Genomic DNA, 72,089 nt, shown 5'->3' with positions numbered 1-72,089 from the left:
AAACATATATATAATTTTTGTGTGTGGGGGGGGGTTCGAGATAGGATATCTCTGTGTAGTTTTGGTGAGTGACCTGGATCTCACCATGCTAGTGTCGAACTCACAGAGGTCCACCTGGGCCTGCCTCCCTAGGGCTGGGATTAAAGGTGTGCACCACTGCTGCCTGGCGAAATTACTATTTTTAAGTAAAGCATACCAATTACTTTATGGAAAAACGGATAATATTACATGGACAGAGAAGATTGTATTTATATTTTTAAGAGTATATATTAAAAGTTAAAGAAAAAAAAGGAAAGGAATTTGAGATAGAGCAAAGTGGAAAACACCGTGTATCATAGGAAGGAAAAAGAAGGGGAAATTTTTGTAATTATTTTGGCTTTTTTGATAAGCAGACTTCTCTGCAAAAGAAACCATTCCTGAAAGGTCAGAAGATCACCTATGCCTGTAAGATTGGGTACCACAGCTGGAAAGACAATGAAATATGTCAAAGAATGATGGTTTTGACATTAGTCTTTCCTTGAACAAGTAACTTGATTAATTTCACTTTAGGGTTTTCAGTCTACTTCAGAAATTTGTATGTTTCCCATCATATCAAAATGGGTTCTCAGAGATTGTTGTCACATTTACCTGATTTTCAAAGTTGCCTAACTGTTTTTTTAAAAATAATTCCATAGTTTCATCATACATAGTGATTTATGACATATAACATTCTTGTACATATGTGGTAGTCTGAATGTAATTAACCCCCATAAGCTCAAACCGAGTGACATTATTAGGTGGTATGGCTTGTTGGAATAGGTATGGCCTTGTTGGAGGAAGTGTGCCACTGTGGAAGCAGGCTTTGAGGTCTCATATATGTTCAAGCCATGGCAAGTGTCTCAGTTCACTTCCTGTTGCCTGTGGATCAAAGATGTAGAATTCTCAGCTCCTTCTTCAGCACCATGTCTACCTGTAAGTCGCCATGTCCCAACATGATGATAATGGACTCAACCTATGAACTGTAAGCCATCCAATTAAATGTTTTTCTTTATAAGAGTTGCCATGGTCATGGGGTCTCTTCACAGCAATAGAAACCCCAAGACAACATATCCATAGTGTAAGTTGAACATATTTGCGCCATAACCTCTTCCCTCCCTCATTCCCTCTCATCTTTCCTAACTCTCCTTATTTCCCTAGACAGTTAGTATCACTTCTACTTTTGTGTCATGCATACATAAGTGATCTTACATGTTTATATAAAACTCAGGAATCACATATGAGAGAAAACATTTATTTCATAGAGACTTCATTAAGTCTCTGGCTTAATTAAGTAAATATGATTACATGTAGATATGTCCAGTTTCCTACAAATGATAAAACTTTGCTCTTCTTTTTGACTGAAAACATTTCCATTATTATGTCAACCACATTTTCTTTATCTAGTTTTCTGTGGTTGGACACCTAGGTTGATCTATTAACACAGCCTCTGTAAATAGGGCTGCAATAAACATTTTACATAAGTATCTCTGTTAAAAATTGACTTAGAACTTGTAGGTAAATAATCAGGAGTGGCATAGTTGGCTTATATGGTAGATCTCTTACTAGTTTTATTTGTTTATTTAGAAATTTCCATGGGGGGCAGTTGACATTTCCATTAACAGTGTGTAAGTGTTCCCTTTTAGTCATCATACATCCTAGCACTTTTGTTGTTTTCATGACTGCCATTATGGCTGGGGTGAAATGTAATCTCAATGTATTTTTAATTTTTCTTTCTCTGATGGATAGTAAGAACAAACATACCTTCATGTTGAAAAGACATTTGTACTTCATGTTTTGAGAACTTTATTCTTTTTATTAGCCCATGTATTCACTGTATTGTTTGATTTCTTTTTGTTTAGTTTTAAAATTCTCCATATACTCTACATATTAATCCCATCCCAGATACATAGCTAGTAAATGTATATGCCTATTCTGTGGGCTCTTTCTTTACTTGTTTATTTGTTTTCTATTGTGCAATGTGTAATTTTGGTAAAAAAAATAAGCTAACTATAATGGCATTTGTAGGGAGTCTTTATTTGTTCTAAGAGAGAATTCTTTATTTGTCTTAAACAGAGAATTCTTTACAGAGGAAACTCAAATGGCCTAGAAACATTTAAAGAAATGCTCAGCATTCTTAGACATCAGGGAAATGCAAATCAAAACTACTTCGAGATTTCATCTTACATCTGTCAGAATGGCTAAGATCAAAAACACAAGTGACAGCTCATACTGGAGAGATTATGGAGCAAGGGAAACTATCTTCCATTTCTGGTGGGAGTGAAAACTTATACAGCCACTTTGGAAGTCAGTGTGGTGGTTTCTCAGAAAACTGGGAATCAATCTACCACAAGACCCAGTTATATCACTCTTGGACATATACCCAAAGGATAGTCAATCATACCACAAAGAACTTGCTCAACTATGTTCATAACAACTTTATTTGTAATAGCCAGAACCTGGAAACAACATAGATGTCCCTCAACTGAGGAATGGATAAAGAAAATGTGGTACATTTACCCAATGTATTAATACTCAGCTGTTAAAAACAATGACATCATAAAATTTGAAGACAAATGGATGGAAATAGAAAAAAATCATCCTGAGTGAAGTTAACCCAGACTGTCTTAGTTAGGGTTTCTATTACTGTGAAGAGACATCATGACCAAGGTAATTCTCATAAGGATAACATTTAATTGGCTTGCTTACAGTTTTAGAGGTTCAGTCCATTATCATCATGGTGGGGAGCATGGTGGCATGCAGGCAGACATGGTGCTGGCTACATCTTGATCAGAAGACAACAGGAGAGTGGACTACTACAACATTGGGCATGGCTTGACCACATACGAGACGTTAAAGCCCACTCCCCCAGTGACATACTTCATCCAACAAGGCCATATCTACACTAGGAAAGCCACACCTTTTTTTTTTTTTTGGTGTTTTGAGATAGGGTTTCTCTGTAGACCAGGGTGGCCTTGAACTAACAGAGATCCACCTGTCTCTTCCTCCAAAGTGCTAGGATTAAAGTCTCTGCCACCATCACCTGGCAAAGCCACACCTCATAATAGTGCCACTCCCTATGTGCTTATGGGAGCAAATTAGATTCAAACTACCACATTCCATTCCATGGCCCTTGTAAGCTTTTAACAATAACATAATGCAAAATACATTTAGTCCAACTTCAAAAGTCCCCATAATCTATCACAGTCTCAATATTTTAGAAGTCCAAAGTGCAAAATATCGTCTGAGATACATGCAATCTCTTAACTGTAATCTCCTATAAAGTCATAATACAAAAACAGATCATATACTTCCAATATATAATGGCTCAGGATATACATTATCATTCCAAAACTTAGGGAAGGGAGCATAGTGAGGAAGTACTGGACCAAAGCAAGACCAAAACCCAGCTGGACATACTACAAACTCTGTTTCTCCATGTCTAATATCAAAACACTCTTCTGATTTCAAACTCTTTTCAGCTTTATTTACTGCAACACACTTCTTTCTTTTAGGCTGGTTCTACTCCCCCTTAGCAGCTTTCCTTGGCAGGTATCTCATGGCTCTGGCATCTGCAATATCTTGGGGTCTCCAGGGAAATTCAGGCTTCAACTTCATAGCCTCATGAAATGGTCTCACTGAGCCTCCATACAGGGATATCACTGACACATTCCTGGCCTCAACAGCTTCCCTTAGTCATGGAAGTAAATTCCATAACCCATTACTTCTAAACTTACCTCTAAAGCCAGAACTCCATGGCTGAAGCTGCCAAGTTCTGGTGTTTTTGGTGCTGGAACATGGCTTCTCATTCAGTTACATCTTTACCAGCCTTCTGTCTTTCACTGATTAAGCTTGGCTGTCCAGAAACTTGCTCAAACTCAGAGATCTGCCAGCCTCTCTGCCTTCCCAGAGCTGGGATTAAAAGCATGCACCACAACACCTCGCTCTAAACTTTTCTTTAATTCCTTTTCTCAAGTTGGAAATTCAGCTCGGTGGGATCTTGCCCTGAGGTCATCACTCCCTTTATTCCATTTCTTAATCTGTCTATCTCCTTGAACACAGGATTTAGCTCTATTCCATTTCCAGGGTGTTGTTGGTTGTTTTTATTCTTTGCTCTTTGGGGCCCCAGCACCCAGCTCCCAAATAAATCATACACAGAGTCTTATTTTTAGTTATGAATGCCTAGCCTTGGTTTGGCTTGTTTCTTGCCAGCTTTCCTTAACTTAAATTATTCCATCTACCTTTTGCCTCTTGGCTTTTCTCATTCTCTTATTCTGTAAATCTTACACTTACTCCAAGGCTTGTTATGTAGCTGAATGGCTGGCCTCTGATGTCCTCCTCCTTCTCTTGCTCCTTCTTCCTATCTCTTCCCAGATTCTCCTTCTATATATTCTCTGCCTGTCAGCCCCACCTATCCTTTCCCTGCCTTGCTATTGGCCATTCAGTTCTTTATTAGACCATCAGATGTTTTAGACAGACGGAGTAACACAGCATCACAAAGTTAAACAATTGTACAAAAGTAACACACCTTGAAATACTATTTCTTAACACCTGGTGCCCCTTTTCTCATTCTGTACATTTTGTCAACTTGTTCTGATGGAGATAAATCTTCATCTAATAACTACATGACAGAGTTTATACTAGGCTGTTTTGAGACTTCCTCTGCCAACAAAATTAATCTGAAAGTCTTCATTTTAGCCTTAGGCAGACCCTTTGGACAAGGACAAAAAGCAGCCACATTCTTCACCAAAATATCACAAGAACCATAGGCTGCTTATGAATATTCTTCTCCTCTATAACCTCTTAAGCCAGCACCCCAGAGTTCAAATAACTCTTTGCATCATTGTCTTCCATGCTCCTACTAGTATGGCCAATTAAGTAGTGCTTAAATCATCCCACTGCTTTCCTATCCCAAACTTCAAAGTCCATAATCCTCTAAACAAAAACATAGCCTGGTCTATCCCAGCAACATCCCAGTCCCTGGTACCAACTTCTTAGGATTTCTATTGCTGTGAAGAAACACCATGACCACTGCAACTCTTATAAAGAAAACATTTAATTGTGGTGTCTTGCTTACAGTTCAGAGGTTCAGTCCATTATCATCACGGCAGAGAGTATGGTGGCATGCAGGCAGACATGGTGCTGGCTACATCTTGATCAGAAGGCAACAGGAAAGTGAACTAAGACACTGAGTATGGCTTGAACATATGTGAGACCTCAAAGCCTACCCCCCCAGTAACACATATCCTCTAACAAAGCCATACCCACTCCAACAAATTCATACCTCCTAATATTGCCACCCACTATGAACTTATGGGGGCAAATTGCATTCAAACTACCACACAGACCCAGAAAGATAAACATGGTATGTAATCATTAATAAGTGGATATTTGCTGTAAAGTAAAGGATAACTATACTACAATCCACAGACCCATAGAAATTAGGTGACAAGAAGGATTGAAAGGGGGATGCTGGATCTCCCCAGGATGGGGAAATAAGAGATTTTGTGAGTGGATTTTGTGTGAGTGGGGATGGTAATGAGATATCAGATTGGGAGGGGGCAGATGGGGAGAGTACTGAAAGAACTACTGGGAAGGGGGGCATTTCAGGTCAGGTAAAAATCTGGTACAAGGGAATCTCCTAGTAATCTACAAGGATGACCCCAGCTAAGAATCTTAGCAAAAGAGAACACTATCCTGAACTGGACACCTGTGATCAGGCAAGTCTTCAAGTAGAGGGAGTGGAAAACCAAACCAGCCACATAACCTTGACCTACAGTCCGTCTTGCCTATGATAGAGGCTGGGGTAAGGGTGGTCTAGAGATTGAGGGAGTGACCAAGAAATGGTTGATCTAGCGTAAAACCCATGCCAAGAAAGTAAACCCATCCCTGACACTACGCCTAGAAGACATGGAGCCACAGGCTGGATGACCCAGAAACCTAGGATAGAACCAAATACAATTGGATGAAAAAAATGTCAATGTAATGGTGCCTAACAATATTTTGCTATACACATAGATTGGTGCCTAGTCCAATAGTAATCAGAGAGGTTTCATCCAGCAACTAATGGAAACAGATGTAAACACACAGCCAAACATTAGGCAGAACTTGGGAAATCTTGCACAAGAAGGGGAGAAAAGATTGTAGGAGCCAAAGAGATTAAGGAAATCATAAGAAAACCCACAGAATCAACTAACCTGGGCTCACAGGGCTCACGGAGACTGAACTGACAAACAGGGAGCCTGCATAGGACTGACCAAGGCATTCTGCATGTATGTTACATTTGTGTAGGTTGGTCCTCTTGTGGGACTCCTAAAAGTGGGAGCAAGAGCTGTCTCTTGGGACCCTACTCCTCATATTGGGTCACCTTGCCCAGCCTTAATGCATGGGGGGTGCTTAGTCTTACTGCAACTCAATATGCCATGTTTTGTAGATATCCATAGGAGACCTGTCCTTTTCTGAAAAGAAAAGGAGGAGTAGTAGATTGGTGATTAGGAAAAGAGGGAGATTGGGGGGGGGCAGAGGAGAGGAGGGAGGGGAAACTGTGACCAGGATGTAAAATAAATAAATGAAATTACAACAAAGAATTACAGGCAAATAAAGAATGCTGAATATTGGATAAATAATGTTCCCCACAGAAGAGCACATCAATTGGTTATCCAACACCAAATGGCCATCCCTGAAAACACAGATAGAAATAATACACACACTGAGCAGATTACATTTAGGAATATGTATGTGTGTGTGTATATATATAATGCAGGTAACAAAAATTAATGAAAATGTATAAATTTGAAAGAAAGCAAGGAAAGTTTTATGGGAGGCTTTGGAGGGAATAGAGGGAGGGGCAAATGATGTCATTATAATCTCAAAAATAAAAGAAAAAAAAACCCAAATTTTCTGGTGGAGTCTTTAGAGTGTTTTATATGTATAGTAATTATAGCTGTAAATAAGGATACTTATTTTTTCCCTTCCCATTGATTTTCTTCTCATGTCTTTAAGCTTTAACAAAGATGTCAAGCAACATATTAAACCAGACTGAAAAAAGAAGACATCTTTGTCTTATTACTGATTTTGGCACACATTGTAGGAGTCACAAGTTCCTTGTGCTCAAAGATAAGCATGGAGGAAACCAGGAATGTTAAACATGAAGGGTTGTTCCTTCAAAGGAAGAGATGAACAATCTGTTATTTATGAGTAGGCAGAGAGCAGCTATGATTAATAGCTCAGTGACCTTTGTACTACCTGTGTGAACAAGACCACACTAGGTCCTCCTCTAGACCCCTATCATGACTTTATTTTTCTCAGTCAATCTATAAACCCCATATTTATGGAAGATGTCAAATTACTTTACAGAGTTTAGATATAGTCATACATGGTCTTTATTCAGTTTATTTGTTCATCAAAGAGATTTATATATGCTTTATTGTATACATGGGACAGAGGAAATTATTACCAGAATAGTTTTCATCAGATTTTGCTGTTCTTAAATTTGCCTAAAAGAAACTACTTGGGGTCAGACTCCTGGAGTTTGAACCAGTACCTGCTACTTAGTCTTGCTAAGTTGAACTGCCTTCTTGCCTCCTGTGGATTGTTACTTTGCTGCCTGTGATGGTAACAGAGACACCTGCAATATATGACTGATTCTTCCAACCCCCACTCATTTAGCATTATACTGTCTGCAGACTAGCCATATGTAGTTTTTATTATGTTGAGAAATGATCTTTTTTTCCCTAGTTTCTTCAATGCATTTTTAAAGTTGTAGGAAAAAGGTTTGCCTTTTTACTGATGTTATTTTTTTTCATAAAATATATTCTGAAATGGTTTCTCCACTCTCAAACCCTCCCAGATCCTCACCATTTCCCTTCCCCACTCACTCATATCCACACACTTTCTGTATCTCTCTATATAGAATAGAAAATAGACATTTTGATAATAATTAATAAAATTATTAATAGTAATATAAACAAAATAAGACAAAACAAACAGAAGAAGAAGCACAAGAAATGCACACAGGTGCAGAGACACACATAGCTATGTATTTGTTTCCCCTTCCAGGGGGATTCAAGCTCCCCAGTCCCTTTTTCTATTCTTAGCTCTGCAGTTACATGGATTATAGCCTGCTTATCGAAGACTTAACAGCTGATATCCACATATAATTAATATGTGCTTCAGTGCTTTTATCATGAATAGATTATGATAATACAGATAAGTCAGAATTGCCTTTCTGTATCTATTGAGATTTTTTCTGTCATCATGTACATTTATGTGATGTATTGCATATATTGGCTTGTATATGTTGAATCATCCTAGCGTTTCCAAATGAGGCCAACTTTATACTGGTAAATTAAATTTTGTGTGTTTCTTTGTGGTCCTTTGTTTGATTATAGTAGTTTATTGGGAATTTTATACAAGATATTTGGTCATATTCACCCTGTTCCAATGACTCCTCTAAACTTCACTCTCCTCCTCTTCCCACCCAGCTTTGTATATTATTCATTTTTTAGCCTGTCAGATACTGTTTCTGCAGCCCACATATTCTTGAATATGTGGCTTTCAATGGGAGTGTAATTGGCCTGACACCCTTAAAGAAAACAGACTCCTCTTCTCTCAGCAGCCACCAATTAATTGTTAGTAGCTCTTCATTGGAGTTGAGACTTCTTGCCCACTTCTTTTTATGCTTAGATTTGGTCTGGCTTGAGCTAGCACAGTCTTTTGTATGCCACCACTACATTTCTGAATTCATGCATGTCCCTTCCTGATTGTGTCCAGAAAACAGTTATTCTGTAGTCATTTTCTGCCTCTGGTGTCATAATCATTCTATCCACTTTTCCGTAATGATTTCTGAGCCTTGGAAAGAGGGTTTGTGATATAGATGTCCCATTATAAGGCTGGTAAATCTCCAGTTCCTTCCTTATTTCTGTTTCAAGACTAGTTTTGGATCTCTGTGTTAGCCAATAGATGCCTCTTAGAAAAAAATTGAGAGATACACAAATATATAGGTATAATAAAAAGTTTAAATCTGTGACCCTATACCGGAATATATATTAACAGATTTTTCCCTAGGACCTATGACCTATTTGGTCATAGGTAGCCACTGGTCATTTTAGAGGATAGCCACACATTCAGGAATTTTTGAGCAACACAAATAGATTTGATAAAATTAAAGAAAAAAAAAAGGACACAAAGGTGAGTGTGAAAAGAAAAGGGATGCATCTGGGAAGAGTTGATGGGATCAATATCATCAAATATATTGTGCAACATTATCAAAGATCATGTAAAAAAGAAAGAGTTGGGAAGTTTAATGAATAAAAGTTCACACACACACACACACACACACACACACACACACACACAGCCATATAAATGTAAGGTTAAGCAAATATCCTTTTGGCCACTGCCTATTCCCAGCCCTCGGAAATACTATATTTTATTTGCTCTTTAATAATCTCTATGCTCTATAGTATGAACACATGTCATCTGATTTTTTTTTGATGGAGCAGAAAGACTGGGGAGCTAAGAAGAGTCTGGAGCCAGAGCCCACTGAAACTGAGGTACTAACTCACAATATCCAAGTTACAGAACTACCCAAGTGGCTGGTGCTTTTCAGATGAATGAAAATAGAGACACACACATGCACATAATTGAATTGATTCATAAAAGAGTATAAGTAACATTAAAATGAATGCAAATAAGTTACATCATAAATTTACATAATAAAAATATATCAGAAACAGAAAGACAGTGCCACACATTTTCTTTCATATACAAAACTCTATAACAGCAATAAAAAGATCAAAAAACAGATAAGGGAATGTAATTCAACAACTAAAATATTTTAAACTAAATTCAAAATAAAACTAGGAGATTATAATTTAAAAACTAAAATTTTGATCTTTCAGACAAATAGAACAATTCATACAAGAGAAATTATTAAAAATCATATGAAAGGGAAATAAATTATATGATTGTATTAGTATCTAATAGCAAAACTTAATCAGAAATTACTAATTTTCTTAAAACATGCAATTGATTTTATTAAACATTATGGAAGAATTGATATCAATTGTTGAAAATTTCTTTCACAAAAGAAGGTACAAGTTGAGACTCTTGACCATTTCATATGGAGAAATAATGACTATAGACATACAAAAAAATTGAAACAAATTTTGTCTATTGGCAAAAAATATTTAATAAAGTAATAGCTTAGTAAATTCAGTAAGTATTCAAACTATAGCCATGGCCAACTGCTAGATTTATTCTAACCATGCAAGGCTGAGTTAGTGTTTTCCAATGAACTAATGCAGTTCTTTATATCAATATTGTTAGATCAATTGATTCATCAAATGATTATGTACATTTTGTTTGTGGTGAAGTTCAACCTCTCATGATAAAAAAATGTCGTAGCAAGTTAAAAACAGGGCATATATAGCACAATGTCTTTTAAGAACTAAGCTCTGACATGTAGTATCATTCACTCTTGTTATAAGTGCCATGACTCTTCAAGGTAGTCTCTAACTAAAGGTACTGTGTGAACTGGATAATTGCATACAAAGGCAATTACATGAATAAACTTACAAGTAGTTTAAAATAATGATTAGTTAATCATTTTAATATCCATCTCTTTTTCATCAATGGTATTTAATATTTAAGTAAACATTGAAATGTCATTAATTGAAATTCCTGAATATTTTGCTGTTATGCTACTAGATGGAATTTTCTGTTTTTCACTAGATTGTTTTTCATCATTTACCCTTTGAGTCAGCAGGGCTATAATAGTGGAATTCCCATGATAAAAGTCTTAGGGACTCAGCTCACCAGCCTTCAAGTGGCCAAAAGCTCCACACAGTACCAAAGAGAGGACACTTCTTAAGAGATTCAATAATACTAGAACTAGGGATTTCTATTGCCTTTATTCTCATTAATCAGGTAAGTTGAGATGCTGCAATTAGTCAAAAGCCTACTAAAGTTAGCAGTTATTTTTCTGGTGTAAGTAATGGATATGTCTCAGCTCACAACAATAAAACTTTTTATTCTTTGTTGTTATTTTTTATTTAAAAAAGCATTTATTGATCCTTTACTTATACTGGACTTCCACAGAGAAGTCAAAATTTTCACTCCTTACTCTTATCCAGTTTCTATCTTGCTTTGCTTGGTATTGATTGTGTTTCCACAAAAATTAGCTAAGGTTTTGAAAACTTGCTTTTAATTGATATTCTTCAGTTCTGCCATAGGTATATAATAATCTCTAGAGTAGCAATTGATAATTCTTCTGGAATCAGTTTTCAGTAGCTTTAAGATGGAAGGCAAATCTTCATTATCAATAAAATAGTATCATCAATTATCCTTATATTTATATAATTGTCTATCTCAAACTCACTTAATTTACCATGGACCAGGATTTATTAATAAGATACACTACCTGTTTTTCAGATGCTCATGGACTTAGTATAGCTCCAAGAGAATATTCATTGTAAATTATGCTATGGAATATGAAATATAACATATTTACAAGCATGATGTTAGGGCATAGAGGAAGGCTATCTAGTCCACAATTAAGTAAAAAGGCATTCTTGATGAATTGACATAGGAGAGAGTTTTTGCAATAAGAAGTAACCAGCTAAATAAAAACACTAAGTGATCTTTTAAATAAAACAAGGAAATGTGTACAGTCATAAAGGAGCAAAGGGTGTTTGAGACAGATGAGGCAGAGGCTGGGGAGATAGAAGAAGGATTACAAGAACTTTTTCTGGCACATAAAAAATGAGAGCAGTGAGTGGAGCAGAGAAGCATCAAGAAAGATTCCACTGGTGTGCTTGTCAACTGCTTCTCCTTTAGTGTTTATGGTATTTCTTCTTGCTTGTTTCTACTTTCTCCTGTTTCTTTCTGCTTGCTGTTCATGTCCCATCTCCTCTCTGTCCATTTGCTTTCATCTACTTCCTTATTAGTATCAGCTAGCTAAGGATAGGTATATTTTAGGGATTGCTCACAAACTTGAATTTAATATTAGTGATAAAACTCTTGCTGAGAATTCTCTTTATTAATGGAATTGTGATATTTTATGAGAAAACCATTGTTTTCATATTGGTATTCTTTGTCATAATTTATAGTTTGTTTGAATGACTCTGACATTACTATATTGAATTCGTAGAGCTGTTTATCTTGATTCTCTTCTGTTGTAAAATAATCCACTTTTAACTTGACAGCATATAACTTTGTTTTAGCAATCTGATTAACACATAAGTATAAATTTGGGAGGTAAAAGCAACATGGGAGCTTACATTTCCAGATTCTTGAGTGATGGTACTTAATGCGCATTCTTGAATATTATTTCTCTTTCAAATAAAAATTTTCCTATTACTAATTTAACTTAATACCCTCCAATCTTCAAATTGGAAATATTTCCAGATTTACATATGTAAAATGACTTAATCTAATAACTTCAATCTATTCCATTGCATATATGCACAATTATGTAGCTAATAGGTTTGTACTATTCAACATTAATAATATTCATGATATAGGATGTATAATAAACGTTACTTACTTATGCACAAAACTTGAGTTGGCATTAGTTTTCTAGAAATCAACTTGGTGTCTCATCTTAATTAATGTTTTCAACTTATAAATCAATTTTTAAAAGAAAAATTTTTGTTCTGAAACATTGATAATACTGAGAATTATTTCTCTCATGTATGTTTTATCACTCTTTGTTGATCTCTTTCTTGACTATTTTGATTGTTAAACTAATAGCTACCAAACTACTCATGACTGATAAAGTTGATTGTTAATAAGCCTAATAAAAACTGGCCATTGCATGCCTGTTTTGTGAGTTCTCTGCACATACTTTCCTTCTCCTTAAAATTAGATCTACTCCTTCCAGAGTGATTACTTTGATTCTTCACTAACAATAGTAATAAAATGGTGATAGTTTTCCAAGCCATAATCAAAAAGTAGCAAAGAACAGTTTGACATAAAAAGAAAGTCAAAGTAAACTGGTCAGTTGCCCAATCATTTAGAAACAAACAATAAACCTAGCAGTAAAGCATTCTGTTAGTGTTTGTGCATATAGTGGGTATGTTTGTTCATGTGTGAGTCCACGTTTGTGTGCATGCAAGAGAACGATGAGGGTTGCTGTTCCTCAAATGACACCTACCTTGGTTTTGTTTGAGTATGTATGAGAGAGACAGGGTTTCTCACTAGCCTGAGGCTCACAAATTTTGTTAGACTGGCTTAGCCAGTGAAGTTTAGGGATATGCTTGTGTGTATACAGGAATTACAAACTCATATCACTATGTTTGAATTTTTAACCTTGGTTCCTGGGTGAAATTCAGAACCTCATGATTGCACAAGCACTTTACCAGCTGAACCATCTCCGCAGTCCTGACTTTTGGTCTTGGTGCTTTTCTATGCCTTTTCTTTGGAAATGCAGGATGTATAACTTTGCACTTCTAAATGTGCATGCCTTGAGTTCCTCACAATAAATGACTACAAGTTGTAGGCCTAATTAAAGCTCCTTTGATGGGAAAATATATTGTCATTCAGCTCTGTGATTGTGCCTTTACCCCTTGCTTAGATTCTGTGAATTTGAATTATAAAGATTTAACTCTTACACAAAAATGCATATTCCATGAATGTTTTGACAAAAAGTATATATAATTTTATATTGTGTATTATTCAAATCAGGGTTAACATATATATATATATATATATATATATATATATATATATATATATGCTCACATATTTGTCATAAATTTCTTGGAAAAATACTATTTTTCTCTTCTGGGTCAGTATCAAACTGATCACTGAATTCATCTCTAATGTTCCCCAGTGACTATCTGTTTAATCATCACTAAGTAGTCTTTTTTTTAACCTCTGCAGTGTTTTGTTTTGCTTTGATATCTACTCCTACATTCTGACCATCATGATGCCTCTTCCTATATGGTTTTGCTGCACGGAACTCTATTTCTGACTCCAGTGAGTTCCTGGTGTTTGCATCAATATATTCTATTTTGTGAGTATGCAATATAAGGATGTATTCATGTGAATACCAGCTTATTAAAAAATGACACATAGGAGAGGAAGTGGCATGAAAATTGAAAATGAGTCATTGTCAGTGCCGAGTCTAGAGGGAGCTTGGTAGTTGAATTACAAGGGGGAAACAATGGCAGTCAGTTATGTGTGAGTTAAACATAAATTATTTGATTAGGTTGCCTAAAAATTAAGTAGTTAATAAGACAGAAAAAGTAAAGTAATACATTATGTAATATATATTTTGGAAGATGCAGATATGTCAATTTTGTATGGTTTAAACTATTAAACACATCTAGGGTAGCATAGGAATAAGCAACTAACAGGTAAGCATGAGAGAATCATCCTCTGTTTTTCTTAGATATGCAGCTCTTAAATACAAGCTTCTTAGGTATTTTGTCTAGTGAGAATTTTTATTAAAAATACATTATTCACCCCATTATATAATATTGGTTTTCGTTTCTTGTAGTTGCTTTAATATTCTTTTGAAGGTGTCTGTTAAAGAAATTATATCAAGTTACATTCCAATTGTCAGTGTATGAAACTGTCTTTTCCCCCTCACTGCCTCATTTATAGAACTTCATCAGATTATGAAGAATTTGATAACAAGTGAAAATTAATAACATTTACTCTGTTGTTTATGTTTCCTCAGACAGTACAAAAGTCGATTTACCATTTGTATGGTGACTAAGAGACTCTTCTTAGGATAAAACAGCAAAGTTCTTTAACACAAGTGCTTGCTTTACTCTGATGTACTTCCCTTGTCTCAAGGTCATTGCAGAGGACATTTCAATCCCTTTACACTCTAATTCCTCTTCAGGCAGAGGCCACTGATATAAACAACTACTCTCCTATGCTTTTCTTCATCTTAGTCATCAAGGTTTTGTTTGTGCTTAAAGTTGTTCATGTTTAAAGTATTCAATGTGCCTGCAATTCTGCCAGAAACAGGACCACTGTCTTACCAAAGGACATAACATAGTATTTGGGATATAGTATATACTCATAATGGATATTAGAAGAATAGAGACATTAATTATTCAAAATATGAAAGGTCATGAAGAATTATTTTTATTAATATATATTTTGAAATAATTTATGTGCATCTTTCAATAGTTATTTATTTTAAATTATACTTTTTAATATAAAATCATTTTATTGTAATGAATTCACAAATAAAGTATTCCACTGCTAGGTTATTATTTTATTATTTCTGGTAACTGCTTTGCTTGTTTTGTTTTGAGTATTGTAGATAACTCAAGAAAGATCCAATGAATGAAGCAAATTACTCTGAAGTATCTGAGTTTGTATTCCTGGGATTATCAGTCTACAGACCAACACAATGTTTCCTCTTTGTGTTTTCTACAATATCATATGCAACAATTTTTCTAGGAAATTTCTCAGTTGTGCTTACAGTTGTCCTTGACCCTCATTTACATTCACCCATGTACTTCCTTTTAGCTAATCTTTCATTTGTTGACTTATGTTTTTCTACATCAACTATTCCTAAGTTGATTTATGATCTGTACTCCAGTCATAATACCATTTCATTCCAGGGCTGTATGTTCCAGATGTTTGTCCTTCATGTCCTGGGGGGATGTGAGATGGTGTTGCTGGTAGCCATGGCTTGGGACAGATATGTGGCCATATGCAAGCCCCTCCACTACCTGACCATCATGAGCCCACGGATGTGCCTTTTGCTTCTAATTGGTGCATGGATTATTGGTCTTATTCACTCAGTGGCTCAGTTAGCTTTTGTTGTCCATTTGCCTTTTTGTGGTTCTCATGAGATAGATAGTTTTTACTGTGACCTTCCTAGGTTCATCCAACTTGCCTGCATAGACACCTACAGAATGGAGTTCTTGGTTACTGCTGACAGTGGATTAATTTCTGTCACTACCTTTTTCTTATTGATTGTGTCCTACATCTTCATACTGTTCACTGTATGGAAACAGTCCTTGGGCAGTTTGTCCAAGGCCCTCTCTACACTTTCTGCTCACATCTCTGTGGTGGTTTTGTTCTTTGGACCATGCATCTTTGTGTACATATGGCCATTTCCTAATGTCCCAGTGGATAAGTTTCTTGCCATTCTGGACTTCATGATTACACCCATCCTGAACCCTGCCATTTACACACTGAGGAACAAAGACATGAAGGTGGCAATGAAGAGACTGAGTAAACAACTCCTGAGTAGGAAAAGTGTCTCCTAAGCTCCTCACAAGAATATACAACCTGAATACTGCATTATAAACACAAATGTTAAATGATGTCCTCCACTTTGACATGATTTATTATTCCTACTCTAACAGCTTGATAAACTTGAATAATTTATTCCAAATTCAAAATGAAATGATCATATATATTGGTTATTAGCCATATATTATTACATATTTATTTGTTGGTTATTATTTATATATCACTTTTTTGTTTTTCAGTGGTTACATATTTACTGGCTATTATGAAATACATATTTTAGACTATATAAAAAGCACTAATGGAAATGAAAGTAACAAATTATCCATTGTTTTCGCATCTGAACAATTCATCACTGCCTTCCAGATGTTTCTGGCACTTTTTCTTATTTGGGGCTAAGTTTAATCAAAGCTGGCAGCAAACTGAATATTCTCCTGCATTCGCCTTCTGAGCACTAGGATTAAAATGTGCACCATCACGTCTTGATTGCTTGCTTTTCACTTTGTGTGTGTGGTGAATGAGTGAATGGTGAGATTATATGGTGTGGGTGAAGGTCAGCAGGAAGAGGAGATAGGTGTATTCTGGAATTTTGTGGGAAACATGGAGTGAAAGGGGTGCAGAGAGAAGGAAGTGAGGTAGAAAGAAAGACTGGCACTAGGATGGACTTTCCAGGGGTACACTTGAAGAGATGAGCTTATGTAAGAGGCGGTGGGGGAGGGGCTGCTCCTGGGGGAGAAGAATGGGGTTGAGAAGGGGGTAGTGAAAAATGGAAGAGGAAGAAAAAGATCCTAAGGTTGTATGAATAAAGGAGGGATAGAAGAGGGAGGGGGAAGAAGGGAAGAGGAAAGAAGAGAGAAAAGTGTAGAAGGGGAGTAAGGAGCTAGAGCTGGGATTGAGAGATGGAAGTTGAAGAGGGGCATTGTTTACAGTGAGGGTGATGTGGATATTTAATGGAACACAGACTTGTTTTCTTGTAGAGAGATGGCCAGAAGTGGCCTGCACATTCACAATGAACACCCTTAAACTCTAGCAGTGTAGGAGGCCCACTCATGTGCATGTGCTGAGCACACCAATGTTTACCTGTGTTGCTTGGCAACCTGGAGTCCAGCAACTGTATCTAGGGGTGTCATAAGCTATTTCCCCCACCATATAGTTTTAGCGGGGTACCTTGTGGGCATATCTTGATTTTCCATAAACTAATCCTGAATTGGGGAATTAGTGGGTCAAAGGACAAATACTAGGGAAAATCCGAAGGTCAGGGCCAGGCGGTGAGACCAGTGACTTCAGTCATGAAGAACTTGGTTCATGGAATTAAGGAAAAGACACCTATGGGTTTCTGCGATGTCCCAAGAAAAAATTTGTTGGACTTTTTACATGATATGAAAAGCATTTTTGCAAACGAAGCCGGATACAAACCTCGTAAAACGATCCACCAGGCTGCGAGTGAGGGTGATATAAAGAGACTGCAGAGAATGATAAACCTTGGGAAACACAGCGTACATGACAGAGACTTTAAGGAAAGGTAACAGAGCTTATGAGCTGGAGGGAGCGGCCTGCGTGGAGGATGTGATACGGCCTCTGTTATTTTCAAAGCCCAGCATAGGGGAGCCAGAAAGACGGGAGGGCCTCTCTGTGTTCTGTCTTCTCTGGATCCTCAGTACTGTCTCCAGACTTACACCTGAGCTAGAGGTCTCTAGTCCAGATTGTCCAATACAGACTACAAATTTATCCTGATAAATCACAAATTTACCAAGTAATTTATTCACCATTGATAACATGAACATCTATTTTGGAGCATTCCTATTGTACTATTCTTAAAACATTGCTGCTTTGCTCCTCTAAGCAAATTTAGAGAATGTAAATACAATTTAGAGTCCTTGAAATTATTAATACTTAAACATATCAGAAGAATTATTATCATATAATTTTATGTACTTGAAATCTTGTTTGTTGAGCAGAAGGGACAGTGATAATATTAAATTGAGTTGTCAAGTGCAGGGAGCTATTCTAGACATTTTGCAAAATTTCCATTGTTGCGTCACAGTGGTATTCTGTGAGATAACTACTGTTTTTGATACTTGCTTTACTGATGAGAGAATTGATTCATAGGAAGTCTAAGTTTGTAGCAAAGTTTAAGTTATAATTAAACCTATGGTGATTTAACCTCAATGTCATGGTTTTTTTTCCAAACATGCTCCTGGTTGGGGGGTATTAATCACTGGCAGATTAATTTCTAAGCATGAAAGAGGCCATGTGCTCAGTTCACAGCACCACACAAAAGACACCATCGAAAAGGTCTTTTTACCAGTATAGTGAGTAATACAAGCTAATAAATATTTCCATTTTTCACAAGGAATTAAGTATTTGTTCAGAAGGTGGAAGAAACACATATCATTCAAGTTTTAAGAATTATGTGCCATTTAATATTTTATAATTACATGAGTAATTGTAAATTTTAGGATAGTGTTCTAGAATTTCATTAAAACTTTCTCATTTCCATAGGACTGCTCTGCATTTCGCTTGTGTCTATGGCTGGGAAGAAGTAGTAAGAGTTCTACTGAGAAATAATTGTGATATTGATGCTGTTGACAGGAATTCCATCACACCTCTGATGAAGGTATGTATAGCTGTCCAAATCTAGCATAACATAGACTTAATTTAAATGATTATAAAACAAACTTACCCATGAACATGTTACTATTTGGTGAACTCTATGTGATGTTTATATTGAATTCATTGAACAAGCAATCTGTTTCTTGGTATAATCCCTAGGCTGTACAAAACTGGTCATATGGATGCATGTGTACATTGTTGAAGCACGGTGCTAATCCAAATTGTATGGACAAAAATGGCAATACTTCTCTTCACTATGCTGTGTCTGAAAATAATCAGAAGATGGCTGAATATTTGCTTAAATACAGTGCAGACATGGAACAAAAGAACAAGGTATAGTTCACGGCTCTGTAGTCCCCAAATAATCTGAAATACGTGTGTGTGTGTGTGTGTGTGTGTGTGTGTGTGTGTGTGTGTGTGTGTTAATAGCAATACACATAGGATTAACTTCCTTGAATGAAAATACTTTGAAATAGCTTATTTGTTTAAGCATATGACTTCTAATAGGGAATGTGACTTGCTTTGAATGAAGTGTTAGAGTCTAGAACTTTCCTGCATAGAGAAATAGTATTTGTGAAATACCGTGTGAAGGGGTAAATAAAAAGGAAGTCAATAGTGGGTACATTTCGGGGGACCCTGCCAAGGTGTGCCACTAAGCAAACATGCCATGCCCAACAGACTTAGTGCAAGGTTTACTGGTGAAAAAAGAGAGTGGAAGAGTGAAAGTCTATGTCAGCGTGGGGACTTGAAAAGGGCAGACAGACAAGAGGAAGAAGAAAAGCAAGGGAGAAAGAAAAGGCAAGAGAGGAAAGAAGAAACAAAGAGGAGCAAGAACCGAGAGAGATGAGAGACAAGAGAAGGGAAGAGGCAAAGAGAGCGAGCTGTGCCTGGCGGGCACTTTTAGGGGTGCACACGTCACTTAGCTAATGGGGGAAAGGCACCTGGAGACAGGTGATGACGTAGCTCCTTTTGTGGCAGAGGCAGAAACTATGTTTGCTATATTTATTCAAGGTAAAGCTTCTCTTTTTATGATTTTTTCCACTAAAATTTGTTTCTAACCTATGTGAAGTAACAGAACTGGAGAGCAAAAATTCCCTTGCTAAATAAACTATTTTAAATCTCAAGTGAAACAAAAGAATTTGTGGCAAATTTTAAATCTTATTGCCGTTGACAAATAATATCAAATGATATATTTCTCTGTGTGAAGACTAAATGAAGAATACGGAACCAGAACCTGAACAGAAATATGAAGACCCACTTGGAACGTAGGCAATTGGAGGAATATAGGAAGAATTATTACTATTTTCATGAACATTTTCATTTATTTTGATCACATTATTTACCATCACCCAACTCCGGCCATATCCTCATCAATCCCCCTTCTTTTTTTTTTTTTATTTTTGTTTTGCAATACAATTCAGTTCTACATATCAGCCACGGATTCCCTTGTTCTCCCCACTCCCGCCCCCCTCACCTTCCCCCCAGCCCGCCCCCCATTCCCATCTCCTCCAGGGCAAAGCCTTCCCTGCAGACTGAGATCAACCTGGTAGACTCAGTCCAGGTAGGTCCAGTCCCCTCCTCCCAGGCCGAGCCAAGCAATCCTGCATAGGCCCCAGGTTTCAAACAGCCAACTCATGCAATGAGCACAGGACCTGGTCCCACTGCTTGGATGCCTCCCAAACAGATCAGGCCAATCAACTGTCTCACCCACTCAGAGGGCCTGATCCAGTAGGGGGCCCCTCAGCCATTGGTTCATAGTTCATGTGTTTCCGTTCGTTTGGCTATTTGTCCCTGTGCTTTATCCAACCTTGGTCTCAACAATTCTTGCTCATATAAACCCTCCTCATTCTCGCTAATTGGACTCCCAGAGATCCACCAGGGGCCTAGTCATGGATCTCTGCATCCAGATCCCTCAGTAGTTGGATGATGCCCTTCAACTGAAGAATGGATAAACAAAATGTGGAATACTACTCAGCAGAGAAAAACAATGACATCATGAGGTTTGCAGACAAATGGATGGATCTAGAAAAAATCATCCTGAGTGAGGTAACCCAGACTCAGAAAGACAAACATGGTATGTACTCACTCATAGGAGGATATTAGATGTGGAACAAGGATGACTGGACTGCTACTCACATCACCAGGGAGGCTACCTGGAAAACAGGACCCCAAGAAAGACACGGGGATCGCCCAATGACAGAGAAATGGAATGAGATCTACATGAACAGCCTGGACATGAGTGGGGGTAGTGAAGGGCAAGGGTCAAGGAAAAGAGAGCTTGGGGGAGCGGGAGATCCCAGCTGGATCAACAACAGAGAGGGAGAACAAGGAATAGGAGACCCTGGTAAATGAAGACCATATGAGAATAGGAAGAAGCAAAGTGCTAGAGAGGCCCACAGAAATCCACAAAGATACCCCCACAACAGATTGCTGGCAATGGTCGAGAGACAGCCCGAACTAACCTACTCTGGTGATGGGATGGCCCCTTCTTAACTGTTCAACTTCATGACCCCTTTAACAAAAAAGCAAAGCCACCACCCCCAACCAAAAAACAAAAATCAAAACTAACAGAATTATTTTGCAATGAGTTTACCTGTATTGCATCTGTGTTTTCTGTTTTAGGAGTATTCATTCTTCATATGCTGAAGTTACTGAGCTACAAACATGCCTGTAGTTCAATCTGAGGAGTAGGTAGTGAGTAGGTGGTGGATATGTGAAAAAAAAGAGGAAAGATCACAGGATGCACTGGCGAATTTCCCTTTTTTTGAAGATATGACCACCATTTAGGTCAAAACCTAACCCCTGTTTTCCAATCTAGGATGCCTGGATTGGGAGAAGGAGAAGATGGAACCGACATTTTTCCATATTGAAATAAAATATAACCCTAGTAGCTTGTTCCCAGTCTGTTCCCATCAAGGGAAACTATGAAGTTTTCAGTGACCTTTCTCTTTTCTGTGATAAGAACAAATGGTGAAGGGAATTAGACATGTGGGTTACAAATGAGACTGAAATTACAGGCAGCTTCCTAGTTCTGGATTGTGTCCTGATGACCTCAGGAGAAGTTTGAATATATATATATATATATATATATATATATATATATATATATATATATATATATATATATAACTAGTAGAGTTTTCTATGCAGAGTTTGAATCTTTAAATCTAATTAGTCATGGACAAAGGCATTTACAAAAATTATTTCCTTGAAATTCTGAAAGAGTTCCTGGATAAACATTGAATGTGTAGATGATAGATCTCAAAATCCTAAGGAACTCTGGAAGAGCCATGGTTTGACTCCAATAATTTTAGTCCTACCTCTTCTTTTACTATTTTTATGTTTGGGAAAAAAAACCAGTAAGAATGGTGAAGATTAGCTTATAACCCTCCTTGCTATAAGACAACAATAATTCATTACTTTTAAAAGATCTTGAAAATTATGAGAAGCTAGACTTTTAAGAATTCTATGTATTATTAGTATTCAGGTAAACAGATCCCAGACTAGTAATTGCAAGGTTTTTTTTCTATATTGAAAGAGTAACAAATCCCAACCTTGACAGTTGAGCCATTACCGTGTGGCTTGATAAGCTTATAAAGCCTGGGTGTCATATCCTAGCAGTTGTAAACACTGCAAAAACAGTGAGTTAAGGAGAGTGTTGAAAATCAACTGAACAATTTTGCTTTAACACTAATGTTTCATTTCATCAACATTAGGGGAAAACAGAATGCAAGTGAAGTGTAAATTAACAAAAGTTTGAAAATTTCTGGGTTGATGTTGAGTTATATTTCCTTTGGGGTAAATATCATTTTTATAAAATGTGTTAGATGATTTCACAAGTAAAAAATGGTTTATACAAACTCATTGGAGGAAACACTCACTGGAAAGTTAAAAACTCAGAAGCTATGGACTCAGTATGGTCCACAGATAACAGTAATTTCCTCTAAGACTGCTAAGCCTCAAGATATTCATGCAGAAACCTGCTTATCAAATTGCTCTTAAAGAGGTGAAGAGAGCAATTACATGACTCCATATATTAAATGCTAAGGTAGAAGGAAATGTTTGTAGAACAAACACAGTTTTAAAGTCATCTATGGAAGGGAGTGAGCAGATTTCATGTGTCGCATGTAGAAGTTGTAGGGTGTTTCAAGGAGAAGGAAGGTACAGGGGCCTGCAAGGGAAGAAGCTGCTTATTCACTCTAGCAAGGCTTTGTATTCATAGAATTGTTTAAGGCTCCATTAAGTTGAAGATTACAATGATTTTGGATTACAGATTCTTTTGTTTTGTTTTGCAGGATGGCTTTACACCACTTTTACTGGCTCTCAAGGAAAACAAAATAGAGATGGCAAAATTTTTAGTAAAGAAGGGGGCAAATATACATGTATTTGATAAGATGAAAAGGTACTGTTTGAATTTTTTCAAAAAAAATGTGTGACATACTGAAATAATCTTACAACCAAGAAATATTAACTTGAAGGGAAGAAGACTAACTTACAGGGATTCAGTGATCAGGTATCAACTAGTCATCAGTCTAATTAGTTGGGTAAGCAAAGCAATTAAGTTGAGGTGAGCAACACAAATTATTTATAAGTTTCATATCCCCTTATTATATTGATTGCTGCTTATTATTTGATATTTTGTTTGATTGGACAACTGATCTTACCATAGATTAATGGGTTTTCAGTTTGGTTTTACTAATTTTTTAAGAAGTTTAAACTTTTTGATTAACTTTGATTCACAACAAAACTCAATCATTTTGTACTGTTTTCCCTTGCTCTTATATGATTGTCCTATAAAATGCCATATTATTCATAAAAAGAGTTGACAATCACAGTCTATTAGATGACTCTTACCTTTCAATTCCCTTTGTTTGAGGAATAATGAGGTTAGAATATCCTATGATGACTAAGAGTTGTTATTTCAGGATGCTGCTCAACCCTACCCCCTTTTGTCCTATACACCTGGTATTGATGTGTTTATATTTACATAGAGTTGGGAAAGCAAAGTAAATTCATTTTATTAGGAGAAAGATTAGTGAAGCTAAGTAGTAGGTGGGTAGATGCAGATTCATAGAAGACTTGGTTAAAATATCAGCTACCTAGGTGCTAGGTGTCTGAACTGCTGGTGTTATATATCACCAAATATGAAAAGGAGGATAATACCTTGTAAAGGTTTTCATGAGATCATTTATGTAACATTTAGGGCAGTGCATAACACATGTTATCATCATTACTAACTGTAACTATAATGAATTTTATTATTAACAGAGTATTTTATAATGTTGTTGTAGTTTAAATAATGAAAATAGCTTTCAATTATCTGATGGTTATCTGATTAGTAATTATATGTTACAGTAAACTAAAGAAAATGGAAACATCTTCGTTTAAGTCCTTATCTACTTAAGAAGAATAACTTTTATACACATATTCTATCAAAGTTGAAGAATCTAAGAATTCTACTAAGAACATGCAAAACACTGCCAGAGGCTTCCCATCCACTTTCTTATTTTATCTTTGCCCACCATATATAAAGATGAATCTTTGTAACCAATGATATTTATATGTATAAAAAGGACAATTCCAAACAGACAAGCAAGATATTAAATTTGCAAAATATACCCAAGTATTAACAGTTTTAATTAAGTTATCTAATAATGAAGCTATTCTGTGTTATTTCAGAAACACACTCTTATATGCCATAAGATGGGATTCAACAGATATGGTCAGTCTACTTCTGGATGAAGGCATTGACTTTTTCTTTAAAGATGTATTTGGATGGACTGCATTACGTTATGCTATTGAAGGCACAAGAAAAGGGTAGGTGTTTGCATTGTAATGCTAGCAAACACTAACTTGCACTTCAAATTAATCCCAAAGTCTTCATCTTCCCCTCATAATGTATTATTGTTGACTCTAGGTTGTTTTGGAATAGCAGTGAATATCCAGTATGCAAAATGCATACCATTAGAAGTAGAAATGAAGAAGCGTTTCTTTATCTCATGATTTGGTTTTGTATTGCTGAAGACTGAACGAAGTGCCTCGTTTGTACTGTGCAATTCTGTAAATGAGCTACATCTCTGTGTAGAACTTTCTGGAGCTTAGAAATTATGGACCATAACAGTTTCCATTTCATCCAATTATAAACCCTATACTTCATATATATATATTCAGATGTTTGATATTTTAATTAGCTCTTTTAGTCTTCAATTACAGTGTTGCAGAAAATAGTGTTTCTTCCTCTGGGGGGCTTTCTTCTATATATTACTTTTTGAATCTTGAAATAGATACAGGTTTCTGGGTTCCCTAAGTCCCAGGAGGAATGCTCTCTTTCACAAGACAGATGGAGCAAGAAGAGGGCATCTAGTCCTGCTTTTGTTTTTATGATTCTGTTGCTGCAGTGTTGCTAGTCACACTTATTCTGGAGATCAATAGAGACTGACCTCCATGACAAGGCTGCCTTCGTTGAATCAGCTCTCTAATGATTTATGGCAGTTGACATTTACATTGAAAACTACAAATTTTAATTGAGCTATTAGTCCCAAAGTGACAGTGCATTCCTTTGGCTGCTGGGCTTTTCAGCTTGTGCTGCACCCATTGCTACCTATTTGACCATTCTCATTTATTCAGAACCTTCCATGGAGCCACATGTCATTTTAACCCTAGACCTTTATGGTTTATTAACTGTGAAGAGTTTGTTCATCTCTTTTGGTAGAAAATATGACTTGGGATCATTGTAAGCTGTCAGGAATGTTTAAATCATGTTGCAGGGAATATCACAAGTCTTTATTCAGTACTGCTAGAACCAGATCCCTTTGCATTCTGTTCAGCATCCTTTCCTAGGTGCTATGAGAGCCAATATCATCCTTCTCTGAGTAGTTGTCAGCCTTAGTCCGTAATTAAGAGACCTCATTCACATTATGTTCCAATGGAATCCATGGATAGGATAGGATTTAATCTTCAATGGAATTTGGAGACAAACAGACCAATCAATCTTTCAAACAATCTTTCTAACCTCTGCAGGTTCAGAGCTTGATTAGGTACAGGAAGACCACATGTAACTAAGTGACATTTTGTAAAGTGTTAGTTTGAAGTTTTTGGTCATTGAGCATTTGGTAATAGCGAACAATCATTTTATTTAGTGGAAAGAAATCACATGATAAAAAGCTTATATTTTCAAGATGTTAAATAGCTCATTTTTCCCCAAAGGTAAGACAAAATTAGAGCAGCTATCAGTGGAATTTAGAGGGCTTATGATGGTAAATTCTAATTATCAAGTCATGCAGCTTAAAGTCTCCTGGAGAATCAGTGTCAGTGAGTGATCTTTTAGATCAGATTGACCTGTAAGATGGTCAGTTGGGGGAACTTTCTTGATTGTAGATAGATGTGGGAAGACCCAGCCTATGAGTAGCATCATTTCCTACTCAGGAGTATGTTGTGGAATATTAATTTAAGGTGTGTTACCTTTGTTTATGCTGTGGAACATTTGTTTAAATGATGCAAAGTTGTGTTGCATTCTTTTATGTTGCATTTGTTTAACTCTGTGAAGCTGTGTTACTTTGCCTGTCTAAAACACCTGATGGTCTAATAAAAAGCTGGTTGTTCAATTATTAGGAAGGAGAAAGGATAGGTGGGACTGGCAGGCAGGGAGAACAAATGGGAGGGGAAGTCTGGGAAAGAAAGATAAAGGAATTAGAGAGGAGAAAGATGCTAGAAACCAGCCGCCCAGCCACATAGCCAGCCACAGAATAAGAGTGAAAGTAAGAATAACAGAAGTTAGAAGAGGAAAAAGCCCAGAGGCAAAAGGTAGACGGGATAATTTAAGAAAAGCTAGGGCCAGGCATTTGTAAGAAAGAAGAAGCTTCTGTGTGTGATTTATTTGGGAGCTTGGTGGCAAGCTCCCTAAAGAGCTAAGGGCAAAAGAGTAAAGGAAACCACCAACAATAATATTCCTGAATTGTATAAGAATAGTGTATGTGAGGAACATGCATTGCATTCCCTTGTTTATGCTCTTGATTGTGGATATGATGCAACTACCTACTTCAAGTTCCTGCTGTCTCAACCTTGCTGTAATAATGATATACCATTGTGAGTCAAAGTAAGTCCTTCTTCCCCTAATTCTCTTTTGCCAGGCTATTTTATCACAGCACCAGAACTGAAATTAGAAAAGGATTTCATGTTTTCTTGATAGCTATAATAACTGAATATAAGCTGTGAAAAGAAATAATATATTGGGTTTTATTCAAGTATGGTAATGCCTTTGATATTGTCTGCAACATTCTGGAAAATTCAACATAGCATAAAGATGTTTTTCATATCAATACTAAAATGGGAATTTTATGGTTTTTTTTTTCACTCGGCAGTAGTCGAAAGATTCTTATGGACCATGAAGTAAAGTTACATATTAAAAATAAAGATGGCAGTCCAGGTAAGTCTTATGCCAATGAGAAGTGAATATTATAATCATGATTATCACACAACCAATATAAACCAACACTGTTATTACATGTTTTCTAAGCATATGCAATTGAAACTTGTTCCCATATTTTCAATATTTTAATTTAGGTAACAGCACTCACAATCTGTTGCCCTAATTTTCAATTTTATCTCCAATTAAAGGTTGTCTCTTTGATGTGTAGTTATAGTAACCTCACTGAATACATTTATTTTTTCATCTATGTTGAGACATTATATTAGTTATCCTGTAGTAGCCTCTATCTTACCATGTAGTTGAAGTTGTCTTTGAACTCCTGATCCAAGCTGTCTTAACTTCTCAGTTGAGGTTAGAGGCATGCAGTGCACACTCAGCAGCTTTCTTTAATAAATTAATAAATTTTTGTGTAACTAAGGATTGAACACAGAACCTCATACATTTTAAGCAAACTCTGTAGCCATTGCTCTCTCAGCTCTTTTCCACCTGTTGTTTTTGATCATAAGCATAGGATACAATGGTAAATACACTGGAAAAAGCTTTATTTTTGTAGCAATTTTCCTCTTAATGAAAAAGGTTGAAAGAAGTTACACTCTATACTAGCATCACTGTTTAGCTTGTTTTCTTTGGTTCAGGTATCATGTCTAACAATCTCAGGAGGTTATTCATTTTATAAGTACATATCAAATACATTTCCCTAGAAGCTTGCTGCTTCCTCCGTGTTCTTTTAAGCTTAAATGTCTCTTTATTTAGCACAGTTCAGGACTGGTAAATCCTTCAGGTCTGATCTTGCAGAGGTTCTTTCTATTGCAGGAACTGTATCTGATGAGTCTGAATCCCATTTGCACCAGGTATAAGAACATGGAAATAGCTGTCATTGGAAGAATTTTTTAGCATTGTTCCTGGAAGAGGAAGACTTGTATCCAGCTTGATTTACAGCTGAAAAGTCTTTGCAAATCCCTTTGGTTTTGGCCTACCTCCATTTCTGCCATACTGCAAAGTTCAGTATTGATAGGTTGAGCTTATCTTTTTTTTATTCACAAAGAATTATATCAAGTATTTGGTCCAAATTTCAGTTTGTGATAAGAAATATTATCTTAAGGAAGCTCAGTCATACTGCATATATATTCTGCTGTTTATTTGGCACTGTCAGCTTATGATACTGTTTAAGTCAGTCTTCTAAAATTGAGTTACCATGAATGTCATTGGACATTGCGTTTTACTTTTAGGTGTCAAATGTATGTAAGTTATAGTCTTCTGGCTTTGGGCCTAATAAATAGGAAACAGGAAGTAGATTTATTTTTTAGAGCATTCATTACTCAATAATCATTATGATTAGCACCCACCATGGGCTATTTTTTAGAGATGGTGTAAAAGGAATGCTTCCTAGTAAATTTTTAGTCATTATGTTTTTGATATTTTAGAAATTTTTAAATTGTTCTACTTAAACACGTTTCTTTTTCTTAAATAGAATACAAGAATTCTGAAGACAATTCATTAGCCAAGTAAGATTCATATAGTTTTAAAAATCCTGTTTCCAAATTTTGGAATGTATAGATAAATAAATATTTGTTCAGTATTCTACTCTGTTTTAACCCCAATATTTTATGGTAAACATTAGTTACTCCTTATAACTACTATAATAAATATTTGATGTTTTTCCTATTATAATACATAATTTTCTAATTACACAACTGTCATTCAGAATAGTGCTCCCATGATTTAACTATCAGTCTGACTTGGTTTCCCATGTATTCTTTTGTTCATTAGCATAGATTGAAAGAAGCCCATGTAGCCCTGGAACCTAGATACACATCAGATCAGTTTCAAAAGTCAAATTTATATGTTCAGATAAAAATATTTTACATTCTTCTCTGTTCTACACTCTTTGTTAAAGGCATTCCCATTGACTACACAGATATTTGAGCTCATCTATATCTATCTATCTATCTATCTATCTATCTATCTATCTATCTATCAACTCAGTTCTTAAATTATCTTTAAGATATTTAAGAAGTTTCAGAGAATTATTTTTACTACTTTAGTGCAAAGGGAAATTAATAATTGCTTTTCCATAGTAGTTCTCATAGCAAAACAACACGGCTTCCATGTTTCAGTTGAACAACTTAGGTTCTGAAGTAGGCTTTCTTCCAGGTGAGAGTAGCATGAGTTATTTGAGGCACTGAATAGTTTCTGAATCCTTCATTAAGTTTAGGCAGTTTATAAAGTTAAGTTCTTAAGGCCCTGCCAACATATCACATAGAATAAAAAATCTGAATGTATTTACTTTTATACATTGGAAGAGGCAAAGAGGAAACTAGAAATGGGAAGTTGTTATTTAAATAATATGAGATGTCAAACTCTATTCACATCAGTTACGACTATGAAATGTAATTTAATATGGAGACTTTTGACTGTTTTTTTAAAGTTGCACTCATCCATTTTTATTGTGTATTTCCTCTGTAGGCACCATGATGATCCTACTTCTGGATCCACCTTGCCTAAGTCAAGTGAGGATGATGATGATTTTGATGACAAGGTAAAATTTTGCTTTTGAACTCAATACATTTGTACAGAAATGTGTTTCTATGGTGTTTACTATTGAACTTCTGTAGTGGTCTACCTGTTGTCATTCTGTGGACAACAGTAGACAGTTGGTGAGAAGAGATGTTTTCATAAGCCTGTGGCTGGTGACTAATTGAATACTTCTTTAATTTGATAAACAACAAAGATCAGGTAACTATTCTGAGATAATAGGGAAAGAATGAAATACACAGTTTAAGAGAATTGTATTAAAAATAGAAATTCTATAGAAGAGGAGATTTCAAATATGGTAAATAATATTTGGATAAAATGTCACTTACTATGATTTATAAACCATACTAATATGATAATATTACAGAATCACAATGAAAAAGAGACTCCTACTTGAGAACACAGAACTATTTGTGGAAGATTGATATCTGCTTTTAAGAATATCTCCAGCAAGATGAATATCTCATGTCATTTTTAGCAAAATCATTCACCTTAGCATTCATGTTCTTTTGTGATAGCTGTAGGCTTTATTTTTGTTATTCCATGTCTGTGGGTATAGACCTTGACATATAGAAAGCGTTCTACTACACAGTTGCAAAGCCAAGTCCAACAGTCAGAGTTGCTTTCTAGTACACTCTAATTCCCAGTCATCTATTAGAGGTTTGAAAGTTGTAAAAAACATGAATCAAGATTTTAGGCAAATTTCTCCTTCCTGATGTGAATACTGGATACAAGTTTACACATATTGGAACCATATTTGAAAAGGATTAGCTCAAATACCATCTGGAAGGGTAATGATAGCTTGATATTTTCATAATGATTTTTTGTTCAATCATGAAGTACCATTTTATATGACATAATTAGAAAAAAGAATTTTATTATGCTGTTTATAGGGTGATAGAAAACCTACATTTTCTTAAATAATACTGGTAGTTATAAAAACTTAATTATATAGTCACATAAACTTAATCTTTCTGAATTGAAAACTTTTATTTGAGGTTGCAAACTTTCTACATTGCCAAAGTCATCCTTCAGTTCCAGGGATGAAGTGGTCTGCTTTATTTGGCATGCTGCAAACCAAGCTTAAAACTAATTTTCTTTTTTTTTTGAGTCAGGATTTCTCTTTGTAACTTTGGCTATCCTGGACTTGCTCTGTAGTCCAAGCTGGCTTTGAATTTATAGCAATTCACCAGTCTCAGCCTCCTGAGTGCTGGGATCAAAGGTGTGCAAAACCGCCACCAGGCAAATTTAAATATTTTTAATTTAATTTTAAAATTTTTCATATATGAATATTGTATTTATATCATTTCACTCTGCCTTTTCTCCACTTCAGCTTCTTCTGTATATGTCCCTATCTGTTTTCAAATTCATGACCTCTTATTGTTTAATTATTATTCTTACATATATAAATATATTAGTACACATATATATATATATATATATGTATGTATATATAATCTACTGATTATATACATGTATCTCGGGCTGGCCACTTGAGATCAGGTAACCTGTCAGGAGGTTTGTCCCTGGAGAATACTGATTTTTGATTTCATCAAGGGATGGTACCTTGTGAAATTTCCCCCATTCACCTTGGTGTATTTCCTGATATTTTCACTATGCAAGTCCTGTTTAGACAAACATATTTAAAATTTCATGAGTGCAGCTTTTAATTCATGTCTAGAAGACAGTATCTGCAGTAGGTATACTGACTCTCTGACTTTCCAGTCTTTCTGTCTCCTATTCCATGATGTTTCCTGAACATTAGGAGTAAGGACTGAAACTGTAACTGTACCAGGTAGTGTCAAGCACCCAACAGTGACCAATTATTTTCATTTTTACTAGTTATGACTCTCTGATAGTCTCTACATGCTACAAGGGAAACTTACCTTGGGTGAGAACTGTACTCATTGGTGAGTATTAAAAAACAGAAATTATAATGATTGGGGAAAATGGCAGTAGTAGGTTCTTCTCTAGATTCAGTGACCTCCACTGCCAAGGACGCTGCTCAGATTTGCAGTACCAGGTATGAGTTGCCTTCTACTGGGTAGGCCTTAAGTCAAGCTAGACAGCTATTGGATACCACTAAGAAGAAAGTACTACGATTGCACCACTGGAGATATCTTGTTAAACAAGTCATTGTTGTGGATCACAGGCTCTGCAACTAGGTAGAGCTGTTGGTGCTTTTCTCTCCTGGTGGCCTGCATAGCACCTTTGGGGTATGAAAGTCAACCCTCATGAAAAAGCATTCCAGGCCAGTTCCTGCTGGATTTCTATGAGTCCTGTGTCTAAGGTGTGTGATGTCTCCAGTAATAGAGTCTTAGCTTCAACCTGAAGAGCCTGTATTTCTATGGGAGTCTCTTAGAATCCACTGAGCAACAACTCAAAGGGATGTTTCACTTGCCTGGAGCTGAAGATTTTGTTAGACAGTCTATGGATCTTTGGGATGCAGCATCTTCCAAAGTGGTGTAACTTCATTTAACTTATTTATATATGCACACATACATATATCATATATATTTTCATGTAAATATAAAATAGTATGCTCTGTATGGATTTTCAATCATCCTTAGTGTTATTTAGCTTTCCTTCCTCTCTATGTATTATTGTTCTCATTCTCCTGTAGTTAAAATCTGCTTGTCCCATTTTTTCCCCTTCTAGACATCTGCATCCTACTATCCCCCTCTCTAGAGCTCCTCCCTGGGCTTCCTTTATATTTTTCTATCTTCTTTTTTTCTCCTTTAGTCCATACATTTTTATTTGCAGGTGTGCACTGCAATGAATCATTGGTCTAGTTTGAGGCCTCTGGTTTCTGCTACACTCTCAATACTGAATCATCAATGGGACCACTCTTTGATATCATGTTGTTGCCCTGTGTCATGGAGATCCTGCAGCTTAGGATCTTTACATGCTCAGCAGATCACAGATTAACTGGATATTGGGAGGAGCCAAATTCTTAGCTCTGTATCTGGACCTGGGTGGTAGCTGAGTTGGTCATCCTGCCAGCTCTCCCACATCCTCACCAGCAGGGTGAGCTCTCCAGTACTGCCCAAGCTAGCTCACACAATGCCTCAGGCAGCAAAGGGTGGAGCCAGCTCTTCTGCTCTCATCACTGCATGGCAGATAAGAAGCAGGGCCAGCTCTCCAGTTTTCATGCCCTCAGGGCCAGATCACCCACACCCCTTCCACTAGGGTCAGCCCTACTGTGCTACCCAAGTGAGATGCAGGGCCCACAATCCTGAGTGCTGCATGGAGTGAGGGATGAGGAGAACACTGTGTAGCCCTTCATTATAAATGTGGTCCCGTGCAGCACTCCAGACCAAGGACAACCACATGGCCTTTGGTGATAACTTGGGCCATGGACATTAACACAGACCCCTCTTGCTGAATGGCCACAGACTCAGAAATGCCCCCCAGCACCATTGCAGGCCTAGATTTTACCAGAGCCTCAGATGACTTCGGAGGAAACTCATATCAGGTTGTTCTTCTCCCTCACTGAGTCTCCAGATCCACCTCTCTTCATAGTGCTCAAGCTTCTCTGCTTTTCTCTCTCCATCTCTCCACTACTTACCTGTGGCTCATGCTGTGGTTGCACCATTTGTTGGGTGGGGTCTCTAGTTGTCTTATTCCTGCCCATTCTGCAGGGCTGTGGTTGTCTTCAAGTGTCTCCAACCTAAAGCTTCCAAAGGACATAAATCTCTCGCCAAAGTTTGACACAGCACAGTGAAACTGTAATTCAACAGAGAGTCGTCCAGTCTCATGGTTGACCTGCCACCACGACCAACTTAAGAGACTGGCAGAAAGGCTACTGATGAAATGTAAACACAGTCGGACATGTCCAGTCAGTTGTGGGTCTCTGTTCTGAAGGCACTCTTTTTACTGGGCTAGGATGTGGCTCTGGGAGTCACAGTGACTCAGACAGTGGTCAGTTTTCTCAAAGGAAGAAGGCACAGACCCACTAGCACTTGTGTTTGTTACTGGCTCTGTTGATGAACAGTGTAATTCAGCATTTTCCTAGGAGCAAGAACAGCCGCCACCTCACTTCTTAGTGCCTGCTCTGCCTCCCTTTAGAGTAGGCAAACCCATTTCTCCACCACCTATGCTCACTTCTTCCTCTCCTCTCCTTTCCTGTCTTCTAGGTTTAGAAGCCATCTGCTGGTAAACTCTAGAATTATTGTTTTAAAATCGAGATATTTTATTTTATTAAAAATGTGAATTTAGAAAATATTCCAGACAGACAGAAAGCATATTTCTTGCAAAATCATTGTTATATTTTGATTGCCGAGGAGAGGAGATAGAAAATTCTGTGACCAAAAATAGTTTTTTATTGGGATGTTTGAGAAGAAGTAATTTTTAAAAATGAATACTCATTTTCTATGTGGAATGTAACAGTTAAGCAATATAAGGTTAACTTCTTTTATAAAATGTATACAAGTAATCAGTTGATAAGTAATCTATGGACTTGTGTCTTGTAAACTTCCAGTTTTGTTTTATACAGTGGTGAGAGATAAGCTTAGTGTAGACAGCATGCATAAGGTTGGGTATTGAAATAATTGTTTTTAGACACATTCTTTTTTGTTTTATGTATAGTTTCTTTTAAATCGGGGAATTCACATATCCTAAAATGAGTAAGAAAACATTAATTGCTTTATTTTTGGTATTAATTTTAGCCGAGTTCTTCTAAGCATGCTCCTGCTAAATGTCCTAGTAACTTAGGTGGGGCTGGAGATCAAAGATACAAAAACGAAGCAAAAGGAACAGTGGCAGGTAGGAACTATATTCTGTGAAAGTGTTACTTGGCAGAGTATCTGTTTCTAACATGAGTACTGATGCATCTAGTAGTCAACGGACTTCCCTGTCAATGGACACTAGTGAAAAATGGAAATGAAAGGACACTGAAGGCACCTAATACCAACTTAACAACAGGGGAGACTGAGACTGTTACTAACGGAGTTTGCTTATGGTTACCAGTTCACAGCATTCTTATATGCAGTGTCTCTGGGGAAGTAAGGAAGAAATGAGTACAGGGAATGAGTAATAATAAATATGAAAATAATAATAAAGGAATAAATAAAGAAAAAAGGACAAAGATTTTACTGTACTGAGTATGAAAGCAAGGATACAAGTGTTAAGAATATGAAAAAAGTTGTCTTCATGTAACAACACTGGCTTGAGAAGTAAGGAAAACTTGTTCCAATTTTCATCACCATCTCACTGTTACAAAAGGTCATTAATGTCTGACAAACTGCATCATGAAGAGGTAGATTTACTTTACTATAGATAAATATTATTTCATGAATCATTTAGTAAATATTACTCTGATTATTACCAATGTCAGCCAAACATACTCACAATTTAATGTCACAAATAATGTTGCTCCTTTCATGATACTGATATATAAGCCAAGATGAGAACATCAGGTAGAAGCAAGAGATGATAAACAATGTCATCAGCATTTTAGTTTCCTGAGGTTCCATTTACTAATTGTTGGGGTAGAGCCTGTACTATTACAGTCCTAATCAGAAAGTTCTCCCCTGTGTCAAATGAGTTCAAGTATATTCCATACTTTCTCCTCTGTCAGATTCAGGGTATCACGTCTTATATTGGGGTCTGTGATCCATTTAAAGTTGAGTTTTGTGAAGAGTGAGACAAAAGAATCTCTTTTCATTCTTTGAAATAGAGCTATGAAATTTGACCAATACCCCTTGTTGAAGATGCTGTCTCCTTTTCAATGGCTCTTTGTCAAAAACATGCATGTAGAAGCATGGGCTTATACCTTGTTCTTCAATTCTTCTTTATTGATCAATGACTTTGTTTTTAAACCAGTACCGCATTGTTTTCATTGCTACAGGTCTATAGCATAATTTGCAATCTAGAATGGTGATACCTCTATACATTCATTTATTGTTCAGAATTGCTGTGGCTATCCAGGATGTCTTGTGTTTTTGTATAGAAATTAAGAAATTAAGAATTGCATTGGAATTCTGATGAGGATTGGATTAAATACAAAAAATACTCTAAGTAGGATGGCCATTTTCATAATATGAATCTTATCAAATCTTGAGCATGGGAGGAATTTTCATCTTTTGAAATCCTCTTCTGTAGATGTATCCAACCTTCCCATCAAACAATAAACACAGAACCAATGCAAAGAAGAAAGCCAAGAGGTCAGAGCCAAGAGCCAAAACCTTACCCTTCCTCCTGCAGTGGTCCTACCTCTCCGAACCAGAGCTACCCCTCTGTTAAAGTCTTTATATAGAGTTCCTGTCCTGCCTTCTCATTGGTTGTAAACCCAACCACATGACCGCCTCCTCACAGCCTGTCTGTATAGGCCTCCAGGTTTTCCATGATTGGTATTAAGATTAAAGGCATGTGTATCCAATAATGGCTGTATCCCTGAACACACAGAGACTTACCCAGCTCTGCCTACTAAGTGCTGGAATTACAAGCGTACGCTACCACTGCCCTGCTTTCCTATGGCTTGCTAATAGCTCTGACCCCCGGGCAACTTTATTTATTAACATACAAATAACATTTTAATACAAATAAAATATCACCATATTTCCCCTTTTCTATTTTAATAAAAAGGAAAAAAAAGAAAAAGCTTATAACTAATATAAGAAAAACTATATACAAAAGGACAATAACTATATACAATATATACAAGTAATAAATACCTAAACAATGTCTAGTCCATTTGTATTTGACAAATGCAGAGAAAATAATTTCATTATCTATCCTATTTTTGTAAGTCCAAAATGTATCCTAATTAATCTTCAACTATAACTAACTAACCTTCAACTATAACTAACTAATCTTCAACTCCCTCAGAGACCCAAGAAGGAAATAATATTAGCTAACAAAAATAAAAACAGGAAGTGCACATAAGCAACCTCCAAAAAATTTGTGAGTTGACAGAAACAGACAGCTGTCTGGACAGTCACCTGAGGTTTCTCCGAAGTGCTGGGGCATCATCTTCAGCCTATAGGCCCAGCATATCCGACAGACTCATTTGTGAAGCAGGATGTACACAAGGTCAACAGTTCAACCTCACATTGAGTGAGAGTAGTCCATGTACCAGAAACACCTGAATTCCACCAGTGTCATGTCATGATTCAGGATTTCAAATTCTGGAAATTGATGATGGTTTTCCAACTCAGCTGTCCATTCTTCCTGGCTGTGTATATATGGCTTCATCTCAGCATCCCATTCTTCTCCATATCCCTCCATCAAATGCCAGTCTACTATTGAGAGGCGTGAGCTTAGTTACTCTTCAAGAATAACTGTTTCAGCTGCTGTTCCATTGCACATCAGAGGCCATCGGCCCACTGCCTGTTCAGCTGCCTTCGAAGAAAAGGGCACTATACCTTTTTCGAATTGCGAAGGCCACTTCAGGGATGGTGCCATATTGTCCTGGCCTCTGAAGATGCCTTTTGATAAAGCCATAACCACACTTGTTTTGGCAAGAATCAGTAATCCTTTGTTTTATGTCCTGTTTGTCCATTTTGTCCTGTTGATTCGAGGATACTTTGTTGTCCAGTGGCTAACTTTTGCCACAATGAAAGTTAACTCCATATGCAGTTTCTTCAATGCCCATATTTTCTCTGAAGTAGATTGGTACTGCCAGGAGCCGACATGTCTCATAGTCATAACAAAAAAAGAAAAATTTTCTAAGTTATTAAAACATTTTAAATGCCATATTCTGTAGATCTCTGAAGGGTTTGAAGATAACCTGTCTATCTAAAATATATCTACTCAATCTTGAAAACATACCTAATATAACTACAAGTTCTATTATAATATCTAACTACTAACTTTCATTTCTTTATATCCTAATAGTTGGTAATAACATTCAAGGATCAGAAAATTGCATTACATTGTTAGATGAACGGTACAATTAGAAAAATATATATAACATTTTCTAACAATATCAATTTCAATATATATAATTTGTATACAATATAAAACAATCCAATCCAATGTAAAGTATTTACATTTTTCTTTTCTTTCTTTCTTTTTTTTTTTAATAAGAACCTTAAATCTAATCTCCTTTGCTTAGCCTTTTTCCTAACCCTTGACAACAACTTGTAACCAACCCCCCTAATCAATGAAAATTATCCCAGACCCAAAACCCATTAAAAGACCAAAAAAACCAACCGCCCCACACCACCTCTTTGGGAATGTGGGCGTCGTATTCTTGAAATTGCTTCCTGCTGGGTATGGGCGAAGGTATCTTTATCCTGAAAGAAAAATTTTAGGTTAATTGTCAAATTCTAGGAAAGGAAAATATATCCTTCGTTATCCAGTCTGTGTATAATGCCAAAATTCAGGGTTTATCTCAAATCCTTATTCAAGTAGTCTTTGAGACTGGATCATCTCAGCTAGCTCTTCTCAAAATTGCTCTGAGCACTTTGTAGTTCAAAGCTGATCTGTAGATGATGTTTGTCAGCTTAGTGATGTTATTATTGTCCACGTGGAATTGTTGTTGTTGTGGGGCCCCATCTTCTTCCTGGAGACTTCAGTTGATGTTAGGCCTAACCGTGATTTCCTGCAAAAAACTGATAAGAGACTCGAACACAAAGACTATATATGCGACTTTTTAGAATTAGTTAGTACTCTATATGACCATTTATATCTTAACAAAGTTTAAAATGTATATATATCTATATATATTGATCTTGTAAATTTTGATATAAAATTCATACTTTAAGAAAAGTTTAAAGAATCAGAATAGAATCAAAGAGTTGAGATTCGTAATAGAATAGTCCCTTAATTAATTTGGCTTTTCTCCTGTCCCATAGCAGAAGATGGCTCTTTTCCTCTGGCATGATACAGGGAGTTTGCATTTTCCTTTTAACAACATGCTTGAGTTTAAAGAAGGAGAGAGCCATTCTCCAACTCCAAAGTCAGCTTTAAATTTTAATTGAACTGGGACTATTAGAAGTTAAATAGTGTTAAATCTTTAAAGAAAAGCAGAAACAAACATTTAGGAAGACATAAATTTTTTTTAGATAACATACCCATACGCCATTTCACTCTGTTTCTTAGGATAGATGATTTGTTCCTTTTCTTCAGTTGTCTCATTTGTCCAGTGTTCTTCAAATTCGTTAACCTTCATTCTCCTAAAAGACAAAAACAAAAACCTTTCCCCAAGGTTTTTTGGGGATGTTCCTTTTTGACAAGTTATCTGATTAAATGAAAAGGCATGTGTTACTGGTGTAAGTTAGTTTAAATTGGATGTTTACGATAGTTGATGAACTATCACCTCCTCTAATTAAGAGGTCTCTCTTGTTCAAATCGAACCTTTATCAATTTTGATGGTACCCACAGCTTATCTTCTCCTGTAGAAATAAAAGCAAAACCTCGTCCCCAATGTAACACATACCCTGGTTTCCATTCTGAGGTCAGCACATCCTTAAAGTATATAGGTTGATTTAATTCTGTAGTTTTTTCTATTATCCAATGTCTCTCTGCAGCTGTTGTTCCTTTCTCATTGGCATTGAGAAAATTCAAAGTTAATAGAGCATTATGTAGTCTATTTCTGGGGGTTTTTGTTAGTCCTTTTTGTTTATTTAGCATATCCTTTAGAGTTCTGTTTGATCTTTCTATAACTGCTTGACCTGTAGGATTATGTGGTATACCTGTAACATGGTTTATATTATAATAAGCAAAAAACTGTTTCATTTTAACAGAGACATATGATGGAGCATTATCAGTTTTGATTTGTGCAGGTATACCCATAATGGCCATAACTTCTAGCAAATGAGTGATTACAGAATCAGCTTTTTCAGAACTCAAAGCAGTTGCCCATTGAAATCCTGAATAAGTATCGATAGTGTGGTGTACATATTTCAGTTTTCCAAATTCTGCAAAGTGAAACACGTCCATCTGCCAGATTTCATTCCTCTGAGTACCCTTTGGGTTACATCCTGCTGGTAATGGTGTTTGATTGTAGAAGGAACAAGTAGGACATTTCTTTACTATTTCTTTGGCTTGTTGCCAGGTTATGGAAAAATCCTTTTTTAAACCTTTACTATTTACATGATGTTTTTTATGAAATTCTGAGGCCTCCAGCACATTTCCTATCAATAATTTATCAATCTCATCATTGCCTTGTGCTAGAGGGCCTGGCAGACCAGTATGGGATCGGATGTGAGTTATATATAAAGGATGACTCCGTTTTCTGATTGTATCTTGTAATTGAATAAATAATGAAGTTAATTCTGAAGCATCGTGGATAAATTCTGCAGTCTCAATATGTAATACTACTCTTTCAGCATACTGAGAGTCAGTTACTATATTGAGAGGTTCTGAAAAATCCATTAATACCAACAGAATAGCATACAATTCTGATTTTTGAACTGAATTATAAGGACTTTGAACCACTTTACTTAAATTTTCTGATTTGTAACCTGCCTTTCCTTGTTTGTTGGCATCTGTATAAAATGTGCGAACTCCAGATATGGGTTTTTTCCTCACAATTTGAGGCAAGATCCAATCAGCTCTCTTTATAAGATCAATTCTATTGCTTTTGGGATATTTGCTGTTAATTTCTCCCAAAAAATTACTACAAGCTTTTTGCCAAGCTTCATTTTCTATCCATAATTTTTCAATGTCCTCCTTAGTTAAAGGTACGACAATTTCTGCTGGGTCTATTCCTGCTAATTGACGAAGTCTCAATTTTCCTTTCCAAATCAAGTCAGAGATTTTTTCCACATAAGTTTTTAATTTTTTATTTGGTTTATTTGGTAAAAATATCCATTCCAATATAATATCTTCCCTTTGCATTAATATTCCTGTTGGGGAATGCCTAGAAGGTAAAATAACCAAAATGCAATCCAGCTTTGGATCAATACGATCTACGTGCCCTTCATGTACTTTCTTTTCTACCAAGGCCAATTCTTTCTCAGCTTCAGGTGATAATTCTCTTGGACTATTTAAGTCCTTATCACCTTCTAAGGTTTTAAACAAATTATTCAGTTCATCATTTTTTACCCCAACAATAGTTCTTAGATGAGAAATGTCTCCAAATAATCTTTGAAAGTCATTAAGAGTCTGTAGTCGATCTCTCCTAATTTGCACTTTTTGAGGTCTAATTTTTTGAAGTTCTATTTTATATCCTAAATAATTAATAGAATCTCCTCTTTGTACCTTTTCTAAAGCAATTTGTAATCCCCAGCAAGGCAAAATTTTCTTTACTTTTTCAAACATTCTTTCTAAAGTATCTGCATTTGAATCAGCTAATAAAATGTCATCCATATAATGATAAATTATAGATTTAGGAAATTTTTTACGTACCACTTCTAATGGCTGTTTTACAAAATATTGGCACAAAGTTGGGCTATTCAACATTCCCTGTGGGAGAACCCTCCATTGAAATCTTTTAACCGGTTGAGAATTATTATAAGTAGGCACTGTGAAAGCAAATCTTTCTCTGTCTTTTTCTTGTAAGGGTATTGAAAAGAAACAGTCTTTTAAATCAATAACTATGAGAGGCCAGCCTTTTGGTAACAGAGTAGGTAAAGGAATTCCAGATTGTAAAGAGCCCATTGGCTGAATTACTTTGTTAATTGCTCTAAGGTCTGTTACCATTCTCCATTTACCAGATTTTTTTTTTTATAACAAATACAGGAGAATTCCAAGGGCTGGTTGATTCTTCAATATGATGAGCATTTAACTGTTCTTCCACCAGCTCTTGTAAAGCCTGGAGTTTCTCTGTTGTTAAAGGCCATTGCTGAACCCATACAGGCTTGTCTGTTGACCATTTTAAAGGTAGAGCTGTTAATGTTTTTGGAAGATTATCAGTTGTTGTGCCCTGTTCTTGTATGACATGGATGGCTGGTGAGCACTCATTAGAATAATATCTTTTAATATTTCTCTCAGAAACATGTACTAATTTATGATTTGTTTCTGAGATTGGAGGGATATTAATCTGAGTATTCCACTGTTGTAACAAGTCTCGACCCCACAGGTTCATAGCTATGTTAGCCATATATGGTTTTAATTTTCCTTTCTGTCCTTCTGGACCTATACATTCAAGCCATCTTACACTTTGTTTCACTCTAGATAATGTCCCAATTCCTAAGAGTTGAATGTTTACCTCCTGAAGAGGCCAAGTTGGATGCCAAAATTCTGGTGCAATTATGGTAATGTCAGCACCTGTGTCTACCAGACCAGACAACAAAACACCATTTATTTTTATTGTTAGTTTTGGTCTTTGTTCATTAATAGAAGTTTGCCAAAAAATTTTCTTTATGTTTTTTCCTGTATTTCCTATTTTCTCTGTTTCATCATCTCGACTAACATGATTTATTCCAATAGACATTTGGTTATTTAGTTGCTTTGAGTAGGGGTTTCCTCTACAACTGCAGGAAAGGTTTGAACTGGATTTACTGTGGGGGCCTGCCTGAGGCCCCTCTGGGAGTTTCCCGAAGCTCGAGGCAGAGGGTTACCCTGTCTGTCCCTTGTTGATCTACATTCGTTGGTCCAGTGTTTTCCCTTACCACACCTTCTGCATACTCCAGAAGGAAGGGGCATTCTGTTGCCAGTGTTCCTTGAAGAAACATTATTTCTAGGAATGACCTGTTTACAATCCCTTTTCAAATGTCCTTGCTTTCCACATCCAAAACATCTAACATTGCTCAAACCTTTTGAAATTGCTTTTCCTACCCACATATCATCATGGTCATAAGCCTCTACATTAACTGTATCTCTAATCCAATCTTCCAAAGGTGCAGATCTTGCCTTTAACGGCCTAATTATTCTTTTGCACGCTGCATTTGCATTCTCAAAGGCTAAAGATTCAATTATTATCTGACTAGCCTGTGAATTCGGGACCATTTTTTGTACTGCTGAAGTCAATCTTTGTAAGAAGTCTGTGAAAGATTCTTTGGGGCCCTGTATAACCTTTGTAAATGACTCAGTTTTTTTTCCTGGTTCTTCAACTCTGTCCCATGCATTCAAAGCTGCCGTTTTACATAGAAGTAGGGTTTGGACATCATATGAACATTGTGTTTGTACTGAAGCATATTGGCCTTCGCCAATAAGCTGATCCTGGCAGACTTGTATTCCGCTATCCCTCCATTGTCTTTCTATATTTTTAGCCTCATTACTGAACCACATTTTCCACTGGAGATTTTGTCCGGGTTCAAGAACAGCCTGTGCCAATTCCCGCCAGTCCTTTGGTATAATCCTATTACAAGTTGACCAGGTGTTTAACATTTGCTTTACATATGGGGAGTGCATGCCATAAGATGCTATTGCCTCCTTAAATCTTCGTAAGTCTAACATTTCAACTGGAACCCAAGTATTTTGTTCATTCTCTTCATCAGGTAGCTGCTGTACGGCTACTGGATAAATTAAGGGTGATTGTGTGAAAACTGGCTTTCTTTCTGTAACCTTACGATCCAATTTTGAAACAACTTCACTATTTATTTCTTCTGTCTGAATTTGAATTTCTCTATAATTCATTTTTACCGGTTTAACAAGTTTTTCTAAGACTGTTATCCTGGCACTTAAGTTGACGATCTTTTTAAATAGTAAAATGAGGATAAGAAAAGTAATAAACTGAATAATTCGATCAATATTAATCTTTTCATATAGTTGTTCCATTGTCAGAGTGCCTAAAATTTCAAACAAAGCCCAATTTTCTTCCAATGTACACATAAAGCCCATTTTTTTTTTTTAATGTAGAAAAAAATTCTCTTTTAAATAGATATGTTAATTGACTTACCAAGTCTGGGTAGAACAGTAGAATCCCAGGGAATTTCACAGCCACCTGGTGTTCGAGGTGTGAATCCAGGGAGAGAGAGAGAGAGAGAGAGAGAGAGAGAGAGAGAGAGAGAGAAAGAGAAAGTGTAGCCGCTTGAGCCGAGTCAAGCCTTGGCTTTACAGGCAGGGGCCCTGTTCAGCGGGGCAGGTCTGAGTTGTTTGTAGCAGTTTCAGCTGCGGGTCAGTCAGGCCTGGGCCCAAGCTAGGCAGCCGGGCTGCCCAGGCTGGAAACCGGACCTGCCGCCAAGCCAAGCCAATCGGTTTTTAATGAATTCTTGTCACGTTGGGCGCCAAATGTAGATGTATCCAACCTTCCCATCAAACAATAAACACAGAACCAATGCAAAGAAGAAAGCCAAGAGGTCAGAGCCAAGAGCCAAAACCTTACCCTTCCTCCTGCAGTGGTCCTACCTCTCCGAACCAGAGCTACCCCTCTGTTAAAGTCTTTATATAGAGTTCCTGTCCTGCCTTCTCATTGGTTGTAAACCCAACCACATGACCGCCTCCTCACAGCCTGTCTGTATAGGCCTCCAGGTTTTCCATGATTGGTATTAAGATTAAAGGCATGTGTATCCAATAATGGCTGTATCCCTGAACACACAGAGACTTACCCAGCTCTGCCTACTAAGTGCTGGAATTACAAGCGTACGCTACCACTGCCCTGCTTTCCTATGGCTTGCTAATAGCTCTGACCCCCGGGCAACTTTATTTATTAACATACAAATAACATTTTAATACAAATAAAATATCACCATACTCTTCAGTTTCCTTTTTCACTGTCTTGGAGTTTTTATTGTGCCAGTTTTTCACTTCAGTATATTATAAGACATTTTATTTTCTTTGAGGTAGTTGTGAATGGAATTGTTTTGCTTACTTATTTCTTGGTATGCTTGCATTGTGTCGAAAGGCTACTGATTTTTTTATGTTAATTTTGTATTTTGATAATGTAATGGATTTATTTATCTGTTGTAGGAGGTTTCTAGTGAAGTCTTTTGGGTTTTATGTATAGAATCGAATCATGTGTAAATAAAGATATTTTGATATTGGCCTGTATTTGGGGGGGGGGCAGGTGTGGCTCTTCTCCTAGTTTTGATATCAGGGTATAATAGGGGCTTCATAAAAAGAATTTGAAAATATTTTTTCATTTTCTATTTTGTGGAGTGATTTGAGGAGTATCGGGTATTATTTTCATTGAAGTTCTGATAGAATTATTTGCTGAGACCATATGGTTCTGGACTTCTTATTGAGGGATTTTAAATTAATGTTTTTATCTCATTTCATATTATTAGTCTATTTGAGCTGTTAATTTCATCTTTATTTAGCTTTAGTAGGCCACATATATTCATCTGTTTATTTTAGGTTTTTCCAGTTTGGTAGATTTTAAAGTATGCTGTAATTATCTGAATTTTCTAGATGTCTGATGTAATGTTTACCTTTTTGTTTCTATTTTTATTAAATTTGAATCATCTCTCTTTACTTTGTTTAATTAGGGTTAAAGTTTGTCAATCTGGTTTTTCTTTTCAAAAGAACCAACTAATTCTTTTGTATTTTTTAATTTCTGTTTTGTTAATTTCAAACCATATTTTGATTATGTCTTCTCATTTTCCTTTTTGAGTGTTGCTTGATATCATTTTCCCTAGGCTTCTGGATCCCATCACTAATTTATTAAGTTCAGATCCCTTGAATATTTGCATGTCCTCCTAGGATAGCCATTGTGTCTTATAGATTTTTTATGATGTGCCTTAATATTCATTCACTTCTAAGAATTTTAAACTTTATTCTCGAATTTAATTAATTATGTTTAGTGGAATCATAACCTTGGAATCATTTAGTCAAATACTTGGTCTTATTTTTACATGAATATTATGTATACTTATGACACAGCTTAGCTACAGCACAAGTAATATGATAATTGACCATATTTCCAAACTCCAGTAACCTTTCCCCCAGAGAAATCCAACATTAATTTACTAGTTTAGTTCTAAATGGAATTCTGTCTTTATTTAGGGATATTAGCATATAATTGAATTTATGTCTTTTTTAAGTTTTTGTATGCAATACTCTAAATGGGAGGTAATATGGAATGAACACCTAATATATCTTCATATTTTGAATATGGAATCTTTTGTGATCCAAATCACTGATGTACTTGCTAATCATATTTTCTACATCTGTATATGTGCAGTAGAAGGTTAAGCTCAACTGAGCGCTAAAGTTAGAAAGACACATTCTTTTCCATAAAAATAAATTTTAAGCTTTACTTTTGGATATAAAGACTTCTTTCCAATGCTATTCTTCATTTTGTTTTCTGCTTTTTTTTCAAATTCATAAACAATCAACAGAGGCCGAATTACAAAAGAAATCAGTGAAAAGTAAAAACAATCTTGAGAACAATAAAAATACTCAACTATCTGTAAGTCAATTTTAAATTTGAGTTGCTACTTAGATATTTTCTTTGTAAAATAATTTATCATAGGCTCAATGAATTTTTCTTATGTATATGCCTTTACATTGATTAGTCTTAATTAAAATTAATTTTAAAAATATTCAGCTGGATAGAAACTTAGAACTTTCTTAGCATAGACAGTAGTTCCTAACTAATCTTCCTCTCAGATTCGTCTTTAAGTTTTCATCCTGTACACTTCCTTACTTTGAAAATTTTTAACTGAGGAGGACATGGAAGAGATGAACAATGAAGTACTTATCATCAAATTATTCTATAGCTTTTTAAAATTTGTGTCTTGTAACATTTTGTATGTCTATGTTTTTCTAAGTTTGGAAAACATGTTTCTTTTGGTTTCAATAATATTTCTTTAAAATAGGAAATCTCCTATGATAAACTCCTTGGAAAAAATTCATGGAATTCACTATTGATATTTACTTTGCCAGAATAACATCATGGATCTGCAACCCAGGCATAGTCCTCATTCATCAATGGGACTAAGTCCAAGATTCACAGATCTTAATTCAGGAGAAGCTAAGACTCTTATGTCATCAGTAAGTTATTGAACACATTGTTTTGTTTTTATTTTTTAATCAGGAAAAGCAATATTTTTTACTAGTCCAAAATGGTTGTGGTGATATATTGTTCACCCCAATATATTGTGTACAGCATAGTATACCCTAATAAATTTATCTAGGAATCAGAGGACAGATTCAGCCACTAGATTAGACACAGAGGCCAGACAGTGGCGGCACACATGCCTTTACAGAGATCCATCTGGATCTCTGTGAGTTCAAGGCCACACTAGGAACAGAGCCAGTCATGGTGGCACACACCTTTAATCCCAGCACTTGAAATATCATGTCTTTGCTTGTGAAGGACACACAACTTTAATCCCAGGAAGTGATGGCAGGAAGCAGAAAGGTATATAAAGCATGTGGATCAGAAACTAGAGGCTTTTGAGCAGTTCAGCTGAGATCTATTCAGGTGAGGACTCAGATGCTTTCAGTCTGAGGAAACAGGATCAGCGGAGGAGTTGGTGAGGTGAGGTTTGCTGTGGCTTGTTCTGTCTCTCTGATCTTTCAGCATTCACCCGAATATCTGTCTCCAGGTTTTCTATTAATAAGACCATTTAGCAATTTGTGTTACACAGATTATTTTCTAGTACAATGAACACTAGTCTGATAACTAGCTACATCCTGCATTTGGTTTTATTTTTGACCCAATTTATTCAGTGTTTTTAAGAGATCATGGAATGAAGTCTGTGACAACAAATCACATTACATAATATACACATTATATAAAAATATATATCAGTTTTCAATCAACAGTTTTGTAACTCATCATTATAAACTGTCTTCTGGATTAGAACCTCAAAGTCACATGTAATAAATTATCCATTCATTAAAGTGATTTAATTACATCTTTTTTCTCACCTTTCCTATTTCCCTCTTGCATGGATTAATAGTCCTTTCTTGGGTTTTCAAGTTATACCTCACTTAATATTCTTTTTCTGTTGCTGCTCATGTTTCACACTATTCCATCTGCCTAAGTCACTCTACAAGTCTCAGCTCTATCTTTCCTTCTTGGAATATCATGCCTGAAAACTTTCACTAATAGCTTTTAATAATCTTAAGCACCTTGCATTTACCAGGACCTCAGTATTTACTGAGAAAAATAAATAGTGACTATTTAAACTAAGATGATTGCAAAAGTTTAACGTACCGATCCAGGAGTAAAAGGAATAATTTTGAAAAGCAAATAAAGTTTTGCTGGTAAAGCCAAAAAAATCATATAAAGCATTAATTAATTCAAAAGAGACGCCTAGCATTCAGGGAAAAAGAAAGAGTGAAGGAAACCTTCTCAAAGTCAAATGAACCTTAAGGAGCAAGGAAAGTTAGCACCGAAGTGACCAAATGAATGAAAAGTTGTATCAGGAAAATGACTGTAGTGCTCAGCAGGCTGTTTAAATTATCTGTTTTGAAGTATTGAATGGTATACATGGTGAATTCATATGTGTGTGTGGGGGGGTGTGTGTGGCTTTTTTACATTTAACTTTAGTTTTACATTTTTAAAAAATATTGGCCATAGATAGATAGATAGATAGGATAGATAGATAGATAGGTAGGTAGGTAGGTAGGTAGATAAGGTGGATACAATTTTGACTAAATCTTCCAATTCTGTTGCCTTAAAGCTAAGAAATATTTGGCATCTGTCAAAGGGTTATATTGAAGTTTTAGATAATGGGAATTATCTCCTAAAGTAAAGTTTTCAGCTAAAGATAAATAGGTTGAATTGAAATTCTCAAATGGGAAAATAGAAAAAAACAGTATTTTTTATTGCAGATTTTAGAAAAAAATAGTATTTATTATTGCAGATTTAAAAATTTTTGGCTAATATTAAATCTATGTTGTTTTCTTTAATGTTTGTGGTATAACTAAGTACATTTATTTATTATGAACAGTGGTATTCGAAGATGATCAAATTATGTGTGATGGAAGCAAAATAACCAGCCATCGGTATGTAAATACTTACATTTAAAAGAGTAATGTTACAGTTTTTTTTTTTTAAATTCTGTAGCAGGTCTCCCATTGATATCGACAAAACGTGGCATATCAAGTTGCAGCAAGACAAAGCACCTCCCCATGTGTTAAGGCTGGGCAAGGTGATCTGGTATGAGGAAAAGAGTCCCCAAAGCCAGCACCAGAGTCAGAGACAGCCCCTGCTCCCACTATTAGGAGTTCCACACGAGGATCAAACTATATAACTGTAACATAAGCAGTGTGCCTACATGAGTCCTGTGCAGGCTCCCTGGTGGTTGGGTCAGTCTCTGTGAGCCCCTATGAGCCCAGGTTACTTGATACTTGTGGGTCTTCTTGTGGTGTCCTTGACCCCTCTGGCTCCTACAGTCCTTTCTCCCCCTCTTCTGCAGGATTCCCTGAGCTCTGCCTAATGTTTGGGTTCCAGAGGCAGTCTTAAAAGTAAAACTATGTTAAGGCTCCCCATCTTCTTCAAAGACAACAAGCCACTTTGTCAGCTATACTATTTAATTAAAGTGGATACTTTGCTGAATTTTATAAGTGGATTTTGATTCTATCATGGAGATAAAAATTTCTTGCATTTGTCAAATTTTATGGTGGATCCATATGAAATTTGGAAATTGTCTTACATTTTCCAATTATTTCAAATTATCATACTTAGAACTCTGAAGTTCCACTCTGTCCCTTGCTTTGAGCAAACCTGGCTTCATTTTTTTGTGGGCCCCTTCAGATTTTGGTTACCCTAAATCCCAGTGAAAAAGGGAGGAACATAAAAGACTATGTGAGAAAATACCTTAGTGCAGATAGAGACACCCCACCCCCCAACACCTTTGTTTTGGAAGAACCAAAAGTTACAATTCTAAAGATGGCTTTTAATGTTACATATCACTAAGAGAGTGTTTCTTTTATAACTGTTATATAGGAGTTGAAAATATGAGTTAGCAAAGCATACATGGAAGAAAAAGCTCAAAATGAGGAGTGCCCCATTTAAAATTTTAAAAAATAAAAGAAGACATATCTTTTTACTTAGAAATAAATGAAACATTATTCCCTAAACTGTCCATGACTTCTAATGACAAACTAAGCACATAAAGATTTTATGAAATAAATTCTTCAGTATTTTCAACAGTCAACTCATAAAGACTATTGGGGAAAATAGCTCTTTGTTATGAAAACAGTTCTCTTTAATATTCAACTCTCATTAAAGGTTGCAGCAAACAGGAAGAAACATGCCAACAATGAAACAAAAGGTGCAACCCACCCCTACAGTCGTGCAGCATCGTCTGCTGCTCCTGAAGTCTCTGAGGCTTCTGTTGTGGCTGCAACCACTGCTGCAGCCACTGCTGCCCCTGCTGATGTTGCTGCAGCTATCATTGCTGTTGCTCCTGGTGCTGCACCGGACAGTTCTGCTGTTCCTGTTGCTGCTGCTGCAGCTGCAGCTGCTGCTCTAGATGCTGCCATTGCTGTTCCTCCAGGTATTCTGCTGTAGCCCTGGATCCTCCTGATGCTCCCTTTGCTGTACCTGCTGCTGCTGCTGCTGCTACAAAAAGTAGATTGATTCTACAAGGAAAGTATGTGGAAGCAAGAAAGCAGCAACCTCATGTTGAGGAGGCAGAAGAACATGATGGGTAAGACTAGAAAGATTTAAAACTAGGTATTGTTTCTGCCCGTTGAATGAATTCTGCTTCTTGATAATTTTCATGCCTAACTTGGTTTTACTAGGGATAATCTTGAATGGGAAGACATCAAACAAACAAAAAACCTAAAAAAAAAAAAATAACAAAATTAAGTACCATTGTGTCCCATTAATATTGATGCATTTTGTTTAAAAGATAATAACTAAGGTTGTCAAATGTGAGGCAAAACGAACTTGGAAACCAGTATGTATGTCAATTTTGAGCCATAATATAGTAGCAATGATTCACACAATTCCAACGTATCACTGTTTTGATCTAACAATTTCATTTTGAGGATGAGTTCCTTTAGATTAGGAAAATATGGCTTTTAAACACAACCACACACATTCTGAAAAACAATATTGTCTATAATTGGCAAAATAGAAAAGATGTACAAGTATGTGATACATATTATACACAGTTGAAGAATATTTAATATACAGAATTTGAATGCATATGTAGATGTATGTTCAAGAAACAAGGGTAGTTATTTAAGCATCATCAGATTATAGCATTACACTTAAAATAACCATCAGTAAGGAATTAGATTACCAAATCCATATAAAATGTAGTATGTGAGCCGGCCAGTGGTGGCGCATGCCTTTAATCCCAGCACTCGGGAGGCACAGGCGGATCTCTGTGAGTTCGAGGCCAGCCTGGGCTACCAAGTGAGTTCCAGGAAAGGCACAAAGCTACACAGAGAAACCCTGTCTCGAAAAACCAAAAAAAAAAAAAAATGTAGTATGTGAATATTTAAAAAATGAGTTTCAAGGAAGCTGCTTTCTAGAATGAAATTCTACTTCCTAATTAACAAAACAATTAGTTGTTAATCTGTCTATTTCTTCTCAGTGCTCCTGTGTTGATAATTGGAACCCCAAATTAGCCTTGCTGTTGCTGTGAGGATTATACCCAAGGAAAATGTCAATAAATATTTCTGTTTTCTGTTCTCTGTTGATATGCAGTGGCCTAATTTTAGTTTGAAGTTTACTATCAGCTATCAGAGTAGTTATGCCTACTTTCTTTGGTTTCTATCCACTTGGTAGGTTGATTTTCACCCTTTTTACTCTTTGTCCATGAGTTCCTTTACCAGTATTTCATGGAGACCTCAGATCATTGGATGCACTTTTGTTAATGCAATAACCCAATCTAGCTTTTATTTATTGGTGTGTTTGGCTTACTTAAATGTAAAGTTATTGTTGAAGATCTTTATTAATAACTGAACTTTTATTGCCTGATTTTCTGGTATATTGCATTATTATTGGCTTCATGATTCTCCCCAGTTAGCCTCAGGGCATGGTCTGATTTATTTTGTGGGACATGATGGATTCATTCCAACTCTTTTTCAGATACTAGTACTAAGTTATTTATTCTTTCCTGTGTCCCATAATTGGGACTCCTTCTCTTTCCTCTGTGTACAGTATTTATTAAATGCAGGCTGTGAGGTCACGTTGAGAAATTAGCCCTCAATATTGAGATAATTCTTTGTGACTCTTGCTATGCCCTAGATCCCCCACTTTTTCCTTTATCTAAGAAACAGCCTGTGTCTGAGCAACTGAATCACTTTTTCATCTTGTTTTCTAGCTACATTTTGTCGCCTCTTTCAATAATATTTTTTTCTCTCTATTTTAACACAATCTTCAATAAAATAAAAGTCCATCACTTTACACCTCGTTTTCATTCCTCTCTCCCCTCCCAGCAACTCAACCTCAAACCTGTCTGATATTCTTTTAAGTTGATAGCTTCTTCTTTACTGCTATTGTTACATACATATATGTGTTTTGTATGTATGTATGTGCTTGTGCAAATTTCTATTGGTCTCCTTTCACCCAAGTGAGCAAACAGCTACCACATTTCTCCTAAGAGCTTTGAATCTCCTTGGAATTCTATTGGAACTCTTGTCATCCTAAAAGGAATTTTCAGAAATCCTTTTGAGGTGAACTCATCATTTTGGCTTCCCATTTAGGCCAACTACGACAATGTTTTAAGACCAGGACTCTAAGGTTCACCACCTTGCCTTACTTAGCATTTTTTGAATTCTTACATCCATGGTCCTTTTTAGAGTGTGGATTCCCAGTGGCATCTGGGTTTGATCTCATTAGAAGTCATTCATGCTGCCATTTTTTTAAAACAATTTGTACATGGATAGTGTAAAAACTAGAAACCAGTATTAGTACACAGTAAATGTTGGCTCTTCTGTGCTTCATGGATTTTTAACTTTTGTATCAAGTAATTTAATATTCAACTGTTAGGTAGCTTCCTTTAAGCTTCATTACCTTTATAATTTCCAGTCAGTCTCTTTGTGGTCCATGAGCTTCCTCTAGTAATAACTTTGGATCTTTTGTGCCTCTTCCTTTTAAAGATACAGCCCATATCACATTTAAGGGCTGAAGATGTGGCTCATGTGTTAGAGTATATGCATAACAAATGGCAAGATCTGGTTTTGATGTCCAGGTGCCTCACATGCAAACAATTGTGCAAGTCAAATTTTGTGCTGACATAATACAATTGATATGGATGAAGACTTGAGATTCTAGTATCCCTTAATTACTGTATATTTGTATTTTCTCTGACTCACTGACTTAAATCTGCAATCATCAAACAACTGCATTAGCTGAGGACAATTTTTTTTGACATCGTTTTGTTTTGCTTTTAATGTTTCAGGCACAAACAACAACTAAACCATATTCAGATTCTTAAGAGAGAGTCACACAACTTCAACAATAAATGTGATGGAAACCAAAATTAGAAGCCTTAAATCTACATTCTCTAAATCAAAAGTTAGCAGAGCATTAAGTGCATTGGAACTGGAATGGTCTAAGTACCTCTATCATGAAGAATTAAGCATTAGAAAATCATTTCAATATTACCTAAAAAAGTAAGGAAAATACATATATGCAGAAAGCCCAATAAGTTTATTAATTTGTCTCTAAAAATTAATTTTTAACAAAGAACTATTTGTGAAATTCCTATAAAAAATGTTTTGACAACGTGAATGTTAGTTATGTGATATAATTTTGGGAAATAATACTATTGCATAAACTTAATTTTAAATGATCACTCTTACAGATTAGGATATTTGATATTTTCTGCTTTTTATTTCACATGATAATTTCATATACTTAGTCAAATCAGATATACATTCACCTGTATATTTTTGAAACTTCCTAGTTAAGACAGTTATATTTACATAAAACTTTTTGTAAACATTATCATATACATAAATATTGAATGTTGACCTATCTTTAAAATAGTATAGCTTAAAACCAAGGGTATGAGTACCACCACCCCTACTTCCTCAGGCATACATATTCTGACAGTTGGTAATTTTCTTTGCTGTGAACTTTGATTGTACCACTAGAGGGAGCCAGGAGACAAACTGTTCTTTCGCATTTCTATACTCTTCATAAAGACATTCTGTGATATAGGGAAAATCTAATATGGGGAAACGGTGAGGAAGAAAGCCTAGATCAGAAACAATGGTTAAAAATTGTCCAGTGTGAAGATTTTGGAGCCTATATTGGAGATTTCCACCTGTGCTGCCTTGGTAATGATGAAATGATGTCACAGTGTCTTAAGCTTCTTTGGTTCTTTTTCATTAACAGCCCCACTACCACATTCTCCCTGGAGTTTGTTGTGAATTATTCCCCAGTGCCAAATGTTTAATTATACTCAGCTAATACATGAGGCACACATAAGGGAAAGCAAATCTTTTCAAATGTCGTCAAAAGGTGATTTTGTAAAATCTCCTAACCGGTTTACCAATACTGTATGACCTCTCTCTTGGAAGGCATGAGGACTGTAGTGATGACGCACAGATGACCATTCTACTCATCCCAGCTTTGTGGGGCAGTGAGTGGAACTGGGGTAACTTACAGGAGCTGGGGTGAACTCTTACTCACAGTAACATGGGGAGCTTACAGGGAGCCACAGCAACCACAAAAGAGATTCTTTCTCTTTGTGCAGTGATTAATTGTCTATACGTTCTCATGGAGAAGAAAGGACTCATGAGGCCCCAACTCCATATGAAAAGAAGGGGCCCAGTGTGTCAACAATTCTGGTATATATAATTACAACCACTAAGCTTTTAAGAGGGCAAAAGCCATACCTTGGCCAAAGGACAGAGTGGTACAATAACGAAATCCACATAATCCTAGAAGTTTCATTTTAGCTTGTCAAGAAATATATTTAAGAATGACATCATGATGTTATAACAAGTTTTCATGTAATAAATCCCTATAATCAAGAAAGTGAACATCCAGGACCTTATGTTACTCTTTACATATTTTATTACGTATTCCAAAAACATCATGAAGAACATTATAAACATATTTAGTCTAGATAGAAGGAGTCTTATTGGTCATGATGTGCATCATTGATAGCTGTACCTATCCCTCCTACTTTAAAAATCTAGTTTCGTATGTGGAATACTTCTAGAATCATATGAATTATCTTTGGAAAAATTTCATGCCCACAAATGCATACAGCTGGTACACTCAGCAGCACCTTCACCATTAGCATGACATTCCATAAAAATTTCATTTAGTCTCATGGCAGTATTGTTAAAATGCAAGTAACTTAATAGACCTTCAAGAGGAAGTGGCAGCTTTAGATTTTACTCTTTACAATCTTTGCAGGAGTAATGAGAATTTAGAGAAGAGCAGGACAAAGCTTCACATGGAAATGCAGCACAGCAGATCTGCAGGGAATGCACAAAGCTTAAGGCTGTTCACTGAGTGTTCTTCTGCTGGCAATTTTGATAGCATCCCAGGACCCAGAATATGTCTCCTCCAGAGAGAAAACCTGACAGCATCTTCCTCAGAATCTACATGATCAACCAGGGGCCTGGAAGACTGCCTAGGAACGGTTAGCTATGGTTTCCGTTGTACAGTTCTGGTACAGTTCTTGTTTTCAGCCTGGTTAACTATTAGGCTTTGCAGTTGACACCTCCTAAGTTAAGACAAGAGTGAATCATGATAAAGAAGAAAAGTAGAGGGATTAGATTGAGGGATCCACTGGGAAACTGTGCTACTGTGCAGTGCAAGGGCATGAGTTCAGATCCCCAGCACCCACCTAAAAGTTTGGCATAGTGCCTGTCACTGTAGTGATGGAGAATGGGTGGAGACAGGGGGATCCTGTGGTTCTCAGTCAGGCTAGTCTTGAATAAACTGTGAGCTCTAGGTTCAGTGTGGAACCTTGTTTAAAAAAAATAAAGTAGAAAAGAGAGAGAAAGATAGTGGAAGTAAGCTTTCCCTACAGAAGTACATGCACTGATGAGTGCCACCCCGTACATTGTTAGTACACACACACACACACACACACACACACACACACACACACACACACTCACACTCACATACACACACTCACTACATGGGACAAGAGAGAAAGAGAGAAAACAAATTAGAAATTTTATAAACTTGGAGATTTCCTGGTGTTCTTATTTCTATGTGATATCATTTACAAACTTTATATACATGTGAGTTTAAACCTTTTTAAATGTATGTAAAATTGGAATGTAAACTGCTTTTTTAGGAAATGATTATTCCTAAACAGACAAGGTGGCTCAGTGTGTAGAGGCCTGTGTTGTGAAGCCTGATGATTCTGTTCAATTTTCAAACCCCCCATGTGAAAGGAGAGAACAAGTTGTCAAACCAGTTGTCAACTGACTTAGACAAATGCTCCATGACATGTGTATGTGTACACCCAGATACAGACACACACAAAATGAACACATAGATACATAGATGCATAAATGAACAGACATAAATGAAAAGGATGATTCCCACACATAAGTCTAGGTATGCCTTGACATGCTTTGGCTTACTTTCTAAGCAACTTTTGCTTGGCCATGCAACATTTTGCTGAATCTTACTTTTAGGTTTCATATTCCAGCTTAATTCCAAGATGATGTGTCCTATGCACTAGGAGCCACTGTATACTTTTGTTTTGTCCCCATTAAATGTTATGAGTTTGCAATTACAAGTTATGTACCTGACATGAGGAGATACATCTTTTAGGTTCTGTGTATAAAGAATCATTGTCTGATCACTGAAAACAATATTTGGTGCTGAGAATTGAGGATATAATCTGTGGTTGTAAGCACACTCTTCTGCCACTGAACTAGAATTATTTAATTGATGTAAAGGTTATAAATGACATCTTTTTTTCAAATGCAACATGAGTCCCAATAGAATTATAGATAGAGAAGCAAATAAAGCAAGATATGTTGCCAAAATGTATGAATTTAATTTAATAGGTTTTTGAAATAAATTTTAAGTAGTAACTGGCTTTCCCTTTATTTTGCTATATTAACTAGTCTTGTTACAGACATTGAATGAAATATATAAGGTGTAAACATTCCCAACGTCCTCCACAACTTTTTAAAGCATGTATTTTTTGGAAAGAAAAACAAAGACATAATTGCCAAAATGCAAGGTACTGGGGACACAAAACAACAACATTGAAAATAAACAACACAATTCTTGCCAGTAACACACACAAATTTCAGTAGTAACTTTAACTATTAATGGCCTCAGTTCTCCAATCAATCATGTGGGCTGACTGAATGGATCAAGAAACAAAATCCATTTATTTGTTATCTAAAAGAAATACATCTTATCTTGAATGATAGTTACTTTAATGATAGTGTAAAGGTATGGAAAAAATACTCTGATCAAACAGGACCAGGAGGTAACCAGGCATCACTATCTACCCCAATATCTGACAAAGGAGACTTTGATCCAAAACTAATTAGAAGAAATAAAAATATATATTTCATTCCATTTAATGGAACTGCCAGCCTTCCTAAATATACATGTACCAAACTCTGTTGCACCAAAGTTCATTTAAAAAGTTGTATCGCTAGATTTAAAGACACAGATAGCATTGACCCATGAGTGGTTTTAGTATGCTACTATATCCAATAGAGAGATCATCTGCACCAAACATAAACAGAGAAGCATTAGAAATAAGTGAACCACACATCAAAAAGACTGAACAGTTAGCTGCAGAATATTCCACCCAAGCACCAAAGAATACACATTTTCATTTCTACCATCCCAATGAAACTGTCACTTGCATTTTTAAACTATTCTTAACAAATAAAAGTCTTTTCAGATTAACTTTCTGAAATTCCAGACCCATTTAATAATCCTTGTTTTAAATTTTCAAACCTAGTGAAAGTATTACAAAGTTTCTGTGGTTGTGAGATACCACACATATGTATATACTCATTCTATAGACTGTTTCTTAATATACTTAATTTGACTAATACAGTGTGAATAGACATGAGATGAATGAAAAGGTCCTCTTTCTTTGATGCTGAGTATGAGACAATGCATGTGATTATAAAACAATGGTTTTTAGTTTTATTTAAAGTGATTGTCATTATAATATTTTTCAGTCATTTGGGAAGTTTGGTGATCCTCTCTGAAAGGCCCATCATCACAAATTATAAAGGAACAGATACATGAGTTGACTATCAGCCTATCTGACTGCACGATATATTCTCCTTCCCTCTTCTTATATTTACCTTAGTACTAGCATCAAGATGCATGTCATATGAGAGCAATTCAGAAAGTCATATTTAGTACTATTATAACCCATGTATCAAATCAAATTCTGCTTAGAGGACCAACTATATACCAATACTTAGCTATTACCTTACTTTTACCATGAGATGATGTAGAGGAGACCTCACTTACACATGTCTTAGAACCAGAATATTAATATATGTAACATAAGACTATTCCATGAAAACAATTAGTATACCAGAAATGAATATCTGTTTTAGACCTTATGTTTATTGTAATTAACAACCATTTAGAGAGCTATTTTGAGAAGAGTATCCCTAACTGGCCTGGCATAGCAGAATGGCCACAAACACCCAGAGGTCCACTTGCCTCTTCCTCCTGACTGCTGGGATTAAAAGTTTGCAACCCCACACAAATCTTGAGGGTATTTTGATAGATTTCTCTATGGAGTTTTCTAATTGGTATTCGTTTCCAACAATCTCTCTTGTATTGTTCCTTGTGGCTGGTTCTAGTGCTTGTTTTTTTCTGTAATTTTTTTTTGCTAATATTTCTATCTTTCCTGCTTTCCATTTGGTTCTTTCTGAACATTATTTATACTGACTAAATATTTTCTGTTTTCATATGAAAGTAGCAAAACCACAAAGGATTCCAGGATTCCATAGATTCTTAAAGACTAGTCAAAATGCTATTCACTTCATGAACTTGGTTTAATATCCTGGGTAAAATAGTAGTTTTTATATAAAATGTTAAACTCAAAACTTTTTTTTTTTTTTTTTTTTTAGAACAACTCAGCAAAATAAAATTCCGGTTTATTGTTGGACATTGTTTCACATATACATCAAACAGGCCAAAAAAAAAATAAACAGCAACTTCATAGACAAAAAAAAGGAAGGAAAAAAAAAGAAACCTTTTATCTTTGGCCTTTTTAACCATCTCATACAAACCAACTACTTATAGTACAGCTAGGTACATACACAAAAAAGTTACTGGAATGCTCGGAATAAGATTGTTTTTTGTTGTTGTTTTTGTTTTTTTTACAAGGTTTTTTTTTCTCCTTTGAGATTATAATGAACATGGTCACACCACAAGTAAGGTCTGAAGTAGGACAGAGAACGCTCTGAAGGCTGGTTTGGTCACCCGTTATCATTAAAAATGGCTGACCCTTAACAATATGTACAAAAATATAAAATGTAAATAAAAAATACAAACAAATTTTCCTTTTAAAGTATTTTTAAGAAAAAAAGCAGGGCCTTGGAAGTTTTGGTTCTTTTTTCCTCCCCTGTTGCAAATTCATGTGGTTTTGGTGGGGTGGTGGAGAGCGCCATGTCATGTGTGGGTGGCATTGCCCGCTGTGGGCGGGCTGGGCCTGCTCCTCTACTCGCAGGTGACCACGTTTAAATTCTGAGACGGGAAGTGGAGGGTGAATAGGTCACGGCGGCCTTAGGTTTACTTTTCCTTTTGCTGTCTAGTCATCCTCGTCGGTCTTCTGCTTCTTGGTGTCAACATCGTCATCCTCATCATCTTCAGCTACCCGCTTGCCCGTAGGGGCCTCAGCTTCCTCATCTTCATCTCCATCCTCTTCCTCACCGTCGCCTTCTTCCTCCTCCTCATCTTCCTCCCCACCTTCCTCCTCTTCTTCATCTACCTCATTGTCAGCCTCCTGCTCCCCATTCTCCTCATTAGCATTCCCATTGGCAGGTGCGTCTCTTCCATTCTCTGCCTCCTCCACAACTTCCTTCTTCTCCTTCAAGTCCTTGGTGGTGATTTCGGAGCTGGTGTCCACGGCCGCGTCTGACATGGTGGGGCACGCCGGTGATGCGCTGCAGCGAGGGGGCGAGGAACCGAGTTCGAGGACTCTGGCGAGGAGGCTGCCGGAGTCCGCCGCGGAGGAGGAGGAGGAGGAGGAGGAGGAGGAGGAGGAGGAGGAGGAGGAGGCGGGCGGCGAAGGCGGCTGCAGCGAGCGCGGAGCAGGACCCGGGAACAATGCAAAGATGGCTTTTCGGAGCAGCCAGTGGGCAAACTCAAAACTTTTAATGGGCCTCTGTGAACATAGTAGGCATACATGAGGTTTATCTAACATTCCTTAATATAGAACAGATTTCTCTGGGTGTTTTCATAAGAAATTAAAAGATCGATGTACGTGTTACAATGAGAAAAGGATCCGAATGTGTTTAGCAAGTGGACCCAAGGGAACAGGGTAAAAATGAATTCTCAAGGGGAGATTTAAAAGAACAACACTCGATAGGATATAGACTTTTTGGAAGGAGACTTGTAATTGGAATTGTAGAGAAGCTGTGTATACACAATATATGAAATAAGGATTCAAGATATTGAAGCTTACCTGTAAATTAATTTTAAATTTGTGAGATTGAATGATTCTAACAAATATTTTACTTTCTTATCTTTGATTGTAGGAACTGACAACCAACAATATTTTTATTGACAGATATTAAACAATTTGAAACAATTGGAGGAGTTTCTATGGCAGATAAGAATATGGATTATCTACTTTTTAACAATCTTGTGTGCAGATGTGTCTCTCTGTGTGGGTCTGCCTGTCTCTCTCTACCTATCTCTATTTGTATCTATGACATCTATATATCAGTTTACAAAGGGTATGTTATAGATCCTCTTATACAGGGATCTAAGTGTTGTTGAATTATATGTATCTGTGACTCAGCTCAGGTTAGATTTCTCCTACACCTCCTTGCCTCTCACTGACATTTTTACAACAGACATGTGTGGTAGACAATAGATAGGCCCCCTTGCACCACATTCATAGAGATGTATCTACACAGATGTCAGCATTCATACAGAGACAATAGCTGGTTGAGTCTACATTTAATATGATTTGAAAAAAAATAGGGAAATTGAGAACACCTTAAGGACCACTATCCAGAAATTAGGTTTAATATTTAAATATCAGACATGTACACTGATCCCACTGAAGTGGAAGAGCGGGTAGTGAGTTGTCATAGGAAAGACATATTCTACAGACATACCAAACAGATATAGTTTAGAAAAAATATCACTTAATAACAATGTTGTTCTTTTTAGTGAATATTTTACTCATATTGAAATGTAAAGATTATTGATATGAAATGCTTCTCTAAAATCTATCTTATTTTCTACTTTATAATAATCGTATTTCAGTATTGAAAGACTATTATCTATCATATATTATATGTGATTCATAGAACTTCTTACTTAAGTGTATGAAGAAACTTCTATAATGGGTAAAGTAGAAGAAGCAAGAATTGTTGGCATGGCAATATTCTGAAAATAATAAAATTGTTAAAGAATTTTTTCCAAAACTGTGTATGTTCAGTATAGCACACTCAAATGTATATAAAATGTGTTATTAAATATTCCAGAATTAAAGTTCCAATCTGATTGAACTCAGTTTTCTGTCTTTAGTAAAAAATAAACTTCACATTTTACTGAAGTGTTGAAACTTTGTACTCATGTTTTCCTGATCTTTACAAAAACCTAACGTTTCAGATAATCATTTCAAAACCTATCAGAAGAATTCAGCTCTGTCCCAATATATCATGAGTTTGCAGTAACCATAGAGATAGTCAGACTGAATTGCTTCTATTCTTTTGTGTTTTTTTTAAGGGCTGAGAATTGTACTTCCTTAAAATTTATAGTTTTTACATTTTGACTTAAATTGTTCAGTACATATCAAGTAAAAGATACAATATTTAGATTACAATACAAGTACTATCTTCATTCAAAACCCTTCCAGACTACCACTGAAATGAAAGATTCCAAAGGAGAAATGACAGCGCCCCAAGGAAGCACATTGTTTAAGGGACTAGAACCCAAACCAAGCAAGAACATACAGTAGAGGAAGCCATAACACTAACAAGGAAACACATTGTTTAAAGGAATAGAACCCAAACCAAGCAAGAATATACAGTAGATGGAACCATAGCACTAAGAAGGACACACATTGTTTAAGGAAATAGAACCCAAACCAAGCAAGAATATACAGTAGAGGGAGCCATAACACTAAGAAGGAAACACATTGTTTAAGAGACTAGAACCTTTGATCTCATGCAATGAGCACAAGATCTGGTCCCACTGCCTGGATGCCTCCCAAACAGATCAAGCCAATCAACTGTCTCACCCATTCAGAGGGCCTGATCCAGTGGGGACCCCTCAGCCATTGGTTCATAGTTCATGTGTTTCCATTCATTTGGCTATTTGTCCCTGTGCTTTATCCAACCTTGGTCTCAACAATTCTCGCTCATATAAACCCTCCTCATTCTCGCTAATTGGACTCCCAGAGATCCACCCGGGGCCTAGTCATGGATCTCTGCATCCAGATCCCTCAGTAGTTGGATGAGGTTTCTAGCACAACAATTAGGGTGTTTGGCCATCCCATCACCAGAGTAGGTCAGTTCGGGCTGTCTCTCGACCATTGCCAGCAGTCTGTTGTGTGGGTATCTTTGAGAACTGAGACCCTCTGATATCTCACTGACCCATCAAAGTCTAAATTCAGTTAGATTAGATTCGGCCTCTTGCTTGGTTCTCTTTGGCAACTTGATTCTCACCAACAACACCTACAGTTCTGGAACGTCAGCGTAGGAGAAGGATGGATGCTGTGAGGGATAGCTCCTGCGATTTCAGTACCTTCAATAATGGGTGTGCGTCTGTTGACTGCCCATGAAAAAGAGCAATCGGAGACTGCCGTTAAGCAGAGGAGGAGGAGGGAAGGAGTCTATTCCAGGAAAGCACGGCAGGGCACTAGGGCATGGAGGCTGCAACACCTTAAATTCATGCTTTGTCGGGAGAACCAGGACATCACACTGTAGAGTTCACATGGTCATTTTCTCCGACCAGAAGCCATTCACATGCCACACTCTTCTGCAGAAGACATGTGAGAAATGTGCCATGCATTCTCCTCAGACAGTAAGGGAAACAGGACCAGCAAACACTACCTCGTTGTCATAATATTTCAGAAATATAGTTCGTTATTAGATTTGTAATACAGAAGCAGCAGAACTTCAAATCTCATTTTCCTGAAACAGAAAATGAACTTATGAAAACTTTTGTTCCAAAGCATGTTCACAGTTAATAAAAAGCAATTTATATGAAAAATAAAAAGAGACTAGAACCTAAACCAAGCAAGAATGTACAGTAGAGGGAACCATAACACTAACACGGACAGTCTCAGGATAGTCGACAAGATAATATTTGCTGTAAAGAACCTGGACTCACAGGTAAGAGGATTTAAGGCAGCAAGAATTTGATAAAGAGTGTGCTTAGTGGCTTGATTTCAATTATGATTTTGCTATGAGAAAGACAGTAGTGTCGAGTAAAAATGTAGTTATTACTTGTTCTAAAGTTGTTTCTGAGTGTTATTCATTTGCTTTAGATAGATCTTTAAAATGTTTCTGTGCCATGAACCTCATGCATTCTAGTTTTTGTCCAAGTGACAAACATGTTTGAGGTAATTAAAAGTATTTTAAATGAATTAAATAATAATAGTGTTTCAGCTTAAGTGAAAGTTTTATTGGGGATTATAAAATACATCTTTTATCATCAGCATTTAAATATTTCCCATCAATGCTTATAGATAGTACGTTTTTCTAACAGTTATCATGTTGTTTGTACTAATATATATATGGATTTATCAGTAGAACTGAATTTTAAGGTGTTATCGGAAGAATATAAAAAATGTTGTGCTGGCAGACATTGGTATATAAAAAGCAAATTTCTCATTTAATATTGTCCTGTTGAATATTGTAGTAGAGACTCAATGAAATAACTCTTCATACTACAAAACTAACCAAGTGATCATAATTTAATATTTGATTCTGAAACAGTTTTACTATTCACAAAATAAAAAACTCAATTATTTATACATACAACCAAATCTATACATAAATCAATTTTAAATGCGGATCTGTGGAATAACAGTTTCAAATTATTGAATCCATTTTGGTTGTCTCTGTAGGTTTCCCTATCATAATCTTGATGCCCCTTGCTCATAGAATCCTTCTCTTTGACTGGACAATTCTTAGATGAAAAAATCCATAAAATGATTGAAAATAGAAGAATTTGGACTATATATGTAGGGGTTGTTTTGGAAAGATAATCAATTTCCTCAAGAAAAAGGAAAGATGTAGAAAAATTCACTACGGGTTGTTTTTTAAAAAAATGGTAAGCAATGTTTAGAGACCGCATTGAACACAAAGACTGGCTCATTGTGTCCACATAACTAGAAGTGAGGGGAAATAGTAGAATTGGTGCAAACAGTAGCCCATCTTTGTTGCATATTAGTCTGTGGCTTGGAGACATAGTTCATGATCATCCAGGGAGTTGATGAAGTTAATATGAATACAGAATACAGAAGCACTTGTTAACTTCTAAAATAGCACCTTGAATTATTTGTTTGTTTTATAAAAGTTTTTGATAATGAACATTATATATAAAAGTAATGAAATTTTAGAGCAAATGTAAAATCATTTGTGAATGGCAGCTTATAATCACAAGCAAAGGTTCCTGAAATATTTGAGTGTCAGTCCATATTTTCTTTTTATAGTCATGTTCCATTACTAAAATTATGTTTTACATTATTTTCTACTTGTGATTTATCTAACTTCTCACATCACTGGATTAAAAATACTTAAACATTTCTAAAATAGAAGAAAGAGAGATATGATAGTAGCTTTCAAGGGTATCACAAATTAATATTTTATAAACATTGTTCTGTAAGTATATTTCAAAGCTAGCACATCAGAATGTACAATACATTTTCTGTAATGGTACAAATGGTTTAGAGGGTTTCATTTGAACTAATGCTTTTTATTCCCCATGAATATATTCAGCAATCTAAATGGCTCCACAATACCATGATTTTTCTCCCCTGCTTAGAGACTGTTTTCTGTCTCTCAGACAGCAAGTTCAACACTGATTTATGTTTATTTTCTGTTATTATTTTTATTAGAATGATAGTATCCTTTCAAAACCTTAACTTGATGCCTTTTACTTGATATGTCATGCTTTATTGAAACCCATTGGAGGTCTTCCCCTTTATTAACAGAAACAGAGAAGCAGTGGGTTCTGGGGGAGAGAGGAGGGGTGCAAAGAGGGTGAAATGAGAGGAGGGAGGGAAAACAGGTCAGTATATAAAATAAATGAATAAATTTCATTAATAAAGATTCATTTTCTTTTTTTTTCATTTTTCTTTATTAAGAAATTTTCTACTCACTCAGCATACCACCCACAGATCCCACCTCCTACCTCCTCCCATCTCCCAGCCCTCCCTCCCAAGCCACCCCACATTCCCACATCCTCCAAATCAAAGTCTCCCATGGGGAGTCAGCAGAGCCAGGCACAGTGAGCCTAGGGAGGTCCAATCCTCTTCCCATTGTACCAAGGCTGTGCAAGGAGCCACACCACAGTTAACAAATTTCCAAAAGCATTCCATTGTATATATGTACCACATTTTGTTTATCCATTCTTCAGTTGAAGGGCATCTAGGTTGTTTCCAGGTTCTGGCTATTACAAACAATGCTGATATGAACATAGCTGAACAAGTGCTCTTGTGGTGTGGTTGAGAATTCCCTGGGTATATGCCCAAGAGTGGTATAGCTGGATCTTGGGGGAGATGGATTCCCAGTTTTCTAAGAAAGCACCAGATTGATTTCCAAAGTGGTTGTACAAGCTTGCATTCCCACCAGCAGTGGAGGAGAGTTCCCCTAGCTCCACATCCTCTCCAGCATAAGGTGTCTTCAGTGTTTTTGATCTTAGTCATTCTGACAGGCATAAGGTGGTATCTCAGAGTTGTTTTGATTTGCATTTCCCTGATGATTAGGGATGTTGAGCAATTCCTTAAATGTCTTTCAGCCATTTGAGTTTCCTCTGTTGAGAATTCTCTGTTTAGCTCTATAGCCCATTTCTTAATTGGACTGTTGGGCATTTTGATGTCTAATTTCTTGAGTTCCTTATATATTCTGGATATCAGTCCTCTGTCAGATGTGGGGTTGGTGAAGATCTTTTCCCATTCTGTAGGCTGTCGCTTTGCCTTGTTGACTGTATCCTTTGCTCTACAAAAGTTTTTCAGTTTCAAGAGTTCCCATTGATTGATTATTTCTTTCAGTGTCTGTGCTACTGGTGTTCTATTTAGGAAGTGGTCTTCTATGCCAGCTGTTTGAAACCTGGGGCCTATGCAGGATCGCTTGGCTTGGCCTAGGAGGAGGGCACTGGACCTACCTGGACTGAGTCTACCAGGTTGATCTCAGTCCACGGGGGAGGCTTTGCCCTGTAGGAGGTGGGAATGGGGGGTGGGCTGGGGGGAAGGTGAGGGGGCAGGAGGGGGGAGAACAAGGGAATCCATGGCTGATATGTAGAACTGAATTGTATTGCAAAATAACAACAAAAAAAAAATCCCAAAAGCTTGCTCATGCACAAGGGATGGATCCCGATTCACCTGCCTTGGTGTTCCCCAAACAGTTCCAGCCAAACACCTGTCTTCCATATCCAGAGGGCCTAGTCCAGTCCTGTGGGGGCTTCACAGCCACTAGTCTACAGTTCATGGGCCTCCAAAGGTATGGCCGGTAATCTTTGCATGTCTTCCTGTCATGATCTCGACATTCGCTGCCTGCAGAATCCCTCCCTCTCTCAACTGGATTCCCAGAGCTCAGCCTGATGCCTGGACATGGATCTCTACATCTGCCTCCATCAGTCACTGGACAAAGGCTCTATGATGATAGTTAGGGTATTCATTAGACAGGTCACCAGAGTAGACCAGTCCAGGCACCCTCTGGACCACTACCAACGGTCCAAGGTGGTGTCATCCTTATGGGTTCCTGAGAGCCTTCCAAGCACCCTGCCTCTTCCTTTTCCCATGATGTCCTCATCTATCATGGTATCTCCCTCTCTGCCCTCCCACTCTGTCTCTATTCCAGCTCAACCCTTCCATTTCCCTATGTTCTCATTCCCCAATCCTCGCCCTTTGCTACCCCCCACACACACCCAGTCCACTCATGTAGATCTCATCCACTTCTCCTTCAATGGGTCATCCATGTGTCCCTCCTAGGGTCTTTCCCTGTTAGCTAGCCTCTCTGGAGTTGTGGGTTGCAGTCTGGCCATCCCTTCCCTCACATCTGGTATCCACTTATGAGTGAGTACATACTATGTTTGTCCTTCTGAGTCTGGTTTACCTCACTCAAGATGATATTTTCTAGTTACATCAATTTGACTGCAAATTTCATGATATCATTGTTTTTTTCTGCTGAGTAATATTCCATTGTGTATATGTGCCATATTTTCTTTACCATTTTTCAGTTGAGGGGCAGCTAGGTTGTTTCCAGGTTCTTGCTATTATGAATAGTGCTGATATGAACATAGTTGAGCATGTGTCCTTGTGATAAAATTGAGGATTCCTTGGGTATATGCCCACGGGTGGTATAGCTGGGTCTTGAGGAAGACTTATTCCCAATTTTCTGAGAAACTGCCATACTGATTTCCAGAGTGGCTGTACAAGTTTGCATTCCCACCAACAGTGTAGGAGTGTTCCCCTTGCTCCACATCTTCTCCAACATAAGCTGTCTTCAGTGTTTTTGATCTTAGCCATTCTGATAGGTATAAGATGGTATCTCAGAGTTGTTTCGATTCGCATTTCCCTGATGACTAGGGTTGTTGAGCAATTCTTTAAATGTCTTCCAGCCATTTGAGCTTCCTCTGTTAAGAATTCTCTGTTAAGCTCTGTAGCCCATTTTTTAATTGGATTGTTCAGTATTTTGAAGTCTAGCTTTTTGAGTTCTTTATATATTTTAAAAAACAGCCCTCTGTCAGATGTGGGGTTGGTGAAGATCTTTTCCCATTCTGTAGACTGCCATTTTGTCTTATTGACCATGTCCTTTGCTCTACAAAAGCTTCTCAGTTTCAGGATGTACCATTTATTAATTAATACTGGTGTTGTATTTAGGAAGTGGTCTCCTGTACCAATGCATTCAAGACTACTTCCTACTTTCTCTTCTATCAAGTAACTGGATTTATGTTGAGGTCTTTGATCCACTTGGACTTGAGCTTTGTACATGCGATAGATATGGATCTATTTGCAATCTTCTGCATGTTGACATCCAGTTATGCCAGCACCATTTGTTGAAGATGCTTTCTTTTTCATAATACAGTTTTGACTTCTTTGTTAAAAATCATATGTTCATAGGTGTGTGGATTAATGTCAGGGTCTTCAATTCGATTCCATTGGTCCACATGTTGGTTTTTATACTAGTATCAAGCTGTTTTTATTACTATAGCTCTATAGTAGAGTTCGAAGTCAGGGATCATGATGCCTCCAGAGACTGTTTTATTATATAGGATTCTTTTAGCTATCCTAAGTTTTTTTGTTTTTCCATATAAAGTTAAGTATTGTTCTTTCCAAGTCTGTGAAGAATTGTGTTGGGATTTTGATGAGGACTGCACTGAATCTGTAGATTGCTTTTGGTAAGATTGCCATTTTTACTATGTTAATTCTACTATCCATGAGCATGGGAGATGTTTCCATTTTCTGTTATCTTCTTCAGAGACTTAAAGTTTTTATCATACGGTCTTTCACTTGCTTAGTTAGAGTTACCCCAAGGTATTTTATATTATTTGTGGCTATTATAAATGGTAATGTTTCTCTGATTTCTTTCTCAGCCCATTCATCATTTGTGTATAGGAGGGCTACTAATTTTTTTGAGTTAATCTTGTATCCTGCCACCTTACTGAAGGAGTTTATCAGCTGTAGGAGTTCCCTGGTGGGATTTTTGGGGTCACTAATGTATACTATCATATTGTCTGCAAATAGTGAAAGTTTGACTTCTTCCTTTCCAATTTGTATCTCCTTGATCTCCTTTTGTTGTCTTATTTCTCTAGCTAGAACTTCAAGTACTATATTGAATAAGTATGGGGAGAGTGGACGGCCTTGTCTTGTTACTGATTTTAGTGGAATTGCTTTGAGTTTCTCTCCATTTAACTTGATGTTGGCTGTTTGTTTGCTGTAAATTGCCTTTATGATGTTTAGGTCTGTTCTCTGTATTCCTGATCTCTCTAGAACCTTTATTATGAAGGGGTGTTGGAATTTGTCAAAGGCTTTTTCAGCATCCAATGAGATGATCATGTGTTGTTGTTTTTTTTAAATCTCAGTTTGTTTATATGGTGTATCACATTGACTGATTTTCATATGTTGAACCATCCTTACATCCCTGGGATGAAGCCTACTTGGTCATGTGGATAATTTTTTGATGTGTTCCTGGATTCAGTTTGCCAGTATTTTATTGAGTATTTTTGCATCAATGTTCATGAGGGAGATTGGTCTATAATTCTCTTTCTTTGTTGTATCTTTGTGTGGTTTGGGTATCAGGGTGACTGTAGCCTCATAAAAGGAATTTGGTAATGTTCCTTCTGTTTCTATTGTGTGGAACAATTTGAAGAGTATTAGTATTAGCTCTTCTTTGAAAGTCTAGTAGAATTCTGTGCTGAAACTATCTGGTCCTGGGCTTTTTTTTCTTTCAGATTTTCCAATTTTGTGGAGTAGAGGTTTTTGAATTATGACTTGAGGATTCTCTGGATTTCCTCATTGTCTGTTGTTATGTCTCCCACTGGACCAAGAGTATCGACCAGACCAAGAGAGCCTCCCTCAAACACAGACATCGCTTCCACCAAGTGCAGAAAGAGAAGGGTAGACACCAATGCAAAAATACAGTCAACAACAAAAAACTCACCATGGCTCCATCAGAACCTACATCAGCAAGACCAGAACATCCCAACACAGAAGAAACAAAAGAAATCAACCTTAAAAATGACCTTAAGAAGATGATAGAGATCTTTAAAGAGGAATTGAAAATTTTCCTTAATGAATTAGAGGAAAAGTCAAACAAAAAAAATGGGAAGCAATCAGTAAATACCTTAAAAGCCAAGAGAAAGCAATTAAACAAATGAGGGAAACAGCTCAATATTTGAAATCTGAAATTGAGACAATAAAGAAGACACAAACTGAGGTAATGCTGGAAGTGAAAAATCTGAGTAAATGAACAGGAACTAGAGATACAAGCATAACCAACACAATGTAAGAGATGGAAGAGCTTATTTACATTTAATATATATATATATATATATATATATATATATATACTTCTAACAAATATTTCTTTATTTTAACTTTTGTTGGTTTAATTATGTCCATGTTTACAGGATCCTCTGTTTCTGTTTCTATAAAGCACCCAAAGGCATAGAATTCTTCAGAATTTTGAGGATTTTATTTCTATAATACAGGAATGTTTAGTACACAAAATTTGAATAAGCTTTTGTATTGTTGGTCTTGTTGACCCATTTGAAATAAATTATTCCTCCAAAAAAAGAGATGGAAGAGCAGATCTCTGGTGTTGAAGATACAGTAGAGGAAATAGATTCATCAGTCAAAGAAAACACTAAAGCCAACAAAGTCATGACCCAAAATATCCAGGAAATTTGGTACACCATGAAAAGACCAAACCTAAGAATAATAGGGATAGAAGAAGGAGACGAATACCAACTCAAAGGCACAGAAAATATATTCAACAAAATCATAGAAGAAAACTTTCCCAACCTAAAGAAGGAAATGTCTATAAAGATACAAGGTTACAACACCAAATAGAATGGATAAAAAAAAAAAATCCCCTTGCCACATAATAATCAAACCACTAAACATACAGAATAAAGAAAATAATATTAAGAGCTGCAAAGGAAAAAGGCCAAGTAACATATAAAGGCAAACCCATAAGTATAACACCTGACTTCTCAATGGAGACTCTAAAAGCCAGAAGGTCCTGGACAGACATTATGCAGACACTAAGATTCATTTTCTTTAGTCTGTTTCTTTAATATCACACCTTAACCAGAATGCAGTAAGACAAGGAAATGAAAAACCACCCAAACCTAAAGTCTAAAGTAATCATTTCCAAAGCTAAGCATGGAGAGACTAGTCCATACTACTTCTTCTTAAAAGTATAATTCACGTTTTAATACTCACATAGATTTGACTAAATGTGTTTAGTTTTCTAGAATCTGCACAGGAAGAGCCTCAGTTGATGGTAATAACTTTGAATCATTTATCTGACATATCACCACTGGGTGGAATATACAACAGTAACTAAATGCCTTCTTTCATAATTCTTGTAGAATATCACTATCATAAAATAAGCCATTAACAATTAAGAAAAAGTCAAGATTCAAATCAGGTAAATTTTGCACTGAAAATAATTTGAAAAAAAATACTTAAAAGTACTTTAAATTCAGTCTTCACAACCCTACCTCTTTTATATTAAAATGTGATTTTGAGCATTGACCTAAATAGCTCAAATGTATCCAACTTCATTCCTTTTTCTCAAGTAATATGGAAAGTCCATGTCTCTGTAAATTGTCATTTGTATTCATTCTATAAAGAGTTTCCCCCAGTAAGCACTAATAATTGTATAACTTAAATATATCTGGGTACTTTCCTTTAGTTATGACTTGTGCCATGCCTAAGTTTTTCCTTTGCTTTTTCCAAAATCGTCTCTCTACAACTGCATCCATTTGAGTCAGCTCATTATTCTATAATGGAAAGGTTTATATGAAGTCCTATTTAAAATGCTAATGATATTTTTAGAGAAGTATAAACTAAAGAAATTCATTACCAAAAATCTAGCTCTATATGACTGTTTTGGAATAAGGAAGTGCTTTCTGATGGTTCTGAGGTCTCCACAAGAGGGAATTTCTTCTTGGTACTGAGGACATGATGTTTGAAGCCTAGCTGGGAAGTCAGAGACATTGGCTGGAACTTATTTATGATATTTATTTTATTTATTCCCATAGAATAATGCCACTCTCATCCTTCATTGTAGACACTTCTACTTCTTTTCTGCAGTAATGGCAATGACTGTTGAGGGATCAACTTCAAACTAGACATCTATATGACCCTCCCCAGGGCTCAGGAGATGTTGTGAAAGAGAGAGGTGGAAGGAATGTACAAGTTAGAAGAAGTGAAGGGGGTTGTTAGTATAAGTTTTATTATATTATTATATATTACGTTATTGTGTCACTATGCATTTTATACACACACACACACACACACACACACACACACACACACACGGCAGCAGACAAAGGCACTATAAAGGGAATGAATAGGACCAGCAAAGGGAATAGGTGACAGGAGAGAAATGGGTCAGGAGAGAAAGAACATAGTTTGTATGTGTGAATTTCACAATGAAATGCAAATTTTTATGTTAACTAAAATATTAAATAATATATTAAATAAATATATCCCACGAAATTTGGACTCTAAATATTATATAT

The 72,089-nt window shown here is 36.4% G+C and overlaps 3 protein-coding genes across 3 annotated transcripts; 2 read left to right on the top strand and 1 right to left on the bottom strand.

Annotated features, from left to right (window-relative positions):
- Window positions 1-15,317: 15,317 nt before the first annotated feature.
- LOC128101853 (olfactory receptor 4F6-like) lies at window positions 15,318-16,302 on the top strand. The gene has a single exon (XM_052725275.1). It carries the CDS (start codon window positions 15,318-15,320, stop codon window positions 16,254-16,256), a length of 939 nt encoding a protein of 312 aa, XP_052581235.1. The 3' UTR covers window positions 16,257-16,302.
- A 1,226-nt stretch (window positions 16,303-17,528) lies between these two features.
- Window positions 17,529-50,054, top strand: LOC128100953 (ankyrin repeat domain-containing protein 7-like). Its single transcript, XM_052723684.1, has 9 exons — window positions 17,529-17,761; window positions 18,742-18,856; window positions 19,012-19,185; window positions 23,148-23,254; window positions 24,532-24,669; window positions 27,213-27,277; window positions 28,752-28,785; window positions 29,747-29,819; window positions 49,773-50,054. The coding sequence occupies exons 1-9, from the start codon at window positions 17,529-17,531 to the stop codon at window positions 50,052-50,054; spliced, it is 1,221 nt and encodes a 406-aa protein (XP_052579644.1).
- Window positions 50,055-58,758: 8,704 nt separating this feature from the next.
- Window positions 58,759-59,702, bottom strand: LOC128101026 (prothymosin alpha). The gene has a single exon (XM_052723734.1). It carries the CDS (start codon window positions 59,569-59,571, stop codon window positions 59,239-59,241), a length of 333 nt encoding a protein of 110 aa, XP_052579694.1. The 5' UTR covers window positions 59,572-59,702; the 3' UTR covers window positions 58,759-59,238.
- Window positions 59,703-72,089: the final 12,387 nt, after the last annotated feature.

This window comes from Peromyscus californicus, unplaced genomic scaffold (assembly GCF_007827085.1).
Source record: "Peromyscus californicus insignis strain IS unplaced genomic scaffold, ASM782708v3 Scaffold_7__1_contigs__length_154581171, whole genome shotgun sequence".
Lineage (NCBI taxonomy): Eukaryota > Metazoa > Chordata > Mammalia > Rodentia > Cricetidae > Peromyscus > Peromyscus californicus.
The sequence above is the reverse complement of the archived record's forward strand: the minus strand, read 5'-3'. Positions and strand labels throughout refer to the sequence as shown.

What these genes read in the sequence shown, in the direction of transcription:
- LOC128101853 (XM_052725275.1), top strand. Translation starts at nt 15,318, where the DNA reads ATGAATGAAGCAAATTACTCTGAAGTATCTGAGTTTGTATTCCTGGGA.
- LOC128100953 (XM_052723684.1), top strand. Translation starts at nt 17,529, where the DNA reads ATGAAGAACTTGGTTCATGGAATTAAGGAAAAGACACCTATGGGTTTC. An exon ending in GACAGAGACTTTAAGGAAAG is followed by an intron (nt 17,762 to 18,741) that starts GTAACAGAGCTT and finishes TCATTTCCATAG; the next exon opens with GACTGCTCTGCATTTCGCTT. An exon ending in AAATAAAGATGGCAGTCCAG is followed by an intron (nt 27,278 to 28,751) that starts GTAAGTCTTATG and finishes TTTCTTAAATAG; the next exon opens with AATACAAGAATTCTGAAGAC.
- LOC128101026 (XM_052723734.1), bottom strand. Translation starts at nt 59,571, where the DNA reads ATGTCAGACGCGGCCGTGGACACCAGCTCCGAAATCACCACCAAGGAC.